Source organism: Oncorhynchus keta, unplaced genomic scaffold (genome assembly GCF_023373465.1).
Source record: "Oncorhynchus keta strain PuntledgeMale-10-30-2019 unplaced genomic scaffold, Oket_V2 Un_contig_21466_pilon_pilon, whole genome shotgun sequence".
In the NCBI taxonomy this organism is placed as follows: domain Eukaryota; kingdom Metazoa; phylum Chordata; class Actinopteri; order Salmoniformes; family Salmonidae; genus Oncorhynchus; species Oncorhynchus keta.
This window is the reverse complement of record NW_026282462.1, coordinates 1-56,509: the sequence shown is the minus strand read 5'-3', so window position 1 is coordinate 56,509 and position 56,509 is coordinate 1. Positions and strand designations below refer to the sequence as shown.

At 46.4% G+C, this 56,509-nt stretch overlaps 2 long non-coding RNA genes, 33 other non-coding genes and 1 pseudogene across 35 annotated transcripts; all 36 read right to left on the bottom strand.

The window, feature by feature from the left end:
- Window positions 1–15,036: 15,036 nt before the first annotated feature.
- LOC127921044 (uncharacterized) lies at window positions 15,037–15,980 on the bottom strand. The gene is made up of 3 exons (XR_008108165.1): window positions 15,807–15,980; window positions 15,642–15,773; window positions 15,037–15,082 (listed from the first exon to the last, which is right to left on the bottom strand). It is a non-coding gene; the product is annotated as an uncharacterized LOC127921044 (long non-coding RNA).
- Window positions 15,981–16,573: 593 nt separating this feature from the next.
- Window positions 16,574–16,861, bottom strand: LOC127921045 (uncharacterized). The gene is made up of 3 exons (XR_008108166.1): window positions 16,797–16,861; window positions 16,698–16,730; window positions 16,574–16,664 (listed from the first exon to the last, which is right to left on the bottom strand). It is a non-coding gene; the product is annotated as an uncharacterized LOC127921045 (long non-coding RNA).
- A 3,612-nt stretch (window positions 16,862–20,473) lies between these two features.
- Window positions 20,474–20,634, bottom strand: LOC127921072 (U1 spliceosomal RNA). Its single transcript, XR_008108193.1, has one exon. It is a non-coding gene; the product is annotated as a U1 spliceosomal RNA (small nuclear RNA).
- An 827-nt stretch (window positions 20,635–21,461) lies between these two features.
- Window positions 21,462–21,623, bottom strand: LOC127921065 (U1 spliceosomal RNA). Its single transcript, XR_008108186.1, has one exon. It is a non-coding gene; the product is annotated as a U1 spliceosomal RNA (small nuclear RNA).
- Window positions 21,624–22,579: 956 nt separating this feature from the next.
- Window positions 22,580–22,743, bottom strand: LOC127921078 (U1 spliceosomal RNA). The gene has a single exon (XR_008108198.1). It is a non-coding gene; the product is annotated as a U1 spliceosomal RNA (small nuclear RNA).
- An 857-nt stretch (window positions 22,744–23,600) lies between these two features.
- LOC127921064 (U1 spliceosomal RNA) lies at window positions 23,601–23,762 on the bottom strand. Its single transcript, XR_008108185.1, has one exon. It is a non-coding gene; the product is annotated as a U1 spliceosomal RNA (small nuclear RNA).
- An 880-nt stretch (window positions 23,763–24,642) lies between these two features.
- Window positions 24,643–24,802, bottom strand: LOC127921073 (U1 spliceosomal RNA). Its single transcript, XR_008108194.1, has one exon. It is a non-coding gene; the product is annotated as a U1 spliceosomal RNA (small nuclear RNA).
- An 854-nt stretch (window positions 24,803–25,656) lies between these two features.
- LOC127921068 (U1 spliceosomal RNA) lies at window positions 25,657–25,820 on the bottom strand. Its single transcript, XR_008108189.1, has one exon. It is a non-coding gene; the product is annotated as a U1 spliceosomal RNA (small nuclear RNA).
- An 893-nt stretch (window positions 25,821–26,713) lies between these two features.
- On the bottom strand, window positions 26,714–26,875 carry LOC127921063 (U1 spliceosomal RNA). The gene has a single exon (XR_008108184.1). It is a non-coding gene; the product is annotated as a U1 spliceosomal RNA (small nuclear RNA).
- An 857-nt stretch (window positions 26,876–27,732) lies between these two features.
- On the bottom strand, window positions 27,733–27,894 carry LOC127921062 (U1 spliceosomal RNA). The gene has a single exon (XR_008108183.1). It is a non-coding gene; the product is annotated as a U1 spliceosomal RNA (small nuclear RNA).
- Window positions 27,895–28,749: 855 nt separating this feature from the next.
- Window positions 28,750–28,911, bottom strand: LOC127921061 (U1 spliceosomal RNA). The gene has a single exon (XR_008108182.1). It is a non-coding gene; the product is annotated as a U1 spliceosomal RNA (small nuclear RNA).
- Window positions 28,912–29,766: 855 nt separating this feature from the next.
- LOC127921060 (U1 spliceosomal RNA) lies at window positions 29,767–29,928 on the bottom strand. Its single transcript, XR_008108181.1, has one exon. It is a non-coding gene; the product is annotated as a U1 spliceosomal RNA (small nuclear RNA).
- Window positions 29,929–30,847: 919 nt separating this feature from the next.
- LOC127921057 (U1 spliceosomal RNA) lies at window positions 30,848–31,011 on the bottom strand. The gene has a single exon (XR_008108178.1). It is a non-coding gene; the product is annotated as a U1 spliceosomal RNA (small nuclear RNA).
- A 937-nt stretch (window positions 31,012–31,948) lies between these two features.
- LOC127921076 (U1 spliceosomal RNA) lies at window positions 31,949–32,118 on the bottom strand. Its single transcript, XR_008108197.1, has one exon. It is a non-coding gene; the product is annotated as a U1 spliceosomal RNA (small nuclear RNA).
- Window positions 32,119–32,979: 861 nt separating this feature from the next.
- On the bottom strand, window positions 32,980–33,143 carry LOC127921075 (U1 spliceosomal RNA). Its single transcript, XR_008108196.1, has one exon. It is a non-coding gene; the product is annotated as a U1 spliceosomal RNA (small nuclear RNA).
- Window positions 33,144–34,036: 893 nt separating this feature from the next.
- On the bottom strand, window positions 34,037–34,202 carry LOC127921074 (U1 spliceosomal RNA). Its single transcript, XR_008108195.1, has one exon. It is a non-coding gene; the product is annotated as a U1 spliceosomal RNA (small nuclear RNA).
- An 855-nt stretch (window positions 34,203–35,057) lies between these two features.
- Window positions 35,058–35,221, bottom strand: LOC127921046 (U1 spliceosomal RNA). The gene has a single exon (XR_008108167.1). It is a non-coding gene; the product is annotated as a U1 spliceosomal RNA (small nuclear RNA).
- A 1,166-nt stretch (window positions 35,222–36,387) lies between these two features.
- LOC127921059 (U1 spliceosomal RNA) lies at window positions 36,388–36,549 on the bottom strand. The gene has a single exon (XR_008108180.1). It is a non-coding gene; the product is annotated as a U1 spliceosomal RNA (small nuclear RNA).
- Window positions 36,550–38,078: 1,529 nt separating this feature from the next.
- Window positions 38,079–38,240, bottom strand: LOC127921058 (U1 spliceosomal RNA). Its single transcript, XR_008108179.1, has one exon. It is a non-coding gene; the product is annotated as a U1 spliceosomal RNA (small nuclear RNA).
- A 1,558-nt stretch (window positions 38,241–39,798) lies between these two features.
- Window positions 39,799–39,960, bottom strand: LOC127921056 (U1 spliceosomal RNA). The gene has a single exon (XR_008108177.1). It is a non-coding gene; the product is annotated as a U1 spliceosomal RNA (small nuclear RNA).
- An 860-nt stretch (window positions 39,961–40,820) lies between these two features.
- On the bottom strand, window positions 40,821–40,982 carry LOC127921055 (U1 spliceosomal RNA). Its single transcript, XR_008108176.1, has one exon. It is a non-coding gene; the product is annotated as a U1 spliceosomal RNA (small nuclear RNA).
- Window positions 40,983–41,805: 823 nt separating this feature from the next.
- Window positions 41,806–41,967, bottom strand: LOC127921054 (U1 spliceosomal RNA). The gene has a single exon (XR_008108175.1). It is a non-coding gene; the product is annotated as a U1 spliceosomal RNA (small nuclear RNA).
- An 857-nt stretch (window positions 41,968–42,824) lies between these two features.
- LOC127921071 (U1 spliceosomal RNA) lies at window positions 42,825–42,986 on the bottom strand. The gene has a single exon (XR_008108192.1). It is a non-coding gene; the product is annotated as a U1 spliceosomal RNA (small nuclear RNA).
- An 856-nt stretch (window positions 42,987–43,842) lies between these two features.
- LOC127921053 (U1 spliceosomal RNA) lies at window positions 43,843–44,004 on the bottom strand. The gene has a single exon (XR_008108174.1). It is a non-coding gene; the product is annotated as a U1 spliceosomal RNA (small nuclear RNA).
- An 876-nt stretch (window positions 44,005–44,880) lies between these two features.
- Window positions 44,881–45,042, bottom strand: LOC127921070 (U1 spliceosomal RNA). The gene has a single exon (XR_008108191.1). It is a non-coding gene; the product is annotated as a U1 spliceosomal RNA (small nuclear RNA).
- An 859-nt stretch (window positions 45,043–45,901) lies between these two features.
- Window positions 45,902–46,054, bottom strand: LOC127921077 (uncharacterized; annotated as a pseudogene).
- Window positions 46,055–46,930: 876 nt separating this feature from the next.
- LOC127921052 (U1 spliceosomal RNA) lies at window positions 46,931–47,092 on the bottom strand. The gene has a single exon (XR_008108173.1). It is a non-coding gene; the product is annotated as a U1 spliceosomal RNA (small nuclear RNA).
- An 833-nt stretch (window positions 47,093–47,925) lies between these two features.
- On the bottom strand, window positions 47,926–48,087 carry LOC127921051 (U1 spliceosomal RNA). Its single transcript, XR_008108172.1, has one exon. It is a non-coding gene; the product is annotated as a U1 spliceosomal RNA (small nuclear RNA).
- An 868-nt stretch (window positions 48,088–48,955) lies between these two features.
- LOC127921050 (U1 spliceosomal RNA) lies at window positions 48,956–49,117 on the bottom strand. Its single transcript, XR_008108171.1, has one exon. It is a non-coding gene; the product is annotated as a U1 spliceosomal RNA (small nuclear RNA).
- Window positions 49,118–49,973: 856 nt separating this feature from the next.
- Window positions 49,974–50,135, bottom strand: LOC127921049 (U1 spliceosomal RNA). Its single transcript, XR_008108170.1, has one exon. It is a non-coding gene; the product is annotated as a U1 spliceosomal RNA (small nuclear RNA).
- An 856-nt stretch (window positions 50,136–50,991) lies between these two features.
- LOC127921066 (U1 spliceosomal RNA) lies at window positions 50,992–51,156 on the bottom strand. The gene has a single exon (XR_008108187.1). It is a non-coding gene; the product is annotated as a U1 spliceosomal RNA (small nuclear RNA).
- Window positions 51,157–52,011: 855 nt separating this feature from the next.
- LOC127921069 (U1 spliceosomal RNA) lies at window positions 52,012–52,173 on the bottom strand. The gene has a single exon (XR_008108190.1). It is a non-coding gene; the product is annotated as a U1 spliceosomal RNA (small nuclear RNA).
- Window positions 52,174–53,029: 856 nt separating this feature from the next.
- Window positions 53,030–53,191, bottom strand: LOC127921048 (U1 spliceosomal RNA). Its single transcript, XR_008108169.1, has one exon. It is a non-coding gene; the product is annotated as a U1 spliceosomal RNA (small nuclear RNA).
- Window positions 53,192–54,053: 862 nt separating this feature from the next.
- On the bottom strand, window positions 54,054–54,215 carry LOC127921047 (U1 spliceosomal RNA). Its single transcript, XR_008108168.1, has one exon. It is a non-coding gene; the product is annotated as a U1 spliceosomal RNA (small nuclear RNA).
- An 855-nt stretch (window positions 54,216–55,070) lies between these two features.
- LOC127921067 (U1 spliceosomal RNA) lies at window positions 55,071–55,232 on the bottom strand. The gene has a single exon (XR_008108188.1). It is a non-coding gene; the product is annotated as a U1 spliceosomal RNA (small nuclear RNA).
- Window positions 55,233–56,069: 837 nt separating this feature from the next.
- On the bottom strand, window positions 56,070–56,231 carry LOC127921079 (U1 spliceosomal RNA). Its single transcript, XR_008108199.1, has one exon. It is a non-coding gene; the product is annotated as a U1 spliceosomal RNA (small nuclear RNA).
- Between the last annotated feature and the right edge of the window lie 278 nt (window positions 56,232–56,509).

The following is a 56,509-nucleotide window of genomic DNA, read 5'->3' as shown; positions in this document are numbered from 1 at the left end:
CTGATTCATGTCTTCTACAGAGGCATACCTGGCCTGTAGTTCTATGCCACCTTGTGAAGTAATACAGGTTTATGTAATATGACCTATAGTGAATCATTGCGCAATATAAATGTATGGTGTCGTATCTCTATGCTATCATTGCTATAATAAGCCCTGTCATGTTCAGGCTAAATTATAACTTCAATCTTCTCTCATATTTCAGTAATGTTCTGTATCATGTTGATTAATAAACTGTGGAAACTTATTTTTGATTTAAAAAATCATTTTAACTTGACACGGATCTGATTGAAGATACTTCTTCCTCTCTCTATGGTCTTTTCTCATTTGGGGAAAAAGTCCGTCCCCTCCTCCTCCGTCCTCTCTCCTTCGTCCTCTCTCCTGTCACACCATAGTTTGACCTAAGACAGAGGTTGTGGCTTCCCCAGTCACACCATAGTTTGACCTAAGACAGAGGTTGTGGCTTCCCCCAGTCACACATAGTTTGACCTAAGACAGAGGTTGTGGCTTCCCCCAGTCACACCATAGTTTGACCTAAGACAGAGGTTATGGCTTCCCCAGTCACACCATAGTTTGACCAAAGACAGAGGTTATGGCTTCCCCCAGTCACACCATAGTTTGACCTAAGACAGAGTTGTGGCTTCCCCCAGTCACATAGTTTGACCTAAGACAGAGGTTGTGGCTTCCCCAGTCACACCATAGTTTGACCTAAGACAGAGGTTGTGGCTTCCCCCAGTCACACCATAGTTTGACCTAAGACAGAGGTTGTGGCTTCCCCAGTCACACCATAGTTTGACCTAAGACAGAGGTTGTGGCTTCCCCAGTCACACCATAGTTTGACCTAAGACAGAGGTTGTGGCTTCCCCCAGTCACACCATAGTTTGACCTAAGACAGAGGTTGTGGCTTCCCCCAGTCACACCATAGTTTGACCTAAGACAGAGGTTATGGCTTCCCCCAGTCACACCATAGTTTGACCTAAGACAGAGGTTATGGCTTCCCCAGTCACACCATAGTTTGACCTAAGACAGAGGTTATGGCTTCCCCAGTCACACCATAGTTTGACCTAAGACAGAGGTTATGGCTTCCCCAGTCACACCATAGTTTGACCTAAGACAGAGGTTATGGCTTCCCCAGTCACACATAGTTTGACCTAAGACAGAGGTTATGGCTTCCCCAGTCACACCATAGTTTGACCTAAGACAGAGGTTGTGGCTTCCCCAGTCACACCATAGTTTGACCTAAGACAGAGGTTATGGCTTCCCCAGTCAGTTTGACCTAAGACACCATAGTTTGACCTAAGACAGAGGTTCCCCCAGTCACACCATAGGACCTTTATGGCTTCCCCCAGTCACACCAAGACAGAGGTAGTTTGACCTAAGACAGAGGTTATGGCTTCCCCCAGTCACACCATAGTTTGACCTAAGACAGAGGTTATGGCTTCCCCCAGTCACACCATAGTTTGACCTAAGACAGAGGTTATGGCTTCCCCAGTCACACCATAGTTTGACCTAAGACAGAGGTTATGGCTTCCCCCAGTCACACCATAGTTTGACCTAAGACAGAGGTTGTGGCTTCCCCCAATCACACCATAGTTTGACCTAAGACAGAGGTTATGGCTTCCCCCAGTCAGTCAAGACAGAGGTTATGGCCCCCAGTCACAGTTTGACCTAAGACAGAGGTTATGGCTTCCCCCAGTCACACCATAGTTTGACCTAAGACAGAGGTTATGGCTTCCCCAGTCACACCATAGTTTGACCTAAGACAGAGGTTATGGCTTCCCCAGTCACACCATAGTTTGACCTAAGACAGAGGTTGTGGCTTCCCCAGTCACACCATAGTTTGACCTAAGACAGAGGTTATGGCTTCCCCCAGTCACACCATAGTTTGACCTAAGACAGAGGTTATGGCTTCCCCAGTCACACCATAGTTTGACCTAAGACAGAGGTTATGGCTTCCCCCAGTCACACCATAGTTTGACCTAAGACAGAGGTTATGGCTTCCCCCAGTCACACCATAGTTTGACCTAAGACAGAGGTTATGGACTTCCCCCAGTCACACCATAGTTTGACCTAAGACAGAGGTTATGGCTTCCCCAGTCACACCATAGTTTGACCTAAGACAGAGGTTATGGCTTCCCCCAGTCACACCATAGTTTGACCTAAGACAGAGGTTGTGGCTTCCCCAGTCACACCATAGTTTGACCTAAGACAGAGGTTATGGCTTCCCCCAGTCACACCATAGTTTGACCTAAGACAGAGGTTCCCCAGTGTTTGACCTTCTTCCCAGTCACACCATAGTTTGACCTAAGACAGAGGTTATGGCTTCCCCCAGTCACACCATAGTTTGACCTAAGACAGAGGTTATGGCTTCCCCAGTCACACCATAGTTTGACCTAAGACAGAGGTTATGGCTTCCCCCAGTCACACCATAGTTTGACCTAAGACAGAGGTTATGGCTTCCCCAGTCACACCATAGTTTGACCTAAGACAGAGGTTGTGGCTTCCCCCAGTCACACCATAGTTTGACCTAAGACAGAGGTTATGGCTTCCCCCAGTCACACCATAGTTTGACCTAAGACAGAGGTTGTGGCTTCCCCCAGTCACACCATAGTTTGACCTAAGACAGAGGTTATGGCTTCTCCCAGTCACACCATAGTTTGACCTAAGACAGAGGTTGTGGCTTCCCCAGTCACACCATAGTTTGACCTAAGACAGAGGTTATGGCTTCCCCAGTCACACCATAGTTTGACCTAAGACAGAGGTTATGGCTTCCCCCAGTCACACATAGTTTGACCTAAGACAGAGGTTATGGCTTCCCCAGTCACACCATAGTTTGACCTAAGACAGAGGTTATGGCTTCCCCCAGTCACACCATAGTTTGACCTAAGACAGAGGTTATGGCTTCCCCCAGTCACACCATAGTTTGACCTAAGACAGAGGTTATGGCTTCCCCAGTCACACCATAGTTTGACCTAAGACAGAGGTTGTGGCTTCCCCCAGTCACACCATAGTTTGACCTAAGACAGAGGTTATGGCTTCCCCCAGTCACACCATAGTTTGACCTAAGACAGAGGTTGTGGCTTCTCCCAGTCACACCATAGTTTGACCTAAGACAGAGGTTGTGGCTTCCCCAGTGACACCATAGTTTGACCTAAGACAGAGGTTATGGCTTCCCCAGTCACACCATAGTTTGACCTAAGACAGAGGTTATGGCTTCCCCCAGTCACACCATAGTTTGACCTAAGACAGAGGTTATGGCTTCCCCCAGTCACACCATAGTTTGACCTAAGACAGAGGTTATGGCTTCCCCAGTCACACCATAGTTTGACCTAAGACAGAGGTTGTGGCTTCCCCCAGTCACACATAGTTTGACCTAAGACAGAGGTTATGGCTTCCCCAGTGACACCATAGTTTGACCTAAGACAGAGGTTGTGGCTTCCCCCAGTCACACATAGTTTGACCTAAGACAGAGGTTGTGGCTTCCCCAGTCACACATAGTTTGACCTAAGACAGAGGTTATGGCTTCCCCGGTCACACCATAGTTTGACCTAAGACAGAGGTTATGGCTTCCCCGTCACACCATAGTTTGACCTAAGACAGAGGTTATGGCTTCCCCAGTCACACCATAGTTTGACCTAAGACAGAGGTTATGGCTTCCCCCATCACCATAGTGATGACAGTCAGCAAAGAGTTTTATCCTGACAGTCAAAGTATCACCATTAAGTAATAAGACAATCTAATCAATAAATACTAATAATCAGTTGTTGGAGGCCTTATCGCAGGACATTACAGGGAAAGGCCTCACAATCACTACCTGGTGGTGCTAGACTCTATATTACAGACTCCTCACCGTCACTACCTGGTGGTGCTAGTCTCTATATTACAGGGAAAGGCCTCACAATCACTACCTGGTGGTGCTAGTCTCTATATTACAGGGAAAGGCCTCACAATCACTACCTGGTGGTGCTAGTCTCTATATTACAGGGAAAGGCCTCACAATCACTACCTGGTGGTGCTAGTCTCTATATTACAGGGAAAGGCCTCACAATCACTACCTGGTGGTGCTAGTCTCTATATTACACACTCCTCACCGTCACTACCTGGTGGTGCTAGTCTCTATATTACAGACTCCTCACCATCACTACCTGGTGGTGCTAGTCTCTATATTACAGACTCCTCACAGTCACTATCTGGTGGTGCTAGTCTCTATATTACAGGGAAGGCCTCACAATCACTACCTGGTGGTGCTAGTCTCTATATTACAGGGAAAGGCCTCACAATCACTACCTGGTGGTGCTAGTCTCTATATTACAGACTCCTCACCGTCACTACCTGGTGGTGCTAGTCTCTATATTACAGGGAAAGGCCTCACAATCACTACCTGGTGGTGCTAGTCTCTATATTACAGGGAAAGGCCTCACAATCACTACCTGGTGGTGCTAGTCTATATATTACACACTCCTCACCGTCACTACCTGGTTGTGCTAGTCTCTATATTACAGACTCCTCACCGTAACTACCTGGTGGTGCTAGTCTCTATATTACAGACTCCTCACCGTCACTACCTGGTGGTGCTAGTCTCTATATTACAGACTCCTGACAGTCACTACCTGGTGGTGCTAGTCTCTATATTACAGACTCCTCACCATCACTACCTGGTGGTGCTAGTCTCTATATTACAGACTCCTCACCGTCACTACCTGGTGGTGCTAGTCTCTATATTACAGACTCCTCACAGTCACTATCTGGTGGTGCTAGTCTCTATATTACAGGGAAAGGCCTCACAATCACTACCTGGTGGTGCTAGTCTCTATATTACAGGGAAAGGCCTCACAATCACTACCTGGTGGTGCTAGTCTCTATATTACAGACTCCTCACCGTCACTACCTGGGGTGCTAGTCTCTATATTACAGACTCCTGACTGTCACTACCTGGTGGTGCTAGTCTCTATATTACAGACTCCTCACCGTCACTACCTGGCGGTGCTAGTCTCTATATTACAGACTCCTGACAGTAACTACCTGGTGGTGCTAGTCTCTATATTACAGACTCCTCACAGTCACTATCTGGTGGTGCTAGTCTCTATATTACAGGGAAAGGCCTCACAATCACTACCTGGTGGTGCTAGTCTCTATATTACAGGGAAAGGCCTCACAATCACTACCTGGTGGTGCTAGTCTCTATATTACAGACTCCTCACCGTCACTACCTGGGGGTGCTAGTCTCTATATTACAGACTCCTGACTGTCACTACCTGGTGGTGCTAGTCTCTATATTACAGACTCCTCACCGTCACAACCTGGCGGTGCTAGTCTCTATATTACAGACTCCTGACAGTAACTACCTGGTGGTGCTAGTCTCTATATTACAGACTCCTCACCGTCACTACCTGGTGGTGCTAGTCTCTATATTAAAGACTCCTGACAATCACTACCTGGTGGTGCTAGTCTTCTCAGTCACTACCTGGCGGTGCTAGTCTCCTCAGTCAATACCTGGTGGTGCTAGTCTCCTCAGTCACTACCTGGCAGTGCTAGTCTCCTCAGTCACTACCTGGTGGTGCTAGTCTCCTCAGTCACTACCTGGCGGTGCTAGTCTCCTCAGTCAATTCCTGGTGGTGCTTGTCTCCTCAGTCACTACCTGGCGGTGCTGTGTAGAAAGGATAATGGACCTATATTCATGCATTTCCAGATTGCTAATAATCACTAGACAGTCAGGGAGCAATGCACATTCCAAAAACTATGAATGGAGGTCTATTTAGTGCAAATTTTGATGGCAAGGAAATATAACCACTTTTGAGTGCGGTCCTCCGGACCTCGTTGACGACCGATGGCGCCTCTCGGGACAAAATTAGTTTGACACCCCTGATCTAATGGTTAAGGTTAGGGATTGGAAATGAAAGCTTATCCCCTGTCTTTAGCTAGCGGGTAAAATACATCTGTAGCTAGCGGGTAAAATACATCTGTAGCTAGCGGGTAAAATACATCTGTATCTAGCGGGTGAAATACATCTGTATCTAGCGGGTGAAATACATCTGTAGCTAGCATGTGAAATACATCTGTAGCTAGCGGGTGAAATACATCTGTAGCTAGCATGTGAAATACATCTGTAGCTAGCGGGTAAAATACATCTGTAGCTAGCATGTGAAATACATCTGTAGCTAGCGGGTAAAATACATCTGTAGCTAGCGGGTGAAATACATCTGTAGCTAGCGGGTAAAATACATCTGTAGCTAGCGGGTAAAATACATCTGTAGCTAGCGGGTGAAATACATCTGTAGCTAGTGGGTAAAATACATCTGTAGCTAGCGGGTGAAATACATCTGTAGCTAGCAGGTGAAATACATCTGTAGCTAGCGGGTGAAATACATCTGTAGCTAGCGGGTAAAATACATCTGTAGCTAGCGGATGAAATACATCTGTAGCTAGCGGGTGAAATACATCTGTAGCTAGCGGGTGAAATACATCTGTAGCTAGCGGGTGAAATACATCTGTAGCTAGCGGGTGAAATACATCTGTAGCTAGCATGTGAAATACATCTGTAGCTAGCGGGTGAAATACATCTGTAGCTAGCGGGTAAAATACATATGTAGCTAGCGGGTAAAATACATCTGTAGCAAGCGGGTAAAATACATCTGTAGCTAGCGGGTAAAATACATCTGTAGCTAGCGGGTAAAATACATCTGTAGCTAGCGGGTGAAATACATCTGTAGCTAGCGGGTGAAATACATCTGTAGCTAGCGGGTGAAATACATCTGTATCTAGCGGGTGAAATACATCTGTAGCTAGCATATGAAATACATCTGTAGCTAGCGGGTGAAATACATCTGTAGCTAGCGGGTAAAATACATCTGTAGCTCGCGGGTAAAATACATCTGTAGCTAGCGGGTGAAATACATCTGTAGCTAGCGGGTGAAATACATCTGTAGCTAGTGGGTGAAATACATATGTAGCTAGCGGGTGAAATACATCTGTAGCTAGTGGGTGAAATACATCTGTAGCTAGTGGGTGAAATACATCTGTAGCTAGCGGGTGAAATACACCTGTAGCTAGCGGGTGAAATACATCTGTAGCTAGCGGGTAAAATACATCTGTAGCTAGCGGGTAAAATACATCTGTAGCTAGCGGGTAAAATACATCTGTAGCTAGCGGGTGAAATACATATGTAGCTAGCGGGTGAAGTACATCTGTAGCTAGCGGGTAAAATACATCTGTAGCTAGCGGGTGAAATACATCTGTAGCTAGCGGGTGAAATACATCTGTAGCTAGCGGGTGAAATACATCTGTAGCTAGCGGGTGAAATACATATGTAGCTAGCGGGTGAAATACATCTGTAGCTAGCGGGTGAAATACATATGTAGCTAGCGGGTGAAATACATCTGTAGCTAGTGGGTGAAATACATATGTAGCTAGCGGGTGAAATACATCTGTAGCTAGCGGATGAAATACATCTGTAGCTAGCGGGTGAAATACATCTGTAGCTAGCGGGTAAAATACATCTGTAGCTAGCGGGTGAAATACATCTGTAGCTAGCGGGTGAAATACATCTGTAGCTAGTGGGTGAAATACATATGTAGCTAGCGGGTGAAATACATCTGTAGCTAGTGGGTGAAATACATCTGTAGCTAGTGGGTGAAATACATCTGTAGCTAGCGGGTGAAATACATCTGTAGCTAGCGGGTGAAATACATCTGTAGCTAGCGGGTAAAATACATCTGTAGCTAGCGGGTAAAATACATCTGTAGCTAGCGGGTAAAATACATCTGTAGCTAGCGGGTGAAATACATATGTAGCTAGCGGGTGAAATACATCTGTAGCTAGCGGGTAAAATACATCTGTAGCTAGCGGGTGAAATACATCTGTAGCTAGCGGGTGAAATACATCTGTAGCTAGCGGGTGAAATACATCTGTAGCTAGCGGGTGAAATACATATGTAGCTAGCGGGTGAAATACATCTGTAGCTAGCGGGTGAAATACATATGTAGCTAGTGGGTGAAATACATATGTAGCTAGCGGGTGAAATACATCTGTAGCTAGCGGATGAAATACATCTGTAGCTAGCGGGTGAAATACATCTGTAGCTAGCGGGTGAAATACATCTGTAGCTAGCGGGTGAAATACATCTGTAGCTAGCGGGTGAAATACATCTGTAGCTAGCGGGTGAAATACATCTGTAGCTAGCGGGTGAAATACATCTGTAGCTAGTGGGTGAAATACATATGTAGCTAGCGGGTGAAATACATCTGTAGCTAGCGGGTGAAATACATCTGTAGCTAGCGGGTGAAATACATCTGTAGCTAGTGGGTGAAATACATATGTAGCTAGCGGGTGAAATACATCTGTAGCTAGCGGATGAAATACATCTGTAGCTAGCGGGTGAAATACATCTGTAGCTAGCGGGTGAAATACATCTGTAGCTAGCGGGTGAAATACATCTGTAGCTAGCGGGTGAAATACATCTGTAGCTAGCGGGTGAAATACATCTGTAGCTAGCGGATGAAATACATCTGTAGCTAGCGGATGAAATACATCTGTAGCTAGCGGGTGAAATACATCTGTAGCTAGCGGGTGAAATACATCTGTAGCTAGCGGGTGAAATACATCTGTAGCTAGCGGGTGAAATACACCTGTAGCTAGCGGGTGAAATACATCTGTAGCTAGCGGGTGAAATACATCTGTAGCTAGTGGGTGAAATACACCTGTAGCTAGCGGGTGAAATACATCTGTAGCTAGCGGGTGAAATACATCTGTAGCTAGCGGGTGAAATACATCTGCAAGAGGGTCTGTTCAGGTGGGTGCAACATTAAAAATCTAAACTTGACATGTTCAGGTATAGAAATGTGTTGTGTACATAGATCAGATATGAGTGTTTGTCATTTTGAACTAACTTGAAGGTACTGTGAGGGACTGACTGAACGGGATGGTTTGCTGGCTCACTCACACCACCTGCTGGATTTATGATGTTACTACACCATGTTTCCTGGATGCAGTATCAAATACTCTCACACATTCCACTGCTATTCTGCTGTTGTTATTCCAGACAATATGGAGTCCTACGGATGTGCTCTGTTTCACCCTCTAGTACTGGATTGGTCAAGTTAGCCTGGAGGCCTGCGGATGTGCTCTGTTTCACACTCTAGTAAAACAGCATGAGATGAAAGTAGATGTTGAAAACTGAGGCCAGGTGTGCCTTTGTAAAGACATGAATCAGGATCATGGTTTGGTTATGAGGTAGCCCTGCCCAAATAAGGACATTGGTCAATGGTACATATTGGTTGGGGTGAGATAGGCCTTTATAGATGTCAGGCGTAGTCGTGAACCCCCGATCTCCCACGGGAGAAAACCAACGTCTTCACCAATGAGACCCAAGAGGAAATGTCCTTATTTGGGCAGGGCTAACTCATAACTCAGACCATGAGCCTGATTCATGTCTTCTACATAGGCATACCTGGCCTGTAGGTCTATGCCACCTTGTGAAGTAATACAGGTTTATGTAATATGACCTATAGTGAATCATTGCGCAATATAAATGTATGGTGTCGTATCTCTATGCTATCATTGCTATAATAAGCCCTGTCATGTTCAGGCTAAATTATAACTTCAATCTTCTCTCATATTTCAGTAATGTTCTGTATCATGTTGATTAATAAACTGTGGAAACTTATTTTTTGATTTAAAAAAAATCATTTTAACTTGACACGGATCTGATTGAAGATACTTCTTCCTCTCTCTATGGTCTTTTCTCATTTGGGGAAAAAGTCCGTCCTCTCTCCTCCGTCCTCTCTCCTTCGTCCTCTCTCCTCCGTCCTCTCTTCCGTCCTCTCTCCTCCGCCCTCTCTCCTCCGTCCTCTCTCCTTCGTCCTCTCTCCTCCGTCCTCTCTTCCGTCCTCTCTCCTCCGCCCTCTCTCCTCCGTCCTCTCTCCTTCGTCCTCTCTCCTCCGTCCTCTCTTCCGTCCTCTCTCCTCCGTCCTCTCTCCTCTGTCCTCTCTCCTCCGCCCTCTCTCCTCCGCCCTCTCTCCTCCGCCCTCTCTCCTCCGCCCTCTCTCCTCTGTCCTCTCTCCTCCGCCCTCTCTCCTCTGTCCTCTCTCCTCCGTCCTCTCTCTTCCGTCCTCTCTCCTTCGCCCTCTCTCCCTCCGCCCTCTCTCCTCCGCCCTCTCTCCTCCGTCCTCTCTCCTCCGCCCTCCCTCCTCCGCCCTCTCTCCTCCGCCCTCTCTCCTCCGCCCTCCCTCCTCCGCCCTCTCCTCCGCCCTCTCTCCTCCGCCCTCTCTCCTCCGCCCTCTCTCCTCCGCCCTCCCTCCTCCGCCCTCTCTCCTCCGCCCTCCCTCCTCCGCCCTCTCTCCTCCGCCCTCTCTCCTCCGCCCTCTCTCCTCCGCCCTCCCTCCTCCGCCCTCTCTCCTCTCCGCCCTCTCTCCTCCGCCCTCTCTCCTCCGCCCTCTCCTCCTCCTCTGTCCTCTCTCCTCCGCCCTCCCTCCTCCGCCCTCTCTCCTCCCGCCTCCTCCGCCCTCTCTCCTCCGCCCTCTCTCCTCCGCCCTCTCTCTCTCCCTCCGCCCTCTCTCCTCCGTCCTCTCTCCTCCGCCCTCTCTCCTCTGTCCTCTCTCCTCCGCCCTCTCTCCTCCGTCCTCTCTCTCCTCCGCCCTCTCTCCTCCTCTGTCCTCTCTCCTCCGTCCTCTCTCCTCTGTCCTCTCTCCTCCGTCCTCTCTCTTCTGTCCTCTCTCCTCCGCCCTCTCTCCTCTGTCCTCTCTCCTCCGCCCTCTCTCTTCCGTCCTCTCTCCTCCGTCCTCTCTCCTCTGTCCTCTCTCCTCCGTCCTCTCTCCTCCGCCCTCTCTCCTCCGCCCTCTCTCCTCCGTCCTCTCTCCTCCGTCCTCTCTCCTCCGTCCTCTCTTCCGTCCTCTCTCCTCCGCCCTCTCTCCTCCGCCCTCTCTCCTCCGCCCTCTCTCCTCCGTCCTCTCTTCCGTCCTCTCTCCTCCGTCCTCTCTCCTCCGCCCTCTCTCCTCCGTCCTCTCTCGTCTGTCCTCTCTCCTCTGCCCTCTCTCCTCCACCCTCTCTCCTCTGTCCTCTCTCCTCCGCCCTCTCTCCTCCGCCCTCTCTCCTCCGTCCTCTCTCCCGTCCTCTCTTCCGTCCTCTCTCCTCCGCCCTCTCTCCCCCGCCCCCCTCTCTCCTCCGCCCTCTCTCCTCCGCCCTCTCTCCTCCGTCCTCTCTCCTCTGTCCTCTCTCCCTCCGCCCTCTCTCCTCCGCCCTCTCTCCTCCGCCCTCTCTCCTCCGTCCTCTCTCCTCCGCCCCTCTCTCCTCCGTCCTCTCTCCTCCGTCCTCTCTTCCGCCCTCTCTCCTCCGTCCTCTCTCTCCTCCGTCCTCTCTCCTCCGTCCTCTCTCCTCCGTCCGTCCTCTCTCCCTCCGTCCTCTCTCCTTCGTCCTCTCTCCTCCGTCCTCTCTTCCGTCCTCTCTCCTCCGCCCTCTCTCCCTCCGCCCTCTCTCCTCCGTCCTCTCTCACATCCGTCCTCTCTCCTCCGTCCTCTCTCTTCTGTCCTCTCTCCTCCGCCCTCTCTCCTCTGTCCTCTCTCCTCCGCCCTCTCTCTTCCGTCCTCTCTCGTCTGTCCTCTCTCCTCCGTCCTCCCTCCTCCGTCCTCTCTCCTCCGTCCTCTCTCCTCCGCCCTCTCTCCTCCGTCCTCCCTCCTCCGCCCCTCTCTCCCTCCGCCCTCTCTCCTCCGTCCTCTCTCCTCCGCCCTCTCTCCTCTGTCCTCTCTCCTCCGCCCTCTCTCTTCCGTCCTCTCTCGTCTGTCCTCTCTCCTCCGTCCTCCCTCCTCCGTCCTCTCTCCTTCGCCCTCTCTCCTCCGCCCCTCTCTCCTCCGCCCTCTCCCTCCGTCCTCTCTCTCCGCCCTCCCTCCCCTCCGCCCTCTCTCCTCCGCCTCTCTCCTCCGCCCTCCTCCTCCTCCGCCCTCTCTCCCTCCGCCCCTCTCTCCTCCGCCCTCTCTCCTCCGCCCTCTCTCCTCCGCCCTCTCTCCTCCGCCCTCTCTCCTCCGCCCTCCCTCCTCCCGCCCTCTCTCCTCCGCCCTCTCTCCTCCGCCCTCTCTCCTCCGCCCTCCCTCCTCCGCCCTCTCTCCTCCGCCCTCTCTCCTCCGCCCTCTCTCCTCCGCCCTCTCTCCTCCGCCCTCTCTCCTCCGTCCTCTCTCCTCTGTCCTCTCTCCTCCGCCCTCCCTCCTCCGCCCTCTCTCCTCCGCCCTCTCTCCTCCGCCCTCTCTCCTCCGCCCTCTCTCCTCCGCCCTCTCTCCTCCGTCCTCTCTCCTCCGCCCTCTCTCCTCTGTCCTCTCTCCTCCGCCCTCTCTCCTCCGTCCTCTCTCCTCCGCCCTCTCTCCTCTGTCCTCTCTCCTCCGTCCTCTCTCCTCTGTCCTCTCTCCTCCGTCCTCTCTCTTCTGTCCTCTCTCCTCCGCCCTCTCTCCTCTGTCCTCTCTCCTCCGCCCTCTCTCTTCCGTCCTCTCTCCTCCGTCCTCTCTCCTCTGTCCTCTCTCCTCCGTCCTCTCTCCTCCGCCCTCTCTCCTCCGCCCTCTCTCCCTCCGTCCTCTCTCCTCCGTCCTCTCTCCTCCGTCCTCTCTTCCGTCCTCTCTCCTCCGCCCTCTCTCCCTCCGCCCTCTCCCTCCGCCCTCTCTCCTCCGTCCTCTCTTCCGTCCTCTCTCCTCCGTCCTCTCTCCTCCGCCCTCTCTCCCTCCGTCCTCTCTCGTCTGTCCTCTCTCCTCTGCCCTCTCTCCTCCACCCTCTCTCCTCTGTCCTCTCTCCTCCGCCCTCTCTCCTCCCCCGCCCTCTCTCCTCCGTCCTCTCTCCTCCGTCCTCTCTTCCGTCCTCTCTCCTCCGCCCTCTCTCCTCCGCCCTCTCTCCTCCGCCCTCTCTCCTCCGCCCTCTCTCCTCCGTCCTCTCTCCTCTGTCCTCTCTCCTCCGCCCTCTCTCCTCCGCCCTCTCTCCTCCGCCCTCTCTCCTCCGTCCTCTCTCCTCCGCCCTCTCTCCTCCGTCCTCTCTCCTCCGTCCTCTCTTCCGCCCTCTCTCCTCCGTCCTCTCTCCTCCGTCCTCTCTCCTCCGTCCTCTCTCCTCCGTCCTCTCTCCTCCGTCCTCTCTCCTCCGTCCGTCCTCTCTCCTCCGTCCTCTCTCCTTCGTCCTCTCTCCTCCGTCCTCTCTTCCGTCCTCTCTCCTCCGCCCTCTCTCCTCCGCCCTCTCTCCTCCGTCCTCTCTCATCCGTCCTCTCTCCTCCGTCCTCTCTCTTCTGTCCTCTCTCCTCCGCCCTCTCTCCTCTGTCCTCTCTCCTCCGCCCTCTCTCTTCCGTCCTCTCTCGTCTGTCCTCTCTCCTCCGTCCTCCCTCCTCCGTCCTCTCTCCTCCGTCCTCTCTCCTCCGCCCTCTCTCCTCCGTCCTCCCTCCTCCGCCCTCTCTCCTCCGCCCTCTCTCCTCCGTCCTCTCTCCTCCGCCCTCTCTCCTCTGTCCTCTCTCCTCCGCCCTCTCTCTTCCGTCCTCTCTCGTCTGTCCTCTCTCCTCCGTCCTCCCTCCTCCGTCCTCTCTCCTCCGCCCTCTCTCCTCCGTCCTCTCTCTTCCGTCCTCTCTCCTCCGCCCTCTCTCCTCCGTCCTCTCTCTTCCGTCCTCTCTCCTCCGCCCTCTCTCCTCCGCCCTCTCTCCTCCGTCCTCTCTCCTCCGCCCTCTCTCCTCCGTCCTCTCTCCTCCGCCCTCTCTCCTCTGCCCTCTCTCTTCCGTCCTCTCTCCTCCGCCCTCTCTCCTCCGTCCTCTCTCCTCCGCCCTCTCTCCTCCGTCCTCTCTCCTCCGCCCTCTCTCCTCCGTCCTCTCTCCTCCGACCTCTCTCCTCCGTCCTCTCTCCTCTGTCCTCTCTCCTTCGTCCTCTCTCCTCCGTCCTCTCTTCCGTCCTCTCTCCTCCGTCCTCTCTCCTCCGCCCTCTCTCCTCCGTCCTCTCTCCTCCGCCCTCTCTCCTCCGTCCTCTCTCCTCCGTCCTCTCTCCTCCGCCCTCTCTCCTCCGCCCTCTCTCTTCCGTCCTCTCTCGTCTGTCCTCTCTCCTCCGCCCTCTCTCCTCTGTGACCCGGAAACCGATAAGTGGTTGAGGAGTAGTCAGTTCATTAGTAGGTCGAACGGAAGACTACCTCCCCTCCACGATAGTCACCTTTCACTGAGGAAAGTCATGTGTGTCCTACCTGAGTCCTTCACAGAAGAGTTTTGATATCTCCTCCACACACCCTTTTAATCAGCTGTTGTTCAGTCTGAGGAGAAAAGCATACAGGCATGTAAGAACAGTAGGCTACTTATTGTTTTATCTAGAAAATATTTTTTTTAAATGTAAAAAATATATTTTTACTAGGCAAGTCAGATAAGAACAAATGATTATTTTCAATGACCGCCTAGGAACAGAAGTTCAGGGGCAGAAGGACAGATTTGTACCTCATCAGCTCGGGGATTTAAACTTGCAACCTTCCGGTTACTAGTCCAACACTCTAACCACTAGGCTACCCTGCCGCCTCTACACTCTAACCACTAGGCTACCCTGCCACCTCTACACTCTAACCACTAGGCTACCCTGCCGCCTCTACACTCTAACCACTAGGCTACCCTGCCGCCTCTACACTCTAACCACTAGGCTACCCTGCCGCCTCTACACTCTAACCACTAGGCTACCCTGCCTCCTCTACACTCTAACCACTAGGCTACCCTGCCTCCTCTACACTCTAACCACTAGGCTACCCTGCCTCCTCTACACTCTAACCACTAGGCTACCCTGCCTCCTCTACACTCTAACCACTAGGCTCCCCTGCCGCCTCTACACTAACCACTAGGCTACCCTACCACCTCTACACTCTAACCACTAGGCTACCCTGCCACCTCCACACTCTAACCACTAGGCTACCCTGCCACCTCTACACTCTAACCACTAGGCTACCCTGCCACCTCTACACTCTAACCACTAGGCTACCCTGCCTCCTCTACACTCTAACCACTAGGCTACCCTGCCACCCCTCCGCTCTAACCACTAGGCTGCCCTGCCGCCTCTACGCTCTAACCACTGGGATGCCCTGCCACCTCTACGCTCTAACCACTAGGCTACCCTGCCACCTCTACGCTCTAACCACTAGGCTCCCCTGCCGCCTCTACACTAACCACTAGGCTACCCTACCACCTCTACACTCTAACCACTAGGCTACCCTGCCACCTCTACACTCTAACCACTAGGCTACCCTGCCACCTCTACACTCTAACCACTAGGCTACCCTGCCTCCTCTACACTCTAACCACTAGGCTACCCTGCCACCCCTCCGCTCTAACCACTAGGCTGCCCTGCCGCCTCTACGCTCTAACCACTGGGCTGCCCTGCCACCTCTACGCTCTAACCACAAGGCTACCCTGCCTCCTCTACACTCTAACCACTAGGCTACCCTGCCTTCTCTACACTCTAACCACTAGGCTACCCTGCCACCTCTACACTCTAACCACTAGGCTACCCTGCCACCCCTACACTCTAACCACTAGGCTACGCTGCCACCCCTCCGCTCTAACCACTAGGCTGCCCTGCCGCCTCTACGCTCTAACCACTAGGCTGCCCTGCCACCTCTACGCTCTAACCACTGGGCTGCCCTGCCACCTCTACGCTCTAAACACTAGGCTACCCTGCCACCTCTACGCTCTAACCACTAGGCTACCCTGCCACCTCTACGCTCTAACCACTAGGCTACCCTGCCACCTCTACGCTCTAACCACTAGGCTACCCTGCCACCTCTACGCTCTAACCACTAGGCTACCCTGCCACCTCTACGCTCTAACCACTAGGCTGCCCTGCCACCTCTACGCTCTAACCACTAGGCTACCCTGCCACCTCTACGCTCTAACCACTAGGCTACCCTGCCACCTCTACGCTCTAACCACTAGGCTACCCTGCCGCCTCTACGCTCTAACCACTAGGCTGCCCTGCCACCTCTACGCTCTAACCACTAGGCTACCCTGCCGCCTCTACGCTCTAACAACTAGGCTGCCCTGCCGCCTCTACGCTCTAACCACTAGGCTGCCCTGTCACCTCTACGCTCTAACCACTAGGCTACCCTGCCGCCTCTACGCTCTAACCACTAGGCAACCCTGCCGCCTCTACGCTCTAACCACTAGGCTGCCCTGCCGCCTCTACACTCTAACCACTAGGCTACCCTGCCACCTCTACGCTCTAACCACTAGGCTGCCCTGCCGCCTCTACGCTCTAACCACTAGGCTGCCCTGCCACCTCTACGCTCTAACCACTAGGCTACCCTGCCACCTCTACGCTCTAACCACTAGGCTGCCCTGCCACCTCTACACTCTAACCACTAGGCTACCCTGCCACCTCTACGCTCTAACCACTAGGCTGCCCTGCCGCCTCTACGCTCTAACCACTAGGCTACCCTGCCACCTCTACGCTCTAACCACTAGGCTACCCTGCCACCTCTACACTCTAACCACTAGGCTGCCCTGCCGCCTCTACGCTCTAACCACTAGGCTGCCCTGCCACCTCTACGCTCTAACCACTAGTCTGCCCTGCCGCCTCTACGCTCTAACCACTAGGCTGCCCTGCCACCTCTACGCTCTAACCACTAGGCTACCCTGCCGCCTCTACGCTCTAACCACTAGGCTGCCCTGCCGCCTCTACGCTCTAACCACTAGGCTGCCCTGCCGCCTCTACACTCTAACCACTAGGCTACCCTGCCACCTCTACGCTCTAACCACTAGGCTGCCCTGCCGCCTCTACGCTCTAACCACTAGGCTGCCCTGCCACCTCTACGCTCTAACTACTAGGTTACCCTGCCACCTCTACGCTCTAACCACTAGGCTGCCCTGCCGCCTCTACGCTCTAACCACTAGGCTGCCCTGCCACCTCTACACTCTAACCACTAGGCTACCCTGCCACCTCTACGCTCTAACCACTAGGCTGCCCTGCCGCCTCTACGCTCTAACCACTAGGCTACCCTGCCACCTCTACGCTCTAACCACTAGGCTACCCTGCCACCTCTACACTCTAACCACTAGGCTGCCCTGCCGCCTCTACGCTCTAACCACTAGGCTGCCCTGCCACCTCTACGCTCTAACCACTAGTCTGCCCTGCCGCCTCAACGCTCTAACCACTAGTCTGCCCTGCCGCCTCTACGCTCTAACCACTAGGCTGCCCTGCCACCTCTACGCTCTAACCACTAGTCTGCCCTGCCGCCTCTACGCTCTAACCACTAGGCTGCCCTGCCACCTCTACGCTCTAACCACTAGTCTGCCCTGCCGCCTCTACGCTCTAACCACTAGGCTGCCCTGCCACCTCTACGCTCTAACCACTAGGCTGACCTGCCACCTCTACGCTCTAACCACTAGGCTACCCTGCCACCTCTACGCTCTAACCACTAGGCTGCCCTGCCACCTCTACACTCTAACCACTAGGCTACCCTGCCACCTCTACGCTCTAACCACTAGGCTGCCCTGCCGCCTCTACGCTCTAACCACTAGGCTACCCTGCCACCTCTACGCTCTAACCACTAGGCTGCCCTGCCACCTTGCACTTTATGCATTTATTTCGGGATCCACCCCTTGTAGACGTCATCTGCCTGATGAAGCGCGAATGGAGGAGGAGTCTCATTTCATACAAGCTCGTTTTGTTTCCTCCCCTCGCCGCCTCTCCACGATTTTTCAAAAGGAGGCCAGAGAGGAAGGAGTGAGAATGTAGGAGTTGAGCAAATCAAATTGAGAAAAGACCTCTGACTTCCTGGTTAAATTCCCCCAAAATTCTAAATAAAAAGCCTGGGGTAAAAAAATTGGACAGATTTAGAACTTGATCATCGTCAAGCTAATTTCACTGAGTGCCGAGTGTGTGAGGGTTTTCGCTCCTTCCTTGCACTTTATTGACAAATTAAGGTCACTATATTAGTTATTGATTGGTTAAGAGGAGAACACAGGGAGTGAACTTGATGCCAAGTTGAGACAGACAAGAGGACAGAGGAACTAGAGAGTGCAGATCTGGGGTCTGTCTTTGGGCAAAGAGGAATGCACTTTTTACATCTAAATGTGCTTGCTGCTACAAAGGTATGAGATTTATCTGATTACACACCACTAGGACTGAGATTACACATCACTAGGACTGAGATTACACACCACTAGGACTGGGACTACACACCACTCGGACTGAGATTACACACCACTAGGACTGGGATTACACACCACTAGGACTAGGATTACACACCACTAGGACTACAGACCACTAGGACTACACACCACGAGGACTGGGACTACACACCACTAGGACTGAGATTACACACCACTAGGACTGGGATTACACACCACTAGGACTGGGATTACACACCACTAGGACTGGGATTACACACCACTAGGACTGGGATTAAACACCACTAGGACTGGGATTACACACCACTAGGACTGGGACTACACACCACGAGGACTGGGACTACACACCACTAGGACTGGGATTACACACCACTAGAACTGAGATTACACACCACTAGGACTGGGATTACACACCACTAGGACTGGGATTACACACCACTAGGACTGGGATTACACACCACTAGTACTGAGATTACACACCAATAGGACTGAGATTACACACCACTAGTACTGAGATTACACACAATAGGACTGAGATTACACACCACTAGGACTGAGATTACACACCACTAGGACTGAGATTACACACCACTAGGACTGGGATTACACACCACTAGGACTGGGATTACACACCACTAGGACTGAGATTACACACCACTAGGACTGGGATTACACACCACTAGGACTGGGATTACACACCACTAGGACTGGGATTACACACCACTAGGACTGAGATTACACACTACTAGGACTGGGATTACACACCACTAGGACTGGGATTAAACACCACTAGGACTGGGATTACACACCACTAGGACTGAGATTACACACCACTAGGACTGGGATTACACACCACTAGGACTGGGATTACACACCACTAGGACTGGGATTACACACCACTAGGACTGAGATTACACACTACTAGGACTGGGATTACACACCACTAGGACTGGGATTACACACCACTACGACTGAGATTACACACCACTAGGACTACACACCACTAGGACTGAGATTACACACCACTAGGACTGGGATTACACACCACTAGGACTGGGATTACACACCACTAGGACTGAGATTACACACCACTAGGACTACAGACCACTGGGACTGGGACTACACATCACTAGGACTGGGATTACACACCACGAGGACTACAGACCACTAGGACTGAGATTACACACCACTAGGACTGGGATTACACACCACTAGGACTAGGATTACACACCACTAGGACTGAGATTACACACCACTAGGACTGAGATTACACACCACTAGGACTGGGATTACACACCACTAGGACTGGGATTACACACCACTAGGACTGAGATTACACACCACTAGGACTACACACCACTAGGACTGAGATTACACACCAATAGGACAGGGATTACACACCACTAGGACTGGGATTACACACCACTAGGACTGGGATTACACACCATTAGGACTGAGATTACACACCACTAGGACTACACACCACTAGGACTGAGATTACACACCACTAGGACTGGGATTACACACCACTAGGACTGGGATTACACACCACTAGGACTGAGATTACACACCACTAGGACTACAAACCACTCAGACTGAGATTACACACCACTAGGACTGGGATTACACACCACTAGGACTGGGATTACACACCACTAGGACTGAGATTACACACCACTAGGACTACAGACCACTGGGACTGGGACTACACACCACTAGGACTGGGATTACACACCACTAGGACTGGGATTACAAACCACTAGGACTGATATTACACACCACTAGGACTACACACCACTAGGACTGAGATTACACACCACTAGGACTACAGACCACTGGGACTGGGACTACACACCACTAGGACTGGGATTACACACCACTAGGACTGGGATTACACACCACTAGGACTGAGATAATATAATATAATAATAATAATATATGCCATTTAGCAGACGCTTTTATCCAAAGCGACTTACAGTCATGTGTGCATACATTCTACGTATGGGTGGTCCCGGGAATCGAACCCACTACCCTGGCGTTACAAGCGCCATGCTCTACCAACTGAGCTACAGAAGGACCACACACCACTAGGACTACACACCACGAGGACTGAGATTACACACCACTAGGACTACAGACCACTAGGACTGAGATTACACACCACTAGGACTACAGACCACTAGGACTGGGATTACACATCACTAGGACTGGGATTACACACCACTAGGACTGGGATTACACACCAATAGGACGACACACCACTAGGACTGAGATTACACACCACTAGGACTGAGATTACACACCAATAGGATTGAGATTACACACCACCAGGACTAAATAAAATTGTTTTTAAATAGATTTAAATCATTCTTTAACATCAAGATCAGGGGAGAGCGCAACGCAGTCCCCACTACCATAAATTATGCAATCGAGATTTCCACATTTGAGAAATTCGCAGGGGTCAGCACAGCCGGAGTGCAATGGCTGAGCCTCGCCCTGGGTGAACCGCCTTCTTGATCACGGTGTCTCCCTTGCCAGGTAAGTATGAGTTGTACACGTTGGTAGAGGAGCAAATCCTTCCAGAACAAAGGTGTTTGACTCACGGTTACCACTTCTACTACTGATAATACCACATCATATTGAACAGGGTTTAATGTCGTTTACGAATACAGTTGCGGAGAAAGCGGAGGAAAAGCAATACATTTCTGTGGCGTGGTAATGGTTGACCAGGGAAATGTCTGTGTTGTGGTAATGGTTTACCAGGGAAATGTCTGTTGTCATGGTAATGCTTGACCAGGGAAATGTCTGTGGAATGGTAATGGTTGACCAGGGAAATGTCTGTGGCATGGTAATGGTTGACCAGGGAAATGTCTGTGGCGTGGTAATGGGTGACCAGGGAATGTCTGTGGAATGGTAATGACCAGGGAAATGTCTGTGGCGTGGTAATGGTTGACCAGGGAAATGTCTGTGTCTGTCATGGTAATGGTTGACCAGGGAAATGTCTGTTGTCATGGTAATGGTCTGACTGTGGTCTTAAATTACAAACTGTCCTAAAAATGATTTAATAATCTTGAAAATAAAAGACCTCAATCCAGATTCCGTCATGAGGGCGCAAAAGTATGCATTCAGAAGTAGGCCTTTTCCTTCACATAATCAGGACATGACAGGCATAATCACCCATCACAATAACAGATCACACACATCCATCCGGGTTATGAGAAGACAAAATGTATGTCTGAGGCAATTAGGTTGAGTTTTAACTTGCCAATCATCTGATAAGAACATTTCTCCTCAACAAGAAACTCAATTGAACTCTTGAGTTGAAACACATGTCAAATTAAATCTGTTAGTATATTTTTTTAACATCAAGATCAGGGGAGAGCGCGAACGCAGTCCCCACTACCATAAATTATGCAATCGAGATTTCCACATTTGAGAAATTCGCAGGGGTCAGCACAGCCGGAGTGCAATGGCTGAGCCTCGCCCTGGGTGAACCGCCTTCTTGATCACGGTGTCTCCCTTGCCAGGTAAGTATGAGTTGTACACGTTGGTAGAGGAGCAAATCCTTCCAGAACAAAGGTGTTTGACTCACGGTTACCACTTCTACTACTGATAATACCACATCATATTGAACAGGGTTTAATGTCGTTTACGAATACAGTTGCGGAGAAAGCGGAGGAAAAGCAATACATTTCTGTGGCGTGGTAATGGTTGACCAGGGAAATGTCTGTGTTGTGGTAATGGTTGACCAGGGAAATGTCTGTTGTCATGGTAATGGTTTACCAGGGAAATGTCTGTTGTCATGGTAATGCTTGACCAGGGAAATGTCTGTGGAATGGTAATGGTTGACCAGGGAAATGTCTGTTGTCATGGTAATGGTTTACCAGGGAAATGGCTGTTGTCATGGTAATGCTTGACCAGGGAAATGTCTGTGGAATGGTAATGGTTGACCAGGGAAATGTCTGTGGCATGGTAATGGTTGACCAGGGAAATGTCTGTGGCGTGGTAATGGGTGACCAGGGAATTGTCTGTGGAATGGTTGACCAGGGAAATGTCTGTGGCGTGGTAATGGTTGACCAGGGAAATGTCTGTTGTCATAGTAATGGTTGACCAGGGAAATGTCTGTTGTCATGGTAATGGTTGACTGTGGTCTTAAATTACAAACTGTCCTAAAAATGATTTAATAATCTTGAAAATAAAAGACCTCAATCCAGATTCCGTCATGAGGGCGCAAAAGTATGCATTCAGAAGTAGGCCTTTTCCTTCACATAATCAGGACATGACAGGCATAATCACCCATCACAATAACAGATCACACACATCCATCCGGGTTATGAGAAGACAAAATGTATGTCTGAGGCAATTAGGTTGAGTTTTAACTTGCCAATCATCTGATAAGAACATTTCTCCTCAACAAGAAACTCAATTGAACTCTTGAGTTGAAACACATGTCAAATTAAATCTGTTAGTATATTTTTTTAACATCAAGATCAGGGGAGAGCGCGAACGCAGTCCCCCACTACCATAAATTATGCAATCGAGATTTCCACATTTGAGAAATTCGCAGGGGTCAGCACAGCCGGAGTGCAATGGCTGAGCCTCGCCCTGGGTGAACCGCCTTCTTGATCACGGTGTCTCCCTTGCCAGGTAAGTATGAGTTGTACACGTTGGTAGAGGAGCAAATCCTTCCAGAACAAAGGTGTTTGACTCACGGTTACCACTTCTACTACTGATAATACCACATCATATTGAACAGGGTTTAATGTCGTTTACGAATACAGTTGCGGAGAAAGCGGAGGAAAAGCAATACATTTCTGTGGCGTGGTAATGGTTGACCAGGGAAATGTCTGTGTTGTGGTAATGGTTGACCAGGGAAATGTCTGTTGTCATGGTAATGGTTTACCAGGGAAATGTCTGTTGTCATGGTAATGCTTGACCAGGGAAATGTCTGTGGAATGGTAATGGTTGACCAGGGAAATGACTGTGGCATGGTAATGGTTGACCAGGGAAATGTCTGTGGCGTGGTAATGGGTGACCAGGGAATTGTCTGTGGAATGGTTGACCAGGGAAATGTCTGTTGTCATAGTAATGGTTGACCAGGGAAATGTCTGTTGTCATAGTAATGGTTGACCAGGGAAATGTCTGTTGTCATGGTAATGGTTGACTGTGGTCTTAAATTACAAACTGTCCTAAAAATGATTTAATAATCTTGAAAATAAAAGACCTCAATCCAGATTCCGTCATGAGGGCGCAAAAGTATGCATTCAGAAGTAGGCCTTTTCCTTCACATAATCAGGACATGACAGGCATAATCACCCATCACAATAACAGATCACACACATCCATCCGGGTTATGAGAAGACAAAATGTATGTCTGAGGCAATTAGGTTGAGTTTTAACTTGCCAATCATCTGATAAGAACATTTCTCCTCAACAAGAAACTCAATTGAACTCTTGAGTTGAAACACATGTCAAATTAAATCTGTTAGTATATTTTTTTAACATCAAGATCAGGGGAGAGCGCGAACGCAGTCCCCACTACCATAAATTATGCAATCGAGATTTCCACATTTGAGAAATTCGCAGGGGTCAGCACAGCCGGAGTGCAATGGCTGAGCCTCGCCCTGGGTGAACCGCCTTCTTGATCACGGTGTCTCCCTTGCCAGGTAAGTATGAGTTGTACACGTTGGTAGAGGAGCAAATCCTTCCAGAACAAAGGTGTTTGACTCACGGTTACCACTTCTACTACTGATAATACCACATCATATTGAACAGGGTTTAATGTCGTTTACGAATACAGTTGCGGAGAAAGCGGAGGAAAAGCAATACATTTCTGTGGCGTGGTAATGGTTGACCAGGGAAATGTCTGTTGTCATGGTAATGGTTTACCAGGGAAATGTCTGTTGTCATGGTAATGCTTGACCAGGGAAATGTCTGTTGTCATGGTAATGGTTGACCAGGGAAATGTCTGTGGCATGGTAATGGTTGACCAGGGAAATGTCTGTGGCATGGTAATGGTTGACCAGGGAAATGTCTGTGGCGTGGTAATGGTGAAGGGAATGTCTGTGGAATGGTTGACCAGGGAAATGTCTGTGGCGTGGTAATGGTTGACCAGGGAAATGTCTGTGGAATGGTTGACCAGGGAAATGTCTGTTGTCATAGTAATGGTTGACCAGGGAAATGTCTGTTGTCATGGTAATGGTTGACTGTGGTCTTAAATTACAAACTGTCCTAAAAATGATTTAATAATCTTGAAAATAAAAGACCTCAATCCAGATTCCGTCATGAGGGCGCAAAAGTATGCATTCAGAAGTAGGCCTTTTCCTTCACATAATCAGGACATGACAGGCATAATCACCCATCACAATAACAGATCACACACATCCATCCGGGTTATGAGAAGACAAAATGTATGTCTGAGGCAATTAGGTTGAGTTTTAACTTGCCAATCATCTGATAAGAACATTTCTCCTCAACAAGAAACTCAATTGAACTCTTGAGTTGAAACACATGTCAAATTAAATCTGTTAGTATATTTTTTTAACATCAAGATCAGGGGAGAGCGAACGCAGTCCCCACTACCATAAATTATGCAATCGAGATTTCCACATTTGAGAAATTCGCAGGGGTCAGCACAGCCGGAGTGCAATGGCTGAGCCTCGCCCTGGGTGAACCGCCTTCTTGATCACGGTGTCTCCCTTGCCAGGTAAGTATGAGTTGTACACGTTGGTAGAGGAGCAAATCCTTCCAGAACAAAGGTGTTTGACTCACGGTTACCACTTCTACTACTGATAATACCACATCATATTGAACAGGGTTTAATGTCGTTTACATACAGTTGCGGAGAAAGCGGAGGAAAAGCAATACATTTCTGTGGCGTGGTAATGGTTGACCAGGGAAATGTCTGTGTTGTGGTAATGGTTGACCAGGGAAATGTCTGTTGTCATGGTAATGGTTTACCAGGGAAATGTCTGTTGTCAATGGTAATGCTTGACCAGGGAAATGTCTGTGGAATGGTAATGGTTGACCAGGGAAATGTCTGTGGCATGGTAATGGTTGACCAGGGAAATGTCTGTGGCGTGGTAATGGGTGACCAGGGAATTGTCTGTGGAATGGTTGACCAGGGAAATGTCTGTGGCGTGGTAATGGTTGACCAGGGAAATGTCTGTTGTCATAGTAATGGTTGACCAGGGAAATGTCTGTTGTCATGGTAATGGTTGACTGTGGTCTTAAATTACAAACTGTCCTAAAAATGATTTAATAATCTTGAAAATAAAAGACCTCAATCCAGATTCCGTCATGAGGGCGCAAAAGTATGCATTCAGAAGTAGGCCTTTTCCTTCACATAATCAGGACATGACAGGCATAATCACCCATCACAATAACAGATCACACACATCCATCCGGGTTATGAGAAGACAAAATGTATGTCTGAGGCAATTAGGTTGAGTTTTAACTTGCCAATCATCTGATAAGAACATTTCTCCTCAACAAGAAACTCAATTGAACTCTTGAGTTGAAACACATGTCAAATTAAATCTGTTAGTATATTTTTTTAACATCAAGATCAGGGGAGAGCGCGAACGCAGTCCCCCACTACCATAAATTATGCAATCGAGATTTCCACATTTGAGAAATTCGCAGGGGTCAGCACAGCCGGAGTGCAATGGCTGAGCCTCGCCCTGGGTGAACCGCCTTCTTGATCACGGTGTCTCCCTTGCCAGGTAAGTATGAGTTGTACACGTTGGTAGAGGAGCAAATCCTTCCAGAACAAAGGTGTTTGACTCACGGTTACCACTTCTACTACTGATAATACCACATCATATTGAACAGGGTTTAATGTCGTTTACGAATACAGTTGCGGAGAAAGCGGAGGAAAAGCAATACATTTCTGTGGCGTGGTAATGGTTGACCAGGGAAATGTCTGTGTTGTGGTAATGGTTGACCAGGGAAATGTCTGTTGTCATGGTAATGGTTTACCAGGGAAATGTCTGTTGTCATGGTAATGCTTGACCAGGGAAATGTCTGTGGAATGGTAATGGTTGACCAGGGAAATGTCTGTGGCATGGTAATGGTTGACCAGGGAAATGTCTGTGGCGTGGTAATGGTTGACCAGGGAAATGTCTGTTGTCATAGTAATGGTTGACCAGGGAAATGTCTGTGGTAATGGGTGACGTGAATGGTTGACCAGGGAAATGTCTGTGGCGTGGTAATGGTAATGGTTGACCAGGGAAATGTCTGTTGTCATGGTAATGGTTGACTGTGGTCTTAATGGTTGACTGTGGTCTTAAATTACAAACTGTCCTAAAAATGATTTAATAATCTTGAAAATAAAAGACCTCAATCCAGATTCCGTCATGAGGGCGCAAGTATGCATTCAGAAGTAGGCCTTTTCCTTCACATAATCAGGACATGACAGGCATAATCACCCATCACAATAACAGATCACACACATCCATCCGGGTTATGAGAAGACAAAATGTATGTCTGAGGCAATTAGGTTGAGTTTTAACTTGCCAATCATCTGATAAGAACATTTCTCCTCAACAAGAAACTCAATTGAACTCTTGAGTTGAAACACATGTCAAATTAAATCTGTTAGTATATTTTTTTAACATCAAGATCAGGGGAGAGCGCGAACGCAGTCCCCACTACCATAAATTATGCAATCGAGATTTCCACATTTGAGAAATTCGCAGGGGTCAGCACAGCCGGAGTGCAATGGCTGAGCCTCGCCCTGGGTGAACCGCCTTCTTGATCACGGTGTCTCCCTTGCCAGGTAAGTATGAGTTGTACACGTTGGTAGAGGAGCAAATCCTTCCAGAACAAAGGTGTTTGACTCACGGTTACCACTTCTACTACTGATATACCACATCATATTGAACAGGGTTTAATGTCGTTTACGAATACAGTTGCGGAGAAAGCGGAGGAAAAGCAATACATTTCTGTGGCGTGGTAATGGTTGACCAGGGAAATGTCTGTGTTGTGGTAATGGTTGACCAGGGAAATGTCTGTTGTCATGGTAATGGTTTACCAGGGAAATGTCTGTTGTCATGGTAATGCTTGACCAGGGAAATGTCTGTGGAAAATGGTAATGGTTGACCAGGGAAATGTCTGTGGCATGGTAATGGTTGACCAGGGAAATGTCTGTGGCGTGGTAATGGGTGACCAGGGAATTGTCTGTGGAATGGTTGACCAGGGAAATGTCTGTGGCGTGGTAATGGTTGACCAGGGAAATGTCTGTTGTCATAGTAATGGTTGACCAGGGAAATGTCTGTTGTCATGGTAATGGTTGACTGTGGTCTTAAATTACAAACTGTCCTAAAAATGATTTAATAATCTTGAAAATAAAAGACCTCAATCCAGATTCCGTCATGAGGGCGCAAAAGTATGCATTCAGAAGTAGGCCTTTTCCTTCACATAATCAGGACATGACAGGCATAATCACCCATCACAATAACAGATCACACACATCCATCCGGGTTATGAGAAGACAAAATGTATGTCTGAGGCAATTAGGTTGAGTTTTAACTTGCCAATCATCTGATAAGAACATTTCTCCTCAACAAGAAACTCAATTGAACTCTTGAGTTGAAACACATGTCAAATTAAATCTGTTAGTATATTTTTTTAACATCAAGATCAGGGGAGAGCGCGAACGCAGTCCCCACTACCATAAATTATGCAATCGAGATTTCCACATTTGAGAAATTCGCAGGGGTCAGCACAGCCGGAGTGCAATGGCTGAGCCTCGCCCTGGGTGAACCGCCTTCTTGATCACGGTGTCTCCCTTGCCAGGTAAGTATGAGTTGTACACGTTGGTAGAGGAGCAAATCCTTCCAGAACAAAGGTGTTTGACTCACGGTTACCACTTCTACTACTGATAATACCACATCATATTGAACAGGGTTTAATGTCGTTTACGAATACAGTTGCGGAGAAAGCGGAGGAAAAGCAATACATTTCTGTGGCGTGGTAATGGTTGACCAGGGAAATGTCTGTGTTGTGGTAATGGTTGACCAGGGAAATGTCTGTTGTCATGGTAATGGTTTACCAGGGAAATGTCTGTTGTCATGGTAATGCTTGACCAGGGAAATGTCTGTGGAATGGTAATGGTTGACCAGGGAAATGTCTGTGGAATGGTAATGGTTGACCAGGGAAATGTCTGTGGCATGGTAATGGTTGACCAGGGAAATGTCTGTGGAATGGTTGACCAGGGAAATGTCTGTGGCGTGGTAATGGTTGACCAGGGAAATGTCTGTTGTCATAGTAATGGTTGACCAGGGAAATGTCTGTTGTCATGGTAATGGTTGACTGTGGTCTTAAATTACAAACTGTCCTAAAAATGATTTAATAATCTTGAAAATAAAGACCTCAATCCAGATTCCGTCATGAGGGCGCAAAAGTATGCATTCAGAAGTAGGCCTTTTCCTTCACATAATCAGGACATGACAGGCATAATCACCCATCACAATAACAGATCACACACATCCATCCGGGTTATGAGAAGACAAAATGTATGTCTGAGGCAATTAGGTTGAGTTTTAACTTGCCAATCATCTGATAAGAACATTTCTCCTCAACAAGAAACTCAATTGAACTCTTGAGTTGAAACACATGTCAAATTAAATCTGTTAGTATATTTTTTTAACATCAAGATCAGGGGAGAGCGCGAACGCAGTCCCCACTACCATAAATTATGCAATCGAGATTTCCACATTTGAGAAATTCGCAGGGGTCAGCACAGCCGGAGTGCAATGGCTGAGCCTCGCCCTGGGTGAACCGCCTTCTTGATCACGGTGTCTCCCTTGCCAGGTAAGTATGAGTTGTACACGTTGGTAGAGGAGCAAATCCTTCCAGAACAAAGGTGTTTGACTCACGGTTACCACTTCTACTACTGATAATACCACATCATATTGAACAGGGTTTAATGTCGTTTACGAATACAGTTGCGGAGAAAGCGGAGGAAAAGCAATACATTTCTGTGGCGTGGTAATGGTTGACCAGGGAAATGTCTGTGTTGTGGTAATGGTTGACCAGGGAAATGTCTGTTGTCATGGTAATGGTTTACCAGGGAAATGTCTGTTGTCATGGTAATGCTTGACCAGGGAAATGTCTGTGGAATGGTAATGGTTGACCAGGGAAATGTCTGTGGCATGGTAATGGTTGACCAGGGAAATGTCTGTGGCGTGGTAATGGGTGACCAGGGAATGTCTGTGGAATGGTTGACCAGGGAAATGTCTGTGGCGTGGTAATGGTTGACCAGGGAAATGTCTGTTGTCATAGTAATGGTTGACCAGGGAAATGTCTGTTGTCATGGTAATGGTTGACTGTGGTCTTAAATTACAAACTGTCCTAAAAATGATTTAATAATCTTGAAAATAAAAGACCTCAATCCAGATTCCGTCATGAGGGCGCAAAAGTATGCATTCAGAAGTAGGCCTTTTCCTTCACATAATCAGGACATGACAGGCATAATCACCCATCACAATAACAGATCACACACATCCATCCGGGTTATGAGAAGACAAAATGTATGTCTGAGGCAATTAGGTTGAGTTTTAACTTGCCAATCATCTGATAAGAACATTTCTCCTCAACAAGAAACTCAATTGAACTCTTGAGTTGAAACACATGTCAAATTAAATCTGTTAGTATATTTTTTTAACATCAAGATCAGGGGAGAGCGCGAACGCAGTCCCCACTACCATAAATTATGCAATCGAGATTTCCACATTTGAGAAATTCGCAGGGGTCAGCACAGCCGGAGTGCAATGGCTGAGCCTCGCCCTGGGTGAACCGCCTTCTTGATCACGGTGTCTCCCTTGCCAGGTAAGTATGAGTTGTACACGTTGGTAGAGGAGCAAATCCTTCCAGAACAAAGGTGTTTGACTCACGGTTACCACTTCTACTACTGATAATACCACATCATATTGAACAGGGTTTAATGTCGTTTACGAATACAGTTGCGGAGAAAGCGGAGGAAAAGCAATACATTTCTGTGGCGTGGTAATGGTTGACCAGGGAAATGTCTGTGTTGTGGTAATGGTTGACCAGGGAAATGTCTGTTGTCATGGTAATGGTTTACCAGGGAAATGTCTGTTGTCATGGTAATGCTTGACCAGGGAAATGTCTGTGGAATGGTAATGGTTGACCAGGGAAATGTCTGTGGCATGGTAATGGTTGACCAGGGAAATGTCTGTGGCGTGGTAATGGTTGACCAGGGAAATGTCTGTGGCCAGGGAAATGGTAATGGTTGACCAGGGAAATGTCTGTGGCGTGGTAATGGTTGACCAGGGAAATGTCTGTTGGTCAATGGTAATGGTTGACCAGTCTGTGGCGTGGTAATGGAAGGGAAATGTCTGTTGTCATGGTAATGGTTGACCAGGGAAATGTCTGTTGTCATGGTAATGGTTCTGTAAAAATTACAAACTGTCCTAAAAATGATTTAATAATCTTGAAAATAAAAGACCTCAATCCAGATTCCGTCATGAGGGCGCAAAAGTATGCATTCAGAAGTAGGCCTTTTCCTTCACATAATCAGGACATGACAGGCATAATCACCCATCACAATAACAGATCACACACATCCATCCGGGTTATGAGAAGACAAAATGTATGTCTGAGGCAATTAGGTTGAGTTTTAACTTGCCAATCATCTGATAAGAACATTTCTCCTCAACAAGAAACTCAATTGAACTCTTGAGTTGAAACACATGTCAAATTAAATCTGTTAGTATATTTTTTTAACATCAAGATCAGGGGAGAGCGCGAACGCAGTCCCCCACTACCATAAATTATGCAATCGAGATTTCCACATTTGAGAAATTCGCAGGGGTCAGCACAGCCGGAGTGCAATGGCTGAGCCTCGCCCTGGGTGAACCGCCTTCTTGATCACGGTGTCTCCCTTGCCAGGTAAGTATGAGTTGTACACGTTGGTAGAGGAGCAAATCCTTCCAGAACAAAGGTGTTTGACTCACGGTTACCACTTCTACTACTGATAATACCACATCATATTGAACAGGGTTTAATGTCGTTTACGAATACAGTTGCGGAGAAAGCGGAGGAAAAGCAATACATTTCTGTGGCGTGGTAATGGTTGACCAGGGAAATGTCTGTGTTGTGGTAATGGTTGACCAGGGAAATGTCTGTTGTCATGTCTGTCTGTTGTCATGGTAATGGTTGACCAGGGAAATGTCTGTTGTCATGGTAATGGTTGACCAGGGAAATGTCTGTGGCATGGTAATGGTTGACCAGGGAAATGTCTGTGTCGTGGTAATGGTTGACCAGGGAAATGTCTGTGGAATGGTAATGGTTGACCAGGGAAATGTCTGTGGCATGGTAATGGTTGACCAGGGAAATGTCTGTGGCGTGGTAATGGGTGACCAGGGAATTGTCTGTGGAATGGTTGACCAGGGAAATGTCTGTGGCGTGGTAATGGTTGACCAGGGAAATGTCTGTTGTCATAGTAATGGTTGACCAGGGAAATGTCTGTTGTCATGGTAATGGTTGACTGTGGTCTTAAATTACAAACTGTCCTAAAAATGATTTAATAATCTTGAAAATAAAAGACCTCAATCCAGATTCCGTCATGAGGGCGCAAAAGTATGCATTCAGAAGTAGGCCTTTTCCTTCACATAATCAGGACATGACAGGCATAATCACCCATCACAATAACAGATCACACACATCCATCCGGGTTATGAGAAGACAAAATGTATGTCTGAGGCAATTAGGTTGAGTTTTAACTTGCCAATCATCTGATAAGAACATTTCTCCTCAACAAGAAACTCAATTGAACTCTTGAGTTGAAACACATGTCAAATTAAATCTGTTAGTATATTTTTTTAACATCAAGATCAGGGGAGAGCGCGAACGCAGTCCCCCACTACCATAAATTATGCAATTATGCAATCGATTTCCACATTTGAGAAATTCGCAGGGGTCAGCACAGCCGGAGTGCAATGGCTGAGCCTCGCCCTGGGTGAACCGCCTTCTTGATCACGGTGTCTCCCTTGCCAGGTAAGTATGAGTTGTACACGTTGGTAGAGGAGCAAATCCTTCCAGAACAAAGGTGTTTGACTCACGGTTACCACTTCTACTACTGATAATACCACATCATATTGAACAGGGTTTAATGTCGTTTACGAATACAGTTGCGGAGAAAGCGGAGGAAAATTTCTGTGGCAATACATTTCTGTGGCGTGGTAATGGTTGACCAGGGAAATGTCTGTGTTGTGGTAATGGTTGACCAGGGAAATGTCTGTTGTCATGGTAATGGTTTACCAGGGAAATGTCTGTTGTCATGGTAATGCTTGACCAGGGAAATGTCTGTGGAATGGTAATGGTTGACCAGGGAAATGTCTGTGGCATGGTAATGGTTGACCAGGGAAATGTCTGTGGCGTGGTAATGGGTGACCAGGGAATCTGTGGAATGGTTGACCAGGGAAATGTCTGTGGCGTGGTAATGGTTGACCAGGGAAATGTCTGTTGTCATAGTAATGGTTGACCAGGGAAATGTCTGTTGTCATGGTAATGGTTGACTGTGGTCTTAAATTACAAACTGTCCTAAAAATGATTTAATAATCTTGAAAATAAAAGACCTCAATCCAGATTCCGTCATGAGGGCGCAAAAGTATGCATTCAGAAGTAGGCCTTTTCCTTCACATAATCAGGACATGACAGGCATAATCACCCATCACAATAACAGATCACACACATCCATCCGGGTTATGAGAAGACAAAATGTATGTCTGAGGCAATTAGGTTGAGTTTTAACTTGCCAATCATCTGATAAGAACATTTCTCCTCAACAAGAAACTCAATTGAACTCTTGAGTTGAAACACATGTCAAATTAAATCTGTTAGTATATTTTTTTAACATCAAGATCAGGGGAGAGCGCGAACGCAGTCCCCACTACCATAATTATTATGCAATCGAGATTTCCACATTTGAGAAATTCGCAGGGGTCAGCACAGCCGGAGTGCAATGGCTGAGCCTCGCCCTGGGTGAACCGCCTTCTTGATCACGGTGTCTCCCTTGCCAGGTAAGTATGAGTTGTACACGTTGGTAGAGGAGCAAATCCTTCCAGAACAAAGGTGTTTGACTCACGGTTACCACTTCTACTACTGATAATACCACATCATATTGAACAGGGTTTAATGTCGTTTACGAATACAGTTGCGGAGAAAAAGCGGAGGAAAAATGCAATACATTTCTGTGGCGTGGTAATGGTTGACCAGGGAAATGTCTGTGTTGTGGTAATGGTTGACCAGGGAAATGTCTGTTGTCATGGTAATGGTTTACCAGGGAAATGTCTGTTGTCATGGTAATGCTTGACCAGGGAAATGTCTGTGGAATGGTAATGGTTGACCAGGGAAATGTCTGTGGCATGGTAATGGTTGACCAGGGAAATGTCTGTGGCATGGTAATGGTTGACCAGGGAAATGTCTGTGGCGTGGTAATGGGTGACCAGGGAATTGTCTGTGGAATGGTTGACCAGGGAAATGTCTGTGGCGTGGTAATGGTTGACCAGGGAAATGTCTGTTGTCATAGTAATGGTTGACCAGGGAAATGTCTGTTGTCATGGTAATGGTTGACTGTGGTCTTAAATTACAAACTGTCCTAAAAATGATTTAATAATCTTGAAAATAAAAGACCTCAATCCAGATTCCGTCATGAGGGCGCAAAAGTATGCATTCAGAAGTAGGCCTTTTCCTTCACATAATCAGGACATGACAGGCATAATCACCCATCACAATAACAGATCACACACATCCATCCGGGTTATGAGAAGACAAAATGTATGTCTGAGGCAATTAGGTTGAGTTTTAACTTGCCAATCATCTGATAAGAACATTTCTCCTCAACAAGAAACTCAATTGAACTCTTGAGTTGAAACACATGTCAAATTAAATCTGTTAGTATATTTTTTTAACATCAAGATCAGGGGAGAGCGCGAGCGAACGCAGTCCCCACTACCATAAATTATGCAATCGAGATTTCCACATTTGAGAAATTCGCAGGGGTCAGCACAGCCGGAGTGCAATGGCTGAGCCTCGCCCTGGGTGAACCGCCTTCTTGATCACGGTGTCTCCCTTGCCAGGTAAGTATGAGTTGTACACGTTGGTAGAGGAGCAAATCCTTCCAGAACAAAGGTGTTTGACTCACGGTTACCACTTCTACTACTGATAATACCACATCATATTGAACAGGGTTTAATGTCGTTTACGAATACAGTTGCGGAGAAAGCGGAGGAAAAGCAATACATTTCTGTGGCGTGGTAATGGTTGACCAGGGAAATGTCTGTGTTGTGGTAATGGTTGACCAGGGAAATGTCTGTTGTCATGGTAATGGTTTACCAGGGAAATGTCTGTTGTCATGGTAATGCTTGACCAGGGAAATGTCTGTGGAATGGTAATGGTTGACCAGGGAAATGTCTGTGGCATGGTAATGGTTGACCAGGGAAATGTCTGTGGCGTGGTAATGGGTGACCAGGGAATTGTCTGTGGAATGGTTGACCAGGGAAATGTCTGTGGCGTGGTAATGGTTGACCAGGGAAATGTCTGTTGTCATAGTAATGGTTGACCAGGGAAATGTCTGTTGTCATGGTAATGGTTGACTGTGGTCTTAAATTACAAACTGTCCTAAAAATGATTTAATAATCTTGAAAATAAAAGACCTCAATCCAGATTCCGTCATGAGGGCGCAAAAGTATGCATTCAGAAGTAGGCCTTTTCCTTCACATAATCAGGACATGACAGGCATAATCACCCATCACAATAACAGATCACACACATCCATCCGGGTTATGAGAAGACAAAATGTATGTCTGAGGCAATTAGGTTGAGTTTTAACTTGCCAATCATCTGATAAGAACATTTCTCCTCAACAAGAAACTCAATTGAACTCTTGAGTTGAAACACATGTCAAATTAAATCTGTTAGTATATTTTTTTAACATCAAGATCAGGGGAGAGCGCGAACGCAGTCCCCCACTACCATAAATTATGCAATCGAGATTTCCACATTTGAGAAATTCGCAGGGGTCAGCACAGCCGGAGTGCAATGGCTGAGCCTCGCCCTGGGTGAACCGCCTTCTTGATCACGGTGTCTCCCTTGCCAGGTAAGTATGAGTTGTACACGTTGGTAGAGGAGCAAATCCTTCCAGAACAAAGGTGTTTGACTCACGGTTACCACTTCTACTACTGATAATACCACATCATATTGAACAGGGTTTAATGTCGTTTACGAATACAGTTGCGGAGAAAGCGGAGGAAAAGCAATACATTTCTGTGGCGTGGTAATGGTTGACCAGGGAAATGTCTGTGTTGTGGTAATGGTTGACCAGGGAAATGTCTGTTGTCATGGTAATGGTTTACCAGGGAAATGTCTGTTGTCATGGTAATGGTTGACCAGGGAAATGTCTGTTGTCATGGTAATGGTTGACCAGGGAAATGTCTGGTTGACCAGGGAAATGTCTGTGGCAAATGGTTGACCAGGGAAATGTCTGTGTCGTGGTAATGGTGACCAGGGAAATGTCTGTGGATGGTCCAGGGAAATGTCTGTGGCGTGGTAATGGTTGACCAGGGAAATGTCTGTGTCATGGTAATGGTTGACCAGGGAAATGTCTGTGGAATGGTAATGGTTGACCAGGGAAATGTCTGTTGTCATGGTAATGGTTTACCAGGGAAATGTCTGTGGTCATGGTAATGGTTGACCAGGGAAATGTCTGTGGAATGGTAATGGTAAGGGAAATGTCTGTGGCATGGTAATGGTTGACCAGGGAAATGTCAGGGAAAAATGTCTGTGGCGTGGTAATGGGTGACCAGGGAATTGTCTGTGGAATGGTTGACCAGGGAAATGTCTGTTGGTAATGGTTGACCAGGGAAATGTCTGTTGTCATAGTAATGGTTGACCAGGGAAATGTCTGTTGTCATGGTAATGGTTGACTGTGGTCTTAAATTACAAACTGTCCTAAAAATGATTTAATAATCTTGAAAATAAAAGACCTCAATCCAGATTCCGTCATGAGGGCGCAAAAGTATGCATTCAGAAGTAGGCCTTTTCCTTCACATAATCAGGACATGACAGGCATAATCACCCATCACAATAACAGATCACACACATCCATCCGGGTTATGAGAAGACAAAATGTATGTCTGAGGCAATTAGGTTGAGTTTTAACTTGCCAATCATCTGATAAGAACATTTCTCCTCAACAAGAAACTCAATTGAACTCTTGAGTTGAAACACATGTCAAATTAAATCTGTTAGTATATTTTTTTAACATCAAGATCAGGGGAGAGCGCGAACGCAGTCCCCACTACCATAAATTATGCAATCGAGATTTCCACATTTGAGAAATTCGCAGGGGTCAGCACAGCCGGAGTGCAATGGCTGAGCCTCGCCCTGGGTGAACCGCCTTCTTGATCACGGTGTCTCCCTTGCCAGGTAAGTATGAGTTGTACACGTTGGTAGAGGAGCAAATCCTTCCAGAACAAAGGTGTTTGACTCACGGTTACCACTTCTACTACTGATAATACCACATCATATTGAACAGGGTTTAATGTCGTTTACGAATACAGTTGCGGAGAAAGCGGAGGAAAAGCAATACATTTCTGTGGCGTGGTAATGGTTGACCAGGGAAATGTCTGTGTTGTGGTAATGGTTGACCAGGGAAATGTCTGTTGTCATGGTAATGGTTTACCAGGGAAATGTCTGTTGTCATGGTAATGCTTGACCAGGGAAATGTCTGTGGAATGGTAATGGTTGACCAGGGAAATGTCTGTGGCATGGTAATGGTTGACCAGGGAAATGTCTGTGGCGTGGTAATGGGTGACCAGGGAATTGTCTGTGGAATGGTTGACCAGGGAAATGTCTGTTGTCATGGTAATGGTTGACCAGGGAAATGTCTGTTGTCATGGTAATGGTTGACCAGGGAAATGTCTGTTGTCATGGTAATGGTGTGGCAATGGTAATGGTTGACCAGGTAATGGTTGACCAGGGAAATGTCTGTGGCGGTAATGGTTGACCAGGGAAATGTCTGGTTATGGTAATGGTTGACCAGGGAAATGTCTGTGTTTCTCCTCAACAAGAATGGTTGACCAGGGAAATGTCTGTGGTGGTAATGGTTGACCAGGGAAATGTCTGTTGTCATGGTAATGGTTGACCAGGGAAATGTCTGGAATGGTAATGTCTTGACCAGGGAAATGTCTGTGGAATGGTAATGGTTGACCATGGTAATGGTTGACCAGGGAAATGTCTGTGGCGTGGTAATGGGTGAAAGTCAGGGGGAATGTGGAATGGTTGACCAGGGAAATGTCTGTGGAATGGTAATGGTTGACCAGGGAAATGTCTGTTGTCATGGTAATGGTTGACCAGGGAAATGTCTGTTGTCATGGTAATGGTTGACCAGGGAAATGTCTGTTGTCATGGTAATGGTTGACCAGGGAAATGTCTGTGGTCATGGTAATGGTTGACCAGGGAAATGTCTGTGGCATGGTAATGGTTGACCAGGGAAATGTCTGTGGAATGGTTGACCAGGGAAATGTCTGTGGCGTGGTAATGGTTGACCAGGGAAATGTCTGTTGTCATAGTAATGGTTGACCAGGGAAATGTCTGTTGTCATGGTAATGGTTGACTGTGGTCTTAAATTACAAACTGTCCTAAAAATGATTTAATAATCTTGAAAATAAAAGACCTCAATCCAGATTCCGTCATGAGGGCGCAAAAGTATGCATTCAGAAGTAGGCCTTTTCCTTCACATAATCAGGACATGACAGGCATAATCACCCATCACAATAACAGATCACACACATCCATCCGGGTTATGAGAAGACAAAATGTATGTCTGAGGCAATTAGGTTGAGTTTTAACTTGCCAATCATCTGATAAGAACATTTCTCCTCAACAAGAAACTCAATTGAACTCTTGAGTTGAAACACATGTCAAATTAAATCTGTTAGTATATTTTTTTAACATCAAGATCAGGGGAGAGCGCGAACGCAGTCCCCACTACCATAAATTATGCAATCGAGATTTCCACATTTGAGAAATTCGCAGGGGTCAGCACAGCCGGAGTGCAATGGCTGAGCCTCGCCCTGGGTGAACCGCCTTCTTGATCACGGTGTCTCCCTTGCCAGGTAAGTATGAGTTGTACACGTTGGTAGAGGAGCAAATCCTTCCAGAACAAAGGTGTTTGACTCACGGTTACCACTTCTACTACTGATAATACCACATCATATTGAACAGGGTTTAATGTCGTTTACGAATACAGTTGCGGAGAAAGCGGAGGAAAAGCAATACATTTCTGTGGCGTGGTAATGGTTGACCAGGGAAATGTCTGTGTTGTGGTAATGGTTGACCAGGGAAATGTCTGTTGTCATGGTAATGGTTTACCAGGGAAATGTCTGTTGTCATGGTAATGCTTGACCAGGGAAATGTCTGTGGAATGGTAATGGTTGACCTCAAATGGTTGACCAGGGAATGTCTGTGGTCATGGTAATGGTTGACCAGGGAAATGTCTGTTGTCATGTAATGGTTGACCAGGGAAATGTCTGTGGCATGGTAATGGTTGACCAGGGAAATGTCTGTTGTCATGGTAATGGTTGACCAGGGAAATGTCTGTGGTCATGGTAATGGTTGACCAGGGAAATGTCTGTATGCATTCAAATGGTCTGTCTGTAACAGATGGTAATGGTTGAATGTCTGTGGCAATGGTAATGGTTTTAACTTGACCAGGGAAATGTCTGTGGAATGGTTGACCAGGGAAATGTCTGTGTATATTTGGTAATGGTTGACCAGGGAAATGTCTGTAAATTATGGTAATGGTTTTCCACCAGGAAATGTCTGTGTCATGGTAATGGTTGACCAGGGAAATGTCTGTTGTCATGGTAATGGTTGACCAGGGAAATGTCTGTGGAAAATGGGAAATGGTGTCTGTGGCATGGTAATGGTTGACCAGGGAAATGTCTGGGAAATGTCTGTCTGTCGTGGTAATGGTTGACCAGGGAAATGTCTGTGGAATGGTTGACCAGGGAAATGTCTGTGTCATGGGTAATGGTTGACCAGGGAAATGTCTGTTGTCATGGTAATGGTTGACCAGGGAAATGTCTGTGGCATGGTAATGGTTGACCAGGGACATGACTGTGGCGTGGTAATGGTTGACCAGGGAAATTACTGTGGAATGATAATGGTTGACCAGGGAAATGTCTGTGGCGTGGTAATGGTTGACCAGGGAAATGTCTGTGGCATGGTAGACCAGGGACATGTCTGTGGCGTGGTAATGGTTGACCAGGGAAATGTCTGTTGTCATGGTAATGGTTGACCAGGGAAATGTCTGTTGTCATGGTAATGGTTGACTGTGGTCTTAAATTACAAACTGTCCTAAAAATGATTTAATAATCTTGAAAATAAAAGACCTCAATCCAGATTCCGTCATGAGGGCGCAAAAGTATGCATTCAGAAGTAGGCCTTTTCCTTCACATAATCAGGACATGACAGGCATAATCACCCATCACAATAACAGATCACACACATCCATCCGGGTTATGAGAAGACAAAATGTATGTCTGAGGCAATTAGGTTGAGTTTTAACTTGCCAATCATCTGATAAGAACATTTCTCCTCAACAAGAAACTCAATTGAACTCTTGAGTTGAAACACATGTCAAATTAAATCTGTTAGTATATTTTTTTAACATCAAGATCAGGGGAGAGCGCGAACGCAGTCCCCACTACCATAAATTATGCAATCGAGATTTCCACATTTGAGAAATTCGCAGGGGTCAGCACAGCCGGAGTGCAATGGCTGAGCCTCGCCCTGGGTGAACCGCCTTCTTGATCACGGTGTCTCCCTTGCCAGGTAAGTATGAGTTGTACACGTTGGTAGAGGAGCAAATCCTTCCAGAACAAAGGTGTTTGACTCACGGTTACCACTTCTACTACTGATAATACCACATCATATTGAACAGGGTTTAATGTCGTTTACGAATACAGTTGCGGAGAAAGCGGAGGAAAAGCAATACATTTCTGTGGCGTGGTAATGGTTGACCAGGGAAATGTCTGTGTTGTGGTAATGGTTGACCAGGGAAATGTCTGTTGTCATGGTAATGGTTTACCAGGGAAATGTCTGTTGTCATGGTAATGCTTGACCAGGGAAATGTCTGTGGAATGGTAATGGTTGACCAGGGAAATGTCTGTGGCATGGTAATGGTTGACCAGGGAAATGTCTGTGGCGTGGTAATGGTGACCAGGGAATGTCTGTGGAATGGTTGACCAGGGAAATGTCTGTGGCCAGGGAAATGGTAATGGTTGACCAGGGAAATGTCTGTTGTCATAGTAATGGTTGACCAGGGAAATGTCTGTTGTCATGGTAATGGTTGACTGTGGTCTTAAATTACAAACTGTCCTAAAAATGATTTAATAATCTTGAAAATAAAAACCTCAATCCAGATTCCGTCATGAGGGCGCAAAAGTATGCATTCAGAAGTAGGCCTTTTCCTTCACATAATCAGGACATGACAGGCATAATCACCCATCACAATAACAGATCACACACATCCATCCGGGTTATGAGAAGACAAAATGTATGTCTGAGGCAATTAGGTTGAGTTTTAACTTGCCAATCATCTGATAAGAACATTTCTCCTCAACAAGAAACTCAATTGAACTCTTGAGTTGAAACACATGTCAAATTAAATCTGTTAGTATATTTTTTTAACATCAAGATCAGGGGAGAGCGCGAACGCAGTCCCCACTACCATAAATTATGCAATCGAGATTTCCACATTTGAGAAATTCGCAGGGGTCAGCACAGCCGGAGTGCAATGGCTGAGCCTCGCCCTGGGTGAACCGCCTTCTTGATCACGGTGTCTCCCTTGCCAGGTAAGTATGAGTTGTACACGTTGGTAGAGGAGCAAATCCTTCCAGAACAAAGGTGTTTGACTCACGGTTACCACTTCTACTACTGATAATACCACATCATATTGAACAGGGTTTAATGTCGTTTACGAATACAGTTGCGGAGAAAGCGGAGGAAAAGCAATACATTTCTGTGGCGTGGTAATGGTTGACCAGGGAAATGTCTGTGTTGTGGTAATGGTTGACCAGGGAAATGTCTGTTGTCATGGTAATGGTTTACCAGGGAAATGTCTGTTGTCATGGTAATGGTTGACCAGGGAAATGTCTGTGGAATGGTAATGGTTGACCAGGGAAATGTCTGTGGCATGGTAATGGTTGACCAGGGAAATGTCTGTGGCGTGGTAATGGGTGACCAGGGAATTGTCTGTGGAATGGTTGACCAGGGAAATGTCTGTTGTCATAGTAATGGTTGACCAGGGAAATGTCTGTTGTCATGGTAATGGTTGACTGTGGTCTTAAATTACAAACTGTCCTAAAAATGATTTAATAATCTTGAAAATAAAAGACCTCAATCCAGATTCCGTCATGAGGGCGCAAAAGTATGCATTCAGAAGTAGGCCTTTTCCTTCACATAATCAGGACATGACAGGCATAATCACCCATCACAATAACAGATCACACACATCCATCCGGGTTATGAGAAGACAAAATGTATGTCTGAGGCAATTAGGTTGAGTTTTAACTTGCCAATCATCTGATAAGAACATTTCTCCTCAACAAGAAACTCAATTGAACTCTTGAGTTGAAACACATGTCAAATTAAATCTGTTAGTATATTTTTTTAACATCAAGATCAGGGGAGAGCGCGAACGCAGTCCCCACTACCATAAATTATGCAATCGAGATTTCCACATTTGAGAAATTCGCAGGGGTCAGCACAGCCGGAGTGCAATGGCTGAGCCTCGCCCTGGGTGAACCGCCTTCTTGATCACGGTGTCTCCCTTGCCAGGTAAGTATGAGTTGTACACGTTGGTAGAGGAGCAATCCTTCCAGAACAAAGGTGTTTGACTCACGGTTACCACTTCTACTACTGATAATACCACATCATATTGAACAGGGTTTAATGTCGTTTACGAATACAGTTGCGGAGAAAGCGGAGGAAAAGCAATACATTTCTGTGGCGTGGTAATGGTTGACCAGGGAAATGTCTGTGTTGTGGTAATGGTTGACCAGGGAAATGTCTGTGTCATGGGTAATGGTTGACCAGGGAAATGTCTGTTGTCATGGTAATGGTTGACCAGGGAAATGTCTGTGGACCATGGTAATGGTTGACCAGGGAAATGTCTGTGGCATGGTAATGGTTGACCAGGGAAATGTCTGTGGCGTGGTAATGGGTGACCAGGGAAATTGTCTGTGGAATGGTTGACCAGGGAAATGTCTGTGGCGTGGTAATGGTTGACCAGGGAAATGTCTGTTGTCATAGTAATGGTTGACCAGGGAAATGTCTGTTGTCATGGTAATGGTTGACTGTGGTCTTAAATTACAAACTGTCCTAAAAATGATTTAATAATCTTGAAAATAAAAGACCTCAATCCAGATTCCGTCATGAGGGCGCAAAAGTATGCATTCAGAAGTAGGCCTTTTCCTTCACATAATCAGGACATGACAGGCATAATCACCCATCACAATAACAGATCACACACATCCATCCGGGTTATGAGAAGACAAAATGTATGTCTGAGGCAATTAGGTTGAGTTTTAACTTGCCAATCATCTGATAAGAACATTTCTCCTCAACAAGAAACTCAATTGAACTCTTGAGTTGAAACACATGTCAAATTAAATCTGTTAGTATATTTTTTTAACATCAAGATCAGGGAGAGCGCGAACGCAGTCCCCACTACCATAAATTATGCAATCGAGATTTCCACATTTGAGAAATTCGCAGGGGTCAGCACAGCCGGAGTGCAATGGCTGAGCCTCGCCCTGGGTGAACCGCCTTCTTGATCACGGTGTCTCCCTTGCCAGGTAAGTATGAGTTGTACACGTTGGTAGAGGAGCAAATCCTTCCAGAACAAAGGTGTTTGACTCACGGTTACCACTTCTACTACTGATAATACCACATCATATTGAACAGGGTTTAATGTCGTTTACGAATACAGTTGCGGAGAAAGCGGAGGAAAAGCAATACATTTCTGTGGCGTGGTAATGGTTGACCAGGGAAATGTCTGTGTTGTGGTAATGGTTGACCAGGGAAATGTCTGTTGTCATGGTAATGGTTTACCAGGGAAATGTCTGTTGTCATGGTAATGCTTGACCAGGGAAATGTCTGTGGAATGGTAATGGTTGACCAGGGAAATGTCTGTGGCATGGTAATGGTTGACCAGGGAAATGTCTGTGGCGTGGTGGGTGACCAGGGAATTGTCTGTGGAATGGTTGACCAGGGAAATGTCTGTGGCGTGGTAATGGTTGACCAGGGAAATGTCTGTTGTCATAGTAATGGTGTCTGACCAGGGAAATGTCTGTTGTCATGGTAATGGTTGACTGTGGTCTTAAATTACAAACTGTCCTAAAAATGATTTAATAATCTTGAAAATAAAAGACCTCAATCCAGATTCCGTCATGAGGGCGCAAAAGTATGCATTCAGAAGTAGGCCTTTTCCTTCACATAATCAGGACATGACAGGCATAATCACCCATCACAATAACAGATCACACACATCCATCCGGGTTATGAGAAGACAAAATGTATGTCTGAGGCAATTAGGTTGAGTTTTAACTTGCCAATCATCTGATAAGAACATTTCTCCTCAACAAGAAACTCAATTGAACTCTTGAGTTGAAACACATGTCAAATTAAATCTGTTAGTATATTTTTTTAACATCAAGATCAGGGGAGAGCGCGAACGCAGTCCCCACTACCATAAATTATGCAATCGAGATTTCCACATTTGAGAAATTCGCAGGGGTCAGCACAGCCGGAGTGCAATGGCTGAGCCTCGCCCTGGGTGAACCGCCTTCTTGATCACGGTGTCTCCCTTGCCAGGTAAGTATGAGTTGTACACGTTGGTAGAGGAGCAAATCCTTCCAGAACAAAGGTGTTTGACTCACGGTTACCACTTCTACTACTGATAATACCACATCATATTGAACAGGGTTTAATGTCGTTTACGAATACAGTTGCGGAGAAAGCGGAGGAAAAGCAATACATTTCTGTGGCGTGGTAATGGTTGACCAGGGAAATGGTGTTGTGGTAAACCAGGGAAATGTCTGTGTTGTGGTAATGGTTGACCAGGGAAATGTCTGTTGTCATGGTAATGGTTTACCAGGGAAATGTCTGTGTCATGGTAATGGTTGACCAGGGAAATGTCTGTGGAATGGTAATGGTTGACCAGGGAAATGTCTGTGGCATGGTAATGGTTGACCAGGGAAATGTCTGTGGCGTGGTAATGGGTGACCAGGGAATGTCTGTGGAATGGTTGACCAGGGAAATGTCTGTGGCGTGGTAATGGTTGACCAGGGAAATGTCTGTTGTCATAGTAATGGTTGACAGGGAAATGTCTGTTGTCATGGTAATGGTTGACTGTGGTCTTAAATTACAAACTGTCCTAAAAATGATTTAATAATCTTGAAAATAAAAGACCTCAATCCAGATTCCGTCATGAGGGCGCAAAAGTATGCATTCAGAAGTAGGCCTTTTCCTTCACATAATCAGGACATGACAGGCATAATCACCCATCACAATAACAGATCACACACATCCATCCGGGTTATGAGAAGACAAAATGTATGTCTGAGGCAATTAGGTTGAGTTTTAACTTGCCAATCATCTGATAAGAACATTTCTCCTCAACAAGAAACTCAATTGAACTCTTGAGTTGAAACACATGTCAAATTAAATCTGTTAGTATATTTTTTTAACATCAAGATCAGGGAGAGCGCGAACGCAGTCCCCACTACCATAAATTATGCAATCGAGATTTCCACATTTGAGAAATTCGCAGGGGTCAGCACAGCCGGAGTGCAATGGCTGAGCCTCGCCCTGGGTGAACCGCCTTCTTGATCACGGTGTCTCCCTTGCCAGGTAAGTATGAGTTGTACACGTTGGTAGAGGAGCAAATCCTTCCAGAACAAAGGTGTTTGACTCACGGTTACCACTTCTACTACTGATAATACCACATCATATTGAACAGGGTTTAATGTCGTTTACGAATACAGTTGCGGAGAAAGCGGAGGAAAAGCAATACATTTCTGTGGCGTGGTAATGGTTGACCAGGGAAATGTCTGTGTTGTGGTAATGGTTGACCAGGGAAATGTCTGTTGTCATGGTAATGGTTGTACCAGGGAAATGTCTGTTGTCATGGTAATGGTTTGACCAGGGAAATGTCTGTGGAATGGTAATGGTTGACCAGGGAAATGTCTGTGGCATGGTAATGGTTGACCAGGGAAATGTCTGTGGCTGTGGTAATGGGTGACCAGGGAATTGTCTGTGGAATGGTTGACCAGGGAAATGTCTGTGGCGTGGTAATGGTTGACCAGGGAAATGTCTGTTGTCATAGTAATGGTTGACCAGGGAAATGTCTGTTGTCATGGTAATGGTTGACTGTGGTCTTAAATTACAAACTGTCCTAAAAATGATTTAATAATCTTGAAAATAAAAGACCTCAATCCAGATTCCGTCATGAGGGCGCAAAAGTATGCATTCAGAAGTAGGCCTTTTCCTTCACATAATCAGGACATGACAGGCATAATCACCCATCACAATAACAGATCACACACATCCATCCGGGTTATGAGAAGACAAAATGTATGTCTGAGGCAATTAGGTTGAGTTTTAACTTGCCAATCATCTGATAAGAACATTTCTCCTCAACAAGAAACTCAATTGAACTCTTGAGTTGAAACACATGTCAAATTAAATCTGTTAGTATATTTTTTTAACATCAAGATCAGGGGAGAGCGCGAACGCAGTCCCCACTACCATAAATTATGCAATCGAGATTTCCACATTTGAGAAATTCGCAGGGGTCAGCACAGCCGGAGTGAGCCTCGCCCTGGGTGAACCGCCTTCTTGATCACGGTGTCTCCCTTGCCAGGTAAGTATGAGTTGTACACGTTGGTAGAGGAGCAAATCCTTCCAGAACAAAGGTGTTTGACTCACGGTTACCACTTCTACTACTGATAATACCACATCATATTGAACAGGGTTTAATGTCGTTTACGAATACAGTTGCGGAGAAAGCGGAGGAAAAGCAATACATTTCTGTGGCGTGGTAATGGTTGACCAGGGAAATGTCTGTGTTGTGGTAATGGTTGACCAGGGAAATGTCTGTTGTCATGGTAATGGTTTACCAGGGAAATGTCTGTTGTCATGGTAATGGTTTGACCAGGACCAGGGAAATGAAATGTCTGTGGAATGGTAATGGTTGACCAGGGAAATGTCTGTGGCAATGGTAATGTCTGTGGAATGACCAGGGAAATGTCTGTGGCGTGGTAATGGGTGACCAGGGAATTGTCTGTGGAATGGTTGACCAGGGAAATGTCTGTGGCGTGGTAATGGTTGACCAGGGAAATGTCTGTTGTCATAGTAATGGTTGACCAGGGAAATGTCTGTTGTCATGGTAATGGTTGACTGTGGTCTTAAATTACAAACTGTCCTAAAAATGATTTAATAATCTTGAAAATAAAAGACCTCAATCCAGATTCCGTCATGAGGGCGCAAAAGTATGCATTCAGAAGTAGGCCTTTTCCTTCACATAATCAGGACATGACAGGCATAATCACCCATCACAATAACAGATCACACACATCCATCCGGGTTATGAGAAGACAAAATGTATGTCTGAGGCAATTAGGTTGAGTTTTAACTTGCCAATCATCTGATAAGAACATTTCTCCTCAACAAGAAACTCAATTGAACTCTTGAGTTGAAACACATGTCAAATTAAATCTGTTAGTATATTTTTTTAACATCAAGATCAGGGGAGAGCGCGAACGCAGTCCCCACTACCATAAATTATGCAATCGAGATTTCCACATTTGAGAAATTCGCAGGGGTCAGCACAGCCGGAGTGCAATGGCTGAGCCTCGCCCTGGGTGAACCGCCTTCTTGATCACGGTGTCTCCCTTGCCAGGTAAGTATGAGTTGTACACGTTGGTAGAGGAGCAAATCCTTCCAGAACAAAGGTGTTTGACTCACGGTTACCACTTCTACTACTGATAATACCACATCATATTGAACAGGGTTTAATGTCGTTTACGAATACAGTTGCGGAGAAAGCGGAGGAAAAGCAATACATTTCTGTGGCGTGGTAATGGTTGACCAGGGAAATGTCTGTGTTGTGGTAATGGTTGACCAGGGAAATGTCTGTTGTCAATGGTAATGTCTGTTGTCACCAGGTTGAAAAATGTCTGTTGTCATGGTAATGCTTGACCAGGGAAATGTCTGTGGAATGGTAATGGTTGACCAGGGAAATGTCTGTGGCATGGTAATGGTTGACCAGGGAAATGTCTGTGGCGTGGTAATGGGTGACCAGGGAATTGTCTGTGGAATGGTTGACCAGGGAAATGTCTGTTGTCATAGTAATGGTTGACCAGGGAAATGTCTGTTGTCATGGTAATGGTTGACTGTGGTCTTAAATTACAAACTGTCCTAAAAATGATTTAATAATCTTGAAAATAAAAGACCTCAATCCAGATTCCGTCATGAGGGCGCAAAAGTATGCATTCAGAAGTAGGCCTTTTCCTTCACATAATCAGGACATGACAGGCATAATCACCCATCACAATAACAGATCACACACATCCATCCGGGTTATGAGAAGACAAAATGTATGTCTGAGGCAATTAGGTTGAGTTTTAACTTGCCAATCATCTGATAAGAACATTTCTCCTCAACAAGAAACTCAATTGAACTCTTGAGTTGAAACACATGTCAAATTAAATCTGTTAGTATATTTTTTTAACATCAAGATCAGGGGAGAGCGCGAACGCAGTCCCCACTACCATAAATTATGCAATCGAGATTTCCACATTTGAGAAATTCGCAGGGGTCAGCACAGCCGGAGTGCAATGGCTGAGCCTCGCCCTGGGTGAACCGCCTTCTTGATCACGGTGTCTCCCTTGCCAGGTAAGTATGAGTTGTACACGTTGGTAGAGGAGCAAATCCTTCCAGAACAAAGGTGTTTGACTCACGGTTACCACTTCTACTACTGATAATACCACATCATATTGAACAGGGTTTAATGTCGTTTACGAATACAGTTGCGGAGAAAGCGGAGGAAAAGCAATACATTTCTGTGGCGTGGTAATGGTTGACCAGGGAAATGTCTGTGTTGTGGTAATGGTTGACCAGGGAAATGTCTGTTGTCATGGTAATGGTTTACCAGGGAAATGTCTGTTGTCATGGTAATGTCTTGACCAGGGAAATGTCTGTGGAATGGTAATGGTTGACCAGGGAAATGTCTGTGGAATGGTAATGGTAATGGTAATGGTTGACCAGGGAAATGTCTGTGGCGTGGTAATGGGTGACCAGGGAATTGTCTGTGGAATGTTGACCAGGGAAATGTCTGTGGCGTGGTAATGGTTGACCAGGGAAATGTCTGTTGTCATAGTAATGGTTGACCAGGGAAATGTCTGTTGTCATGGTAATGGTTGACTGTGGTCTTAAATTACAAACTGTCCTAAAAATGATTTAATAATCTTGAAAATAAAAGACCTCAATCCAGATTCCGTCATGAGGGCGCAAAAGTATGCATTCAGAAGTAGGCCTTTTCCTTCACATAATCAGGACATGACAGGCATAATCACCCATCACAATAACAGATCACACACATCCATCCGGGTTATGAGAAGACAAAATGTATGTCTGAGGCAATTAGGTTGAGTTTTAACTTGCCAATCATCTGATAAGAACATTTCTCCTCAACAAGAAACTCAATTGAACTCTTGAGTTGAAACACATGTCAAATTAAATCTGTTAGTATATTTTTTTAACATCAAGATCAGGGGAGAGCGCGAACGCAGTCCCCACTACCATAAATTATGCAATCGAGATTTCCACATTTGAGAAATTCGCAGGGGTCAGCACAGCCGGAGTGCAATGGCTGAGCCTCGCCCTGGGTGAACCGCCTTCTTGATCACGGTGTCTCCCTTGCCAGGTAAGTATGAGTTGTACACGTTGGTAGAGGAGCAAATCCTTCCAGAACAAAGGTGTTTGACTCACGGTTACCACTTCTACTACTGATAATACCACATCATATTGAACAGGGTTTAATGTCGTTTACGAATACAGTTGCGGAGAAAGCGGAGGAAAAGCAATACATTTCTGTGGCGTGGTAATGGTTGACCAGGGAAATGTCTGTGTTGTGGTAATGGTTGACCAGGGAAATGTCTGTTGTCATGGTAATGGTTTACCAGGGAAATGTCTGTTGTCATGGTAATGCTTGACCAGGGAAATGTCTGTGGAATGGTAATGGTTGACCAGGGAAATGTCTGTGGCATGGTAATGGTTGACCAGGGAAATGTCTGTGGCGTGGTAATGGGTGACCAGGGAATTGTCTGTGGAATGGTTGACCAGGGAAATGTCTGTGGCGTGGTAATGGTTGACCAGGGAAATGTCTGTTGTCATAGTAATGGTTGACCAGGGAAATGTCTGTTGTCATGGTAATGGTTGACTGTGGTCTTAAATTACAAACTGTCCTAAAAATGATTTAATAATCTTGAAAATAAAAGACCTCAATCCAGATTCCGTCATGAGGGCGCAAAAGTATGCATTCAGAAGTAGGCCTTTTCCTTCACATAATCAGGACATGACAGGCATAATCACCCATCACAATAACAGATCACACACATCCATCCGGGTTATGAGAAGACAAAATGTATGTCTGAGGCAATTAGGTTGAGTTTTAACTTGCCAATCATCTGATAAGAACATTTCTCCTCAACAAGAAACTCAATTGAACTCTTGAGTTGAAACACATGTCAAATTAAATCTGTTAGTATATTTTTTTAACATCAAGATCAGGGGAGAGCGCGAACGCAGTCCCCACTACCATAAATTATGCAATCGAGATTTCCACATTTGAGAAATTCGCAGGGGTCAGCACAGCCGGAGTGCAATGGCTGAGCCTCGCCCTGGGTGAACCGCCTTCTTGATCACGGTGTCTCCCTTGCCAGGTAAGTATGAGTTGTACACGTTGGTAGAGGAGCAAATCCTTCCAGAACAAAGGTGTTTGACTCACGGTTACCACTTCTACTACTGATAATACCACATCATATTGAACAGGGTTTAATGTCGTTTACGAATACAGTTGCGGAGAAAGCGGAGGAAAAGCAATACATTTCTGTGGCGTGGTAATGGTTGACCAGGGAAATGTCTGTGTTGTGGTAATGGTTGACCAGGGAAATGTCTGTTGTCATGGTAATGGTTTACCAGGGAAATGTCTGTTGTCATGGTAATGCTTGACCAGGGAAATGTCTGTGGAATGGTAATGGTTGACCAGGGAAATGTCTGTGGCATGGTAATGGTTGACCAGGGAAATGTCTGTCTGTGTGGTAATGGGTGACCAGGGAATTGTCTGTGGAATGGTTGACCAGGGAAATGTCTGTGGCGTGGTAATGGTTGACCAGGGAAATGTCTGTTGTCATAGTAATGGTTGACCAGGGAAATGTCTGTTGTCATGGTAATGGTTGACTGTGGTCTTAAATTACAAACTGTCCTAAAAATGATTTAATAATCTTGAAAATAAAAGACCTCAATCCAGATTCCGTCATGAGGGCGCAAAAGTATGCATTCAGAAGTAGGCCTTTTCCTTCACATAATCAGGACATGACAGGCATAATCACCCATCACAATAACAGATCACACACATCCATCCGGGTTATGAGAAGACAAAATGTATGTCTGAGGCAATTAGGTTGAGTTTTAACTTGCCAATCATCTGATAAGAACATTTCTCCTCAACAAGAAACTCAATTGAACTCTTGAGTTGAAACACATGTCAAATTAAATCTGTTAGTATATTTTTTTAACATCAAGATCAGGGGAGAGCGCAAAACGCAGTCCCCCACTACCATAAATTATGCAATCGAGATTTCCACATTTGAGAAATTCGCAGGGGTCAGCACAGCCGGAGTGCAATGGCTGAGCCTCGCCCTGGGTGAACCGCCTTCTTGATCACGGTGTCTCCCTTGCCAGGTAAGTATGAGTTGTACACGTTGGTAGAGGAGCAAATCCTTCCAGAACAAAGGTGTTTGACTCACGGTTACCACTTCTACTACTGATAATACCACATCATATTGAACAGGGTTTAATGTCGTTTACGAATACAGTTGCGGAGAAAGCGGAGGAAAAGCAATACATTTCTGTGGCGTGGTAATGGTTGACCAGGGAAATGTCTGTGTTGTGGTAATGGTTGACCAGGGAAATGTCTGTTGTCATGGTAATGGTTTACCAGGGAAATGTCTGTTGTCATGGTAATGCTTGACCAGGGAAATGTCTGTGGAATGGTAATGGTTGACCAGGGAAATGTCTGTGGCATGGTAATGGTTGACCAGGGAAATGTCTGTGGCGTGGTAATGGGTGACCAGGGAATTGTCTGTGGAATGGTTGACCAGGGAAATGTCTGTGGCGTGGTAATGGTTGACCAGGGAAATGTCTGTTGTCATAGTAATGGTTGACCAGGGAAATGTCTGTTGTCATGGTAATGGTTGACTGTGGTCTTAAATTACAAACTGTCCTAAAAATGATTTAATAATCTTGAAAATAAAAGACCTCAATCCAGATTCCGTCATGAGGGCGCAAAAGTATGCATTCAGAAGTAGGCCTTTTCCTTCACATAATCAGGACATGACAGGCATAATCACCCATCACAATAACAGATCACACACATCCATCCGGGTTATGAGAAGACAAAATGTATGTCTGAGGCAATTAGGTTGAGTTTTAACTTGCCAATCATCTGATAAGAACATTTCTCCTCAACAAGAAACTCAATTGAACTCTTGAGTTGAAACACATGTCAAATTAAATCTGTTAGTATATTTTTTTAACATCAAGATCAGGGAGAGCGCGAACGCAGTCCCCACTACCATAAATTATGCAATCGAGATTTCCACATTTGAGAAATTCGCAGGGGTCAGCACAGCCGGAGTGCAATGGCTGAGCCTCGCCCTGGGTGAACCGCCTTCTTGATCACGGTGTCTCCCTTGCCAGGTAAGTATGAGTTGTACACGTTGGTAGAGGAGCAAATCCTTCCAGAACAAAGGTGTTTGACTCACGGTTACCACTTCTACTACTGATAATACCACATCATATTGAACAGGGTTTAATGTCGTTTACGAATACAGTTGCGGAGAAAGCGGAGGAAAAGCAATACATTTCTGTGGCGTGGTAATGGTTGACCAGGGAAATGTCTGTGTTGTGGTAATGGTTGACCAGGGAAATGTCTGTTGTCATGGTAATGGTTTACCAGGGAAATGTCTGTTGTCATGGTAATGCTTGACCAGGGAAATGTCTGTGGAATGGTAATGGTTGACCAGGGAAATGTCTGTGGCATGGTAATGGTTGACCAGGGAAATGTCTGTGGCGTGGTAATGGGTGACCAGGGAATTGTCTGTGGAATGGTTGACCAGGGAAATGTCTGTGGCGTGGTAATGGTTGACCAGGGAAATGTCTGTTGTCATAGTAATGGTTGACCAGGGAAATGTCTGTTGTCATGGTAATGGTTGACTGTGGTCTTAAATTACAAACTGTCCTAAAAATGATTTAATAATCTTGAAAATAAAAGACCTCAATCCAGATTCCGTCATGAGGGCGCAAAAGTATGCATTCAGAAGTAGGCCTTTTCCTTCACATAATCAGGACATGACAGGCATAATCACCCATCACAATAACAGATCACACACATCCATCCGGGTTATGAGAAGACAAAATGTATGTCTGAGGCAATTAGGTTGAGTTTTAACTTGCCAATCATCTGATAAGAACATTTCTCCTCAACAAGAAACTCAATTGAACTCTTGAGTTGAAACACATGTCAAATTAAATCTGTTAGTATATTTTTTTAACATCAAGATCAGGGGAGAGCGCGAACGCAGTCCCCACTACCATAAATTATGCAATCGAGATTTCCACATTTGAGAAATTCGCAGGGGTCAGCACAGCCGGAGTGCAATGGCTGAGCCTCGCCCTGGGTGAACCGCCTTCTTGATCACGGTGTCTCCCTTGCCAGGTAAGTATGAGTTGTACACGTTGGTAGAGGAGCAAATCCTTCCAGAACAAAGGTGTTTGACTCACGGTTACCACTTCTACTACTGATAATACCACATCATATTGAACAGGGTTTAATGTCGTTTACGAATACAGTTGCGGAGAAAGCGGAGGAAAAGCAATACATTTCTGTGGCGTGGTAATGGTTGACCAGGGAAATGTCTGTGTTGTGGTAATGGTTGACCAGGGAAATGTCTGTTGTCATGGTAATGGTTTACCAGGGAAATGTCTGTTGTCATGGTAATGCTTGACCAGGGAAATGTCTGTGGAATGGTGGAATGGTAATGGTGACCAGGGAAATGTCTGTGGCATGGTAATGGTTGACCAGGGAAATGTCTGTGGCGTGGTAATGGGTGACCAGGGAATTGTCTGTGGAATGGTTGACCAGGGAAATGTCTGTGGCGTGGTAATGGTTGACCAGGGAAATGTCTGTTGTCATAGTAATGGTTGACCAGGGAAATGTCTGTTGTCATGGTAATGGTTGACTGTGGTCTTAAATTACAAACTGTCCTAAAAATGATTTAATAATCTTGAAAATAAAAGACCTCAATCCAGATTCCGTCATGAGGGCGCAAAAGTATGCATTCAGAAGTAGGCCTTTTCCTTCACATAATCAGGACATGACAGGCATAATCACCCATCACAATAACAGATCACACACATCCATCCGGGTTATGAGAAGACAAAATGTATGTCTGAGGCAATTAGGTTGAGTTTTAACTTGCCAATCATCTGATAAGAACATTTCTCCTCAACAAGAAACTCAATTGAACTCTTTGAGTTGAAACATGTCAAATTAAATCTGTTAGTATATTTTTTTAACATCAAGATCAGGGGAGAGCGCGAACGCAGTCCCCACTACCATAAATTATGCAATCGAGATTTCCACATTTGAGAAATTCGCAGGGGTCAGCACAGCCGGAGTGCAATGGCTGAGCCTCGCCCTGGGTGAACCGCCTTCTTGATCACGGTGTCTCCCTTGCCAGGTAAGTATGAGTTGTACACGTTGGTAGAGGAGCAAATCCTTCCAGAACAAAGGTGTTTGACTCACGGTTACCACTTCTACTACTGATAATACCACATCATATTGAACAGGGTTTAATGTCGTTTACGAATACAGTTGCGGAGAAAGCGGAGGAAAAGCAATACATTTCTGTGGCGTGGTAATGGTTGACCAGGGAAATGTCTGTGTTGTGGTAATGGTTGACCAGGGAAATGTCTGTTGTCATGGTAATGGTTTACCAGGGAAATGTCTGTTGTCATGGTAATGCTTGACCAGGGAAATGTCTGTGGAATGGTAATGGTTGACCAGGGAAATGTCTGTGGCATGGTAATGGTTGACCAGGGAAATGTCTGTGGCGTGGTAATGGGTGACCAGGGAATTGTCTGTGGAATGGTTGACCAGGGAAATGTCTGTGGCGTGGTAATGGTTGACCAGGGAAATGTCTGTTGTCATAGTAATGGTTGACCAGGGAAATGTCTGTTGTCATGGTAATGGTTGACTGTGGTCTTAAATTACAAACTGTCCTAAAAATGATTTAATAATCTTGAAAATAAAAGACCTCAATCCAGATTCCGTCATGAGGGCGCAAAAGTATGCATTCAGAAGTAGGCCTTTTCCTTCACATAATCAGGACATGACAGGCATAATCACCCATCACAATAACAGATCACACACATCCATCCGGGTTATGAGAAGACAAAATGTATGTCTGAGGCAATTAGGTTGAGTTTTAACTTGCCAATCATCTGATAAGAACATTTCTCCTCAACAAGAAACTCAATTGAACTCTTGAGTTGAAACACATGTCAAATTAAATCTGTTAGTATATTTTTTTAACATCAAGATCAGGGAGAGCGCGAACGCAGTCCCCACTACCATAAATTATGCAATCGAGATTTCCACATTTGAGAAATTCGCAGGGGTCAGCACAGCCGGAGTGCAATGGCTGAGCCTCGCCCTGGGTGAACCGCCTTCTTGATCACGGTGTCTCCCTTGCCAGGTAAGTATGAGTTGTACACGTTGGTAGAGGAGCAAATCCTTCCAGAACAAAGGTGTTTGACTCACGGTTACCACTTCTACTACTGATAATACCACATCATATTGAACAGGGTTTAATGTCGTTTACGAATACAGTTGCGGAGAAAGCGGAGGAAAAGCAATACATTTCTGTGGCGTGGTAATGGTTGACCAGGGAAATGTCTGTGTTGTGGTAATGGTTGACCAGGGAAATGTCTGTTGTCATGGTAATGGTTTACCAGGGAAATGTCTGTTGTCATGGTAATGCTTGACCAGGGAAATGTCTGTGGAATGGTAATGGTTGACCAGGGAAATGTCTGTGGCATGGTAATGGTTGACCAGGGAAATGTCTGTGGCGTGGTAATGGGTGACCAGGGAATTGTCTGTGGAATGGTTGACCAGGGAAATGTCTGTGGCGTGGTAATGGTTGACCAGGGAAATGTCTGTTGTCAAATGTCTGTCTGTCATGGTAATGGTTGACTGTGGTCTTAAATTACAAACTGTCCTAAAAATGATTTAATAATCTTGAAAATAAAAGACCTCAATCCAGATTCCGTCATGAGGGCGCAAAAGTATGCATTCAGAAGTAGGCCTTTTCCTTCACATAATCAGGACATGACAGGCATAATCACCCATCACAATAACAGATCACACACATCCATCCGGGTTATGAGAAGACAAAATGTATGTCTGAGGCAATTAGGTTGAGTTTTAACTTGCCAATCATCTGATAAGAACATTTCTCCTCAACAAGAAACTCAATTGAACTCTTGAGTTGAAACACATGTCAAATTAAATCTGTTAGTATATTTTTTTAACATCAAGATCAGGGGAGAGCGCGAACGCAGTCCCCACTACCATAAATTATGCAATCGAGATTTCCACATTTGAGAAATTCGCAGGGGTCAGCACAGCCGGAGTGCAATGGCTGAGCCTCGCCCTGGGTGAACCGCCTTCTTGATCACGGTGTCTCCCTTGCCAGGTAAGTATGAGTTGTACACGTTGGTAGAGGAGCAAATCCTTCCAGAACAAAGGTGTTTGACTCACGGTTACCACTTCTACTACTGATAATACCACATCATATTGAACAGGGTTTAATGTCGTTTACGAATACAGTTGCGGAGAAAGCGGAGGAAAAGCAATACATTTCTGTGGCGTGGTAATGGTTGACCAGGGAAATGTCTGTGTTGTGGTAATGGTTGACCAGGGAAATGTCTGTTGTCATGGTAATGGTTTACCAGGGAAATGTCTGTTGTCATGGTAATGCT